The sequence below is a fragment of the Silene latifolia genome, chromosome 10 (assembly GCF_048544455.1).
Source record: "Silene latifolia isolate original U9 population chromosome 10, ASM4854445v1, whole genome shotgun sequence".
In the NCBI taxonomy this organism is placed as follows: domain Eukaryota; kingdom Viridiplantae; phylum Streptophyta; class Magnoliopsida; order Caryophyllales; family Caryophyllaceae; genus Silene; species Silene latifolia.
The window spans coordinates 105391301-105463389 of NC_133535.1; the positions used below are offsets into that span (position 1 = coordinate 105391301).

At 38.5% G+C, this 72089-nt stretch overlaps 1 protein-coding gene and 1 non-coding gene across 2 annotated transcripts; one reads left to right on the plus strand and one right to left on the minus strand.

Moving 5' to 3' along the window:
- Window positions 1-15661: 15661 nt before the first annotated feature.
- On the plus strand, window positions 15662-19566 carry LOC141605789 (subtilisin-like protease SBT1.8). Its single transcript, XM_074424685.1, has 2 exons — window positions 15662-17383; window positions 18549-19566. Exons 1-2 carry the CDS (start codon window positions 15766-15768, stop codon window positions 19217-19219), a joined length of 2289 nt encoding a protein of 762 aa, XP_074280786.1. The 5' UTR covers window positions 15662-15765; the 3' UTR covers window positions 19220-19566.
- Window positions 19567-24150: 4584 nt separating this feature from the next.
- On the minus strand, window positions 24151-24224 carry TRNAI-AAU (transfer RNA isoleucine (anticodon AAU)). Its single transcript has one exon. It is a non-coding gene; the product is annotated as a tRNA-Ile (tRNA).
- Between the last annotated feature and the right edge of the window lie 47865 nt (window positions 24225-72089).

Here is a 72089-nt window from a genome sequence, read left to right on the forward strand (position 1 = left end):
GATCGTCGTTGACTTGATTTGACCTCTGTTGACCGACGGGAAAGGGGTGTTTGAAGGGTGTTTTCGAGGGTGGTTTAAAGGGGGTTGTAGTATGGGTTTACTCGGGTTTAAACCCTTGTTTGTGACTGGTATTAAGTCAGACCTGGGTTGGTTGGGATCAAGGGTATTACACCGAGAGTCGAATATGTACGGTGTAAGATACAATATTTTTTACTGCTGCAAAAAAAAGATAAATGTAGAGTTCAATATTCATAGAGTTGCAAACATAGTATGAGGATGTTTAGTAAACAACATGTTGGTAGATATTTAGCATAATTTTTAGCATTTTTGACCCATTAATATGTTAATTTTAGTGTTTAGTAAACATCATATTCAGGCTCAATATGATGTCTTACCCATGCTACCTATTTCAATATACTAATTAGAATATTCTTACAAGAAAAAGCAAACTTCACTTCATTTTACAAATAAAAATAACAATCTATTAAATCTTAATCAACTAATTACCAAATACTTTAAATAATTCTGCTAACTAAAATATGTTGGTTAAACACTAATAAAATTAAGTCATTTATAATCTAGTTTTACAATCTGCTTATTTTAAATCTTTTGATTAACATACATGGCCTATGTCTATAAGTTACCTTCCATCAAAATTTTCATTTTTTTCTCTAATCTCTAAACTAGAGTAACTTTTTACTTCTTTGAAGTAGACTATAATACATACTCAAATATCTTCTAAAAAATACATACTCTAAATATATATATAGAATCCGTAAAGATGAAGTTCAGTGGTTAAAATATGAGTGAAATTCTTATGAGTCTCAGGTTCATGCTTCATCAAGAACAATCTTTTGGGGTTATTTATGGCTTGATGCTATGTTTTCTAGCTTTCGAGCTTATTGCCTGCTAAAAAAATGATTAACCTGGTATACGTAGTATGTAGGTTATGTTCTTTAGCCATCCTAAAAAGATATTATTTTCTATAAAGTGAACTATACCTATTGGAATTTTGGATCAAACCTAAAAACTGAGACAAATAAACATGGCTAGAATTATTCATTATAAAAACTTCTTCGAAAGGACCTTCACAAAAGTGAGGGTAGTAAACCAAGAAACCGAACCTCTTAATTGTGTACCTAAAAGTAGGGAAATAATATCCATATTCGGTTTTGGTTTTGGTTTCGGTTCGGTTTTTGGGCGAGCCTCTAAATCGGCTAACCGGTCTTTTGAGCCGATTCAGTCCGAATTGGTTTCGAAGACCCCCTTTTCTGGATCTCTTCGTTTCCAATAGTTTTAAGTTAAGTCTTGAATTTTAACTATTTAATTTGAAACATTGTCAAAACTTGGTGATTTATGACGGATATATGACTTGGAAAACGGGAAAATCGTGTCGGATTAGTAATGAGTCAGTTCGGGTCGGTGATTTTCGGGTTTGTAAGGATCAAATCAAAACAAGTCGGGTTGGATCATTTCGGGTTCAAGACATTTTCGGGTCTATTAATCATATTTTGTAAGGATAATGGTAAGTTTCTAATAATAAACATTCAGGCCATGTCATATTGTTTCAGGTTAATTCAAGTTGCGGGCCATGCTATGGTCTAGAGTGCGGGTGTTGGGTCGAGTACGCGTCGGGTTATTGAGATAACGCTCATTCAAGACTATCAATAATGTGACACCCCTCGATAGGGCATCAAAATTAAAGCGGAAAATACGAGATTTTTAAAACCTTTAAAAGCTTAAAGTGTGAAATCCACCATAAGTTATCAAATGAAAATGAAAAGTAAGATAATTAAGTTTTACAATTAAAAACAAAGTTCGTTGGGGAAAAGATATCCCACGAATAAGCACAGGTATAACGATAGGTGAGTCTAAGAAAACGATAGCTAAGGTCCAAGGGTCAACGTTCTCGCTAGCTCACACGTCTTCCCCATAATCTGCATCACAAACCTGTCATTCATGTAAACATGAACGCCACAGTCAGTGGGGAGTAACTCAGGGTTCTCCCAGCCACAATATGTCAAGATACACGTAAGCAAGAACTTAATTAAACATATTGATCATACATCATACTTGAATAATAATGAACAAGGGAATATAACGATAATCATAACGAGATAGGCATATTGCATTCTTAATGAGATAGGCATTGAATCATATGAAGAAGGTAAGTAACGGATCAATTGAATAGAAAATACATGGATAGAAACCATAGCCATTACTTTGAAAACCTCTTAACAACCATAACACGGGACGTGGCTACTAATGTCACATTCATACTTATGGCTTGCATCTCACCATAAGAACGGATGGGAACATCAATCCCGGCGATCATATCGCAACTAGGGGCTTGTATCTCACCACTAGTAACCGATAGGACCAAGACTCTCACGAACAATAGGAGACATGAAATCTCGTATATAAGAACACGCCAATGACCGTAACAAGCAAGACATTTACAAAGCTTTGACTCAAAACAGGACAAACCCCTAGACTCCAACCTCCTGGTAGGACGACGCTCATAATACGGTCCTAGTCTAAATCTGGCCAGACTCTCGGGATGGGCGACACCCGATTCGACATGCGGTGACCTATCCGCATCCAAGACTCGAAACATGGTACACCTAACCGTGACCGAAAAGTCGAGTAACCCCAAATCGGAACTTTGTCACCTAACCGTGACCCACGAACCGAAGAGGCGGAAGGAATAACCCAACTCGGAAACAATGGCACCTAACCGTGACCCAAGGTTCGAGGGCAAAGAAATGAGGAATGTCGAGTAGTCACACAATGTAAAACGTCACACTCGGGTCACAAATACGAGCAACAATGATTGCACAAACATAACGTAAACAATTCATGTGAAGTATGAATAAACATAAGAGTATAATGATTACCAGGTACTCTCTGCCGGCGTGGGCACCGGCTGCCGGCCCACCGGCAGAGGATTTATGCTAAGGTGAACAAGGTCAAAAATAGAGGAAGGTGTATTCTCTGCCGGCCCACCGGCAGGGGATACAAGCCAAGGTAAAACAAAGCCAAAATAGCTGAAAGTGTATTCTCTGCCGGTCCACCAGCTGCCGGTCCACCGGCTGCCGGCCCACCGGCAGGGAATACAGGTCAAGGTAAACAAGGTCAACATATGCTCAATGTGTATTCTCTGCCGGTCGACCGGCTGCCGGCCCACCGGCAGGGAATACACCCTATAGTCAAACAAGCTAAACTTTGTACATTATGTATTCTCTGCCGGTTGACCGGCTGCCGGCCCACCGGCAGGGAGTACACCCTATAATAAAAGACATCAAAAACGCATATACTCGCTGCCGGTTGGGTAGGCCGGCTGCCGGCCCACCGGCAGGGGATCACTGAGCACGCAAATTCCATTAAACAACTATCTAAAGTCTTCCAATTTCAACCATCTTAATTTCAATCATCTTATACTCCTCCAATATGATGAACACATGGAAAATTACTACATTCAAGATGTAATTAACATATGGGGTTGATTATTAATCATTAAAGTGAGGTCTAATCATGCAATTATGAGGGAATTCCTTTAAGACAAATCTCATATTTCACCATCTTATCACAAGGCATGAAAATTACTCATTAACATGTGAAAAACATCATACAAGTATTCTACTCAACACCAAATCACTATAAGTCATGAAAGATGCCAACTTTAACATTCATATGAGTCTATTACTACATAATTCACACAATTTTAACATAAAAGTCGAGTAACCCATCACCGTTACCTTTTTAGCTCTCAAACTCTAATGTAATCATCACACATGCAAGAATCCACTTCCGGGTCAACTAATCTTTCTCCTAAATATAAGAAAACACAAAACAAGACTAAGAATCGAAACTAGAAAAAGGGGTACCGTGGTGATATGGGTCGACAGCCCTAAATAAGAAGGAAAGTCGGATTCTTTCTTACCTAGAAAGATGGAGGGCGATGAGAGGAAGAGATAGACGCGAAAATCACTTGATTCGGACAAGAATTGAGCAAGTTATGGTGTTTTGAAGATTTGTAAGAGGAAAGTGTAAAAATGGTGGAGGTTGTTGAAGGTGAGTGCTGAGAAATTGAGGAGGAAGATGTAGTTAGGGTTTCCCTCATTATTTTTATGAGGAGGAAGGAGTAGTAGGTGAGTCCATTGGCCATACTAAGCCCAACAAGCAAAATTGAGTCGATAAACACTAGAAGTTACGTCTCAAGCCCACTACAACTCAAGACGGGAAATATTATTATTATTACCATCCGACCAAAATATTTATTTTGTATAAGATAGGCTTTAAAAATATAATATTTATAAAAATCATATTTAATAATGAAATTAATTAAATTAAATAATTTAAAATATAAATAAGACAATAGAACGGTTAATTAAATTATAATTGCCAAAAAGGAAAATTCGCGGGTGTTACAAATAATTTTCCCTAATAAAAATGCCTATCACGAGAGTAAGTTTTTATTTGTAGGATTAAGGTTAACCCAACTTAAATCGACTAACCAACCACATTCCAACGGAATCAAATGAGTCATTTAGTCATTTGTTTGCCATGTGTAGGTGTTATCAAATCCCACAATTCTTATACTATACTCCCAGGAGTATAGTGAATCCTACTCCCTATCCAATTTATCTTAAAAAAAAACAAACAAAATCCCATAAAATATGAAGACCACGCCCCCACTCCTCATTTGACTTTTGAGTTTCAACAAAACAGTTACCCAAAGAACAAAAACACTCTTTTCTTCTTCATTTCAAGTCTTTCCTCCTATATTCACAATAACCAAACAATCATCCATTTGTGCTCGTTTTTAATCGGCTAATCAGGTATGTTGTAAAACTCTATTTGGCCCTTAAAAGTTATTTGAATTAAGTTTATGTGACTTTTAATCTGCTATTTGGCTAATTGAATTTGGTGATTTTGGGTTACTGTTCAATGAAAAGTCGGGGAGGAATCAAACGGTTGAGTTTTTCGACAATAATTATCTTATACACTGACAAATTTTGAATATGCATTGGGTATATTGGAAATAAGGTTAAAATCTGAGTCTGATAGCTTTAAATTATGAATATGACGATAAGATGTAGGATAAATGGCTTGAATATGTAATCAATCAGTTGAATGAGTTATTAAAAGTATTGTGAATATTCAACAACAGGCATGTATGACTGAAAAATCTTGTAAATAAGTTGTTGAGTGATAAAGTACTCTTGATTTTTTTTAATATGACGTATATTTGTTGTGAATATCAGATGTGAATATGTCGTCCATATGTTGTGAATATTGAACATCTGTGAATATGAACGACAATAGGTATGAATATGTCAACCTATTGCTAGTTGATCAAGTATTGAGACCAATAGTTCTTTGGCGTGAATATGAGACAAAAATATTTTGAATATCGCACAACTGTAATGAATGATATACGGTGTGAATATGTCATTAATGAATTGTGAATTACATGTTCAAGTTCCGTGATTATGAATGTTCGTTAACGTGGATATGATATGTTGGGATTCATTAATCTCATTTGTTTACATATCCAATATATGATAGTTTAATTTAGTCATAAAATTAAATCGGATCTTATGCATGCAAAACAAATACAAGAGTAAGGAGAAGATCGGTTCCTTACATTTGATATTTCGGATATATGAGCACTAGTAAGGTCGCCTACCTTAGCTAGTTCTTGAGCTTTCCTTATGGATGAACAAGATTCAAGTGTAGAATCTCTCCCCAAGGATTATACCAAGATAATACCCTTAATAGTTTAAATTAATATGAGACTAGTATTAATAAAAACTACTTTAAAATTGACACAAAATAATTGTATTATGCTCTTGAATATTTCGGTCAAGAGAGAGGTTTTTGTGAGATTATTATTTTTGTTCAACAACAAAACTAGAGAGATAAGTTAATCACCAAGTGAATTAACATATAAGAATGAATTATAAAAAGAGAAGAGAAAACTTTCTCTTTTCTTAGGGTGGCCGGTTGGTCTAGGGTAGAATGCCCAATGCTTGCACACATTTGTTCTTCTCAAGACACATAGTGTAAGGCTAGGTTTAGGTCTATAAAGGACATAATCATTATGCCTAATTCTCAATTAGTGCACCAATTAAATCCTAAACTTACCCAACTCCCTCCACTCACACGGCACACCAATACAAAATAGGTCCATTTTAAGTTTTGTCAATTTGTTAATTTGTATTGTGTGACAATTGGACATGTTACTAGACATGTCATTTAAATAATGCATTTTTAACAAATTAAAAATCATTATATAAATGAAATAAATCACATACAAAATTAAATAGTAATTCACAATTACAATTACTTAAAATGGGTCATAAAATTATTAATCACAACTTCTTATATTTATAATAGCCAATTCATTCTATATTTTAATTGTTTCATAAACAATAATTTAATCTAAGCAATAAAACAATTCGATTACTTAGACCGAATCTTATTTAATCAAATTACAATAAGACACGTAATTTTACTCACAAAATCACTCGTCAATTTTAAGGAATTTAATTAACCATTATCGGCATACGATTAATTAAATAATCAATTAAGAGCATTACCCTATAGGTATAACCTTAGGGGATCAATCTGTCACCACCGTCGTAAATTTACGATAATGTCAAACTCTAGTCAGCCAATCATTACCGATGTGTGTGGACCAGTTGACAATAAAATATTACTTTCCCTCATGTATTCTTAATATGAGTTTTAAATATGTCATTGACAATTGTGATCACATTATTGTCGGGGACACTTACTCCAACAATCTCCCACTTGTCCTCGACAAGTGTGCGTCACCAATTCTCTTGTCCTATTACTATCTCCCACTCAATGCAAGGTGTCTTTCAGGTCGTACTTGCAAGTGATCATATCGAGAGTGGTTTCCTCGATCTTGAGAATAACTGATTGACCGGAATTATCTACCATAGATACCTTCCGAGCGTGGCCACGCATTTCCAGTTCATTACTCCTCAAGTGGCCCTGAGATATTGTTTTAACCCTGACAAAGGGGTGGACAATTCCTATCACACTATTCCCTTCGACTAGCTACAACTCATCATAACCCAAAATAAGCTCATTTGACCCCATTTACGAAGGTCGTAGGAACATAAATCAAAGTTGCTCTGAAACTGTGCCACCTTAGGAGAACAGTCTTTAGTCAAAAGAATTGACTCATTAGAATACTATAGTAGCTCTCGCCACGACCAGGCTATATAAATTTGCCAGAACTCTATAAGCGGTCATTAGCCCGACAGAGTGTTCCAAACCATCTGCCTATGTGATCCACTAGTCATCTCTTATGACTCTATGGCACTTGAACTTGCCATCAATCGCATCACACTCTAGTCACTTCGAGACGTCACCTCATACAAGTGACTATGGGCGAATACTATGTTAATCCTTGTTCATATTAATGGGGTTCAATCATTGTCTCTATAACCCATTTGGATGTAACACAGTAATAAAAGAGTTTTTAAAGTAAAAACTCGAACGACAAATGTGATTATCACATATGAATAGTCAATACCTGATTACTACTTCATATTCTATAATCTAATTTGATCTTGTATGTAGTTGTTCATCTCAATCTAATTGAAATGACATGACTTATCATGTTAAGCTTATGACTAGGCCTTGGTTAGTAGGTTTTAGCAACTCCTTGCTCAACCTTGTTACATACTTGTTTTCCTTTCGTAATGCAAACACTTGCATTACAAAACTTTCTGAGTACGTTGTCTAGATTTAATCTAGATATAGGCTCTCTTGCCTTAGAATAGCTCCCACTGTTTTCACAGTGTGCGAGACTCATCCCTTCTTGCACATCTCATGATTGCAAGTGTACTCAATTTCCGTTGTATATATTTCTCATTTGTTCTTTATTGCTTAGAACGATTCTAGCAAATCTATTTCTTAAATAACATAGCCACAATGGTTCCTTAACCATCTTTATGTGTTTGGAATATGGTTTTGATGGAAACCTTGCGCAATCTCAATTGTCATTTGTGTAATGCCCTTACACAAATTTAGTGAATTGCATCAATAACACTTAACTTTACATCCTTACTGCTTCCTCAAGCACTTGAGAGCAACTTATATGGCTACCTGGTAACAATTACTTAAATTCGATTTGAAACAATTCATCATACTCAAAGTATATGAAGTGTCATACATCATTTCCATTTAATTGATTTGGCAACGGAAGCAAATGAAATCAATCAAATATGTTCAACTTGATTGAACTAGTCATGAATCTTATCAACATGAGACTTCTTATTTGACGCTAATATCATGTGGATTTATCTCCATAAATCCAAATATTAAAGATGTATTATATTTCTCCAAAGCTTGAATCATTCACAATGATCAATATGTAATCCACATATGAGACTAATAAAATTTCCGTAACTCCCACTAAACTTCATGTATAAACACAACTTCTCGACCCATCGAGAAAAGTTTTATAACATGATCAAAACATTGACTCCAACTCATTGATGTCCTACTTAAGACTATCTCTTAAGTTGCACATTGTCTTGGGATTGTAAGAATCTACAAAACTCATAACATGTATCGAATACATTCCTTCTTTGAAGAAGTGGGTTTTAGATTCACTTGCTATATATCTCATCATAATGAAACATAATCCCTAAGAAGATCCGAATAGTGCAAAACACTTTGCAACTAATCAAGCTTTGATATCTCTCTTTGATATCCAACAATTCCACTTGGAATTTATTTCGTATTTTCATGGCTCTAAGCCTTGTATTGAGTTGTGACTTAAACACTCTCATGTAAGTCATATGTTCATTACTTTCCAGAAGTAACTTGAATTAAACAATTTCTTTGTAAGTTGCAAGCTCTTTACTTTCTAAAAGTAACACGAATTCATTATCTTCAACAAGTGATGAGTTCAACCTCCTAGGTTTCGAAGAAACAACGTCATGTAGCCAAGAAATACCAGTTTCTTGCGACATACAATTTTTTTTTTTGACACAATTCTTTTGTGGCTCTTGAATATTTTCTCCCACTCTTTCTTCTAGAAATAAACTTGTATTCTTGAAAGACGGCTTCACGAGCCACAAACCCGTTGTACTCGTGATTATAGTAAGGAAAAATGAGCATTTGTTTCTTGTGAAAACTTACAAGCATGGTACCCTACCATTTCATATCTCATATGAATCGTTTAGATTTAGTGGAAAAATAACTGACAAAATGATAAAATCCCCAAAATAAGATCAAGTAACTCAAAGTAACTTGATTAAAGTCCAAACCATATCGAATAAGGTTTGATTTCTTCATTTAACTACACCTTATCACATAATGCGTGTTAAGAGATATTAACTTGTGATACTATATCACTCTTCCTTTGGCTTATATCAAAGTCTTCACTTAGATAATCCCATCCCGACTAAATCGTGATTCTTTGAACTCTTTTGAACTTCTTCAAAGATTTCTCTTAGTACCTCATTAAGTAAACACTAAAGTATAAACTCAATCGTCGGTAAAAAAAAATGATCAATCTTTTCTGGATCAATGATTTGCATCCTCGATCTCCTTTTTAACCAAAAGGTACGAGACATCTTGCTTTGAATACAAGATACGCATATACCATAAGATTAGCAATCTAATGGTTCCAAGGGTACTTGGTAACTCTTTGCGTTTATCATTCCAGAATTTAAGATTTAATTTGGGTTACCAATTTGAGTCTTGCATCATCTACATGATTTATCATTCTAGTTTGGTTTAGAATATAATCACCTAGATTATGGGCTAGCCATACATCAAATCGTGGTGTAATGGGTCACAAAAGTGAAACCTCTTTTGTATCGTAACAAAATTATATTCTTATTTGGAGTTTATGTACTTAATAGTCATAATTAAGGTACAATTTTAAACCCAAAAACTAGATTGAGTATACAATGACTCTATCTCTCGACATTATTTGATGCTAGTCGTCATATTCTAATCATCCTATGTATCGAATACAATGATGAAAACCACCACCGGTTTCTAATATTGACGAAGTAGTACTAGCAAAATTTATGTCAATCAAATAAACATTTAAAGAATAAATTCCCATTAGATGTCCCACAACTAACTTGCTGATTCTTCAATAATTTGGGGTAGTTTCCTTTCAGTGTCCAACACTTCCAAAATGGAAACTATATCGGTTGGGATTGATAGGTTTAGTATCGTTATTCTCAATAACTTTACTTTTATCATTACCTTGTATCAATTCCATTCTAATTTTACTTCTTTGAACCTCGTTCTTTTCTTAACGGTTAAGAGAATGCTCCCACTTATTATAATGAATTTTTGCTTAGAAAAGCAAAGTTGAATCTCAAGAAGACTACCCTTCAATTCAATCGTTTAGTCTTAAAACTTCCATTGAAGTGGTTGCGGTATTTTGATCAATTTCGATTTCTAACAAATCTAGTCACCAAAATGATTTAACGTTTCAAAGTACTTAACTCAATTAAGCACATGAGAAACAATCCATTGTAAGTAGATATGTTAGTCAAGAATCAAAAACCCTTTTGATCACGAATAACTTTTATCTATACTCTTCACAAGAGATCCTTGCAATGGTTAATATGAGGTTTTAGAAGAAAATTCAAATTTTGTCTTTAGTTACTTACGATGTTTTAATGGAGATTTGAACTAAAATCGAAATGATATCGTATATAATTTGAGGTAAAGAATTAGAACAATATGATAACGGAATAATGGAAAAATTAAACATTTATCGTTAAAATAATACTTGTAAATAATTTAAACAAGTTTTAAGCATTTATATAGTGACCTCTACCCAACTATTATAAATGATCCCGAGATCCAAATTCATATCAATTCGGGCACGGTGAGCCGATTCATCCCTTATCAATATAACTCGGTGGATTAACTCTTTAATCGATTCTACTTCTAGAACTCTCGGTCGATAAAATTACTTTAATATTTATCTTTAGCCCGGAACACATGCGACTACGGTCACAAATACTTCCGTTGAGCTCAATCCAAATTTCAATGTAATAACATTTTACTACCCACTTACCCAACGTAACAAGGTTTGTATTACGGTGAAGCTGGATTAACTCCCTTATGAAATTGGGATTCATGGTTTCTACTATTTGGTAAGGCTAAATCTCAATTATTAATTTAGCGAGAGGTCATGTCAATTTATTATCTATCACGTTTTAAGTGAACTAAAGCGGTGAACTACGATAATTATAATTGACACGGTCGATGACTCGATTAAAATAGAATGCATGTTTAGTTATGGCGATTTAGCGATGCATGCAAACATATAAATAAAATGCAAATCATAAATATAAAATCCTAGTATGGCCTTCCTAAAAAGAAAATTTAATTAACTATTACAAATTCGGAAACCAACTCCATTGGTCCCTTGAACTTCGGTCTTGGCACGCATCTCGAGGTAACACCGTCTTCATGTAAACTCCGGGAAATACAAGTAATAATTAAAATTACATAATTTCCTATTATACATTTGTAATAAAAATAAATCTATTAAATTACAAAACGGTGATACGAGATCACAAAAATGACAACCGAATCGATATTCCCATACATTTCGGATAATACCAATTAAAAAACTAAGGCCATAATAAGTAAAATTACATAATTCAAAAATTATATAAATCAAAAATATGACAATCATAAATAAAATGCAGCATTATAATATGTATGAACATGCTAAATTTTATGCTAAATCGCCTTTTAAGAGCCAATATCGTATATTTTATCGGTTTTTATGGATTTGCGTGATTATAACTTGTTAAAATCACAAAATGTTACATAAATTCATATTGATGTTCAAGTTAATTATCCTAACCATCTTAGGACTCAAAACTTAGTCTTCACTAATATTTTGATAATAATTCAACTTGATTTCTTAATATTGTTCATAATGGACCCAAAAATACAATTTTATATTATAAACTCCAAATTAAATTATAATAATTTCAAATAATTTCAAAATTTGAAATTCAAACTCTTGAACATTCTGGAAAAATTCCATGACATTCATAATATTCAAAACTTAGGTTAAAAATTTCGAAATTTTTTGAGAAAAAACATCGTTGCGGTTTATCGGTTTTATCAAATATGTCCATTAAAATATGAGAAAATTAATTTTAATCAACTTTTCACTTTTAGATCTGAAAATGTGGGATAAAATGCAACATTGGATGTTTTTCTTAAGTCATGAAATATGTTTTAGCATTATAGGTTAATTTAAGTCACTATTTATTGAATTTTTACTCAAAAATTCATAAATCATGCATAAGGAGTTCAATCCGTCTAATATTTTTACACACACTGATTAAAAATTCATGTGACAACATATTAAATTTTCATGACCAGATTCGAAATTTAACTCATATTAACCTAATAAACCCTTTAAATTCGATTTTGACTTATAAAATCCATAGTTTATGTAAAATAACTTAGTTTTTCACGAAATTTAACATGCAACCAGTAGATAATATATGTGAAAACATATCCAAAAATCACTGAAAAATTCGAAGTTTAGCTATTTTTCGTCCAAAAATGACATTTTTCTCATAAAAATCACATTTTAATGCCAATAATATATATAATGAACAATAAAATCCATAAATCATCCCATATGACCTAAAATCCATTTAGGACCAGAAACTTTTAACATGCAAAATTATTTCGTGATTTATCTTCATAAATCCTAAATAACAAGTTTTATTTGTTAACTAATTAACTCGGAAAAACAAGCCCGATTTTGCATGCAGCAACCTTGTGCTCTGATACCACTTGTTGGGATTCATTAATCTCATTTGTTTACATATCCAATATATGATAGTTTAATTTAGTCATAAAATTAATCGGATCTTATGCATGCAAAACAAATACAAGAGTAAGGAGAAAATCGGTTCCTTACATTTGATATTTCGGATATATGGGCACTAGTAAGGTCACCTACCTTAGCTAGTTCTTGAGCTTTCCTTATGGATGAACAAGATTCAAGTGTAGAATCTCTCCCCAAGGATTGTACCAAGATAATACCCTTAATAGTTTAAATTAATATGAGACTAGTATTAATAAAAACTACCTTAAAATTGACACAAAATAATTGTATTATGCTCTTGAATATTTCGGTCAAGAGGGAGGATTTTGTGAGATTATTATTTTTGTTCAACAACAAAACTAGAGAGATAAGTTAATCACCAAGTGAATTAACATATAAGAATGAATTATAAAAAGAGAAGAGAAAACTTTCTCTTTTCTTTAGGGTGGCCGGTTGGTCTAGGGTAGAATGCCCAATGCTTGCACACATTTGTTCTTCTCAAGACACATAGTGTAGGGCTAGGTTTAGGTCTATAAAGGACATAATCATTATGCCTAATTCTCAATTAGTGCACCAATTAAATCCTAAACTTACCCAACTCCCTCCACTCACACGGCACACCCATACAAAATGGGTCCATTTTAAGTTTTGTCAATTTGTTAATTTGTATTGTGTGACAATTGGACATGTTACTAGACATGTCATTTAAATAATGCATTTTTAACAAATTAAAAATCATTATATAAATGAAATAAATCACATACAAAATTAAATAGTAATTCACAATTACAATTACTTAAAATGGGTCATAGAATTATAAATCACAACTTCTTATATTTATAATAGGCAATTCATTCTATATTTTAATTGTTTCATAAACAATAATTTAATCTAAGCAATAAAACAATTCAATTACTTAGACCGAATCTTATTTAATCAAATTACAATAAGACACGTAATTTTACTCACAAAATCACTCGTCAATTTTAAGGAATTTAATTAACCATTATCGACATACGATTAATTAAATAATCAATTAAGAGCATTACCCTATAGATATGACCTTAGGGGATCAACTGGTCACCGCCGTCGTACGACAGTAATGTCAAACTCTAGTCAGCCAATCATTACCGATATGTGTGGACCAGTTGACAATAAAATATTACTTTCCCTCATGTATTCTTAATATAAGTTTTAAATATGTCATTGACAATTGTGATCGCATTATTGTCGGGGACACTTACTCCAACATGATATACATATGTTGGGAATATTAAACATCTATGAATATGCATAATACAAGGTATGAATATATGATAAGCCTTATGTGTGCGAGGTACTCAAGTTCTTTGACTATGATAATTATTTATGAATATGGCATCCATATTCCATATTGTGTGAATATCTGATATTTGAGAATATGAATGATACAAGGTGTATGGTTTGAAATGCATAAGTTGAAGATTTTTAATATGACAGTTCTGCGTTGTGAATATAAAATCAATTTCCATGTGAATACAACAGTTGTACAGTGTGAATATGTGATTTTGTTTTATGATTTATGATGCAGTGTTGGTGCTAGAAACGATGGCAATGATGAAGAATGTAGAGCTAAAAATGTCCGACGCAAAACAAGGGAAAATCCGACTCAGAATACGAAATCCAATAGTACTGTTGATGTCGTAGAAGATGAAGAAGTTGCTGGGAACAATACGAAAAAGGATACGATCAAATGATACTATTATATTCACTTTTAATTCAGTGATGATAATGTAATTTGATGAATGTGTACCAAGTAGTGTGATATTCACCTTATGATTCTATTACATTCACTTTGAATTTAGTGAATATGGTAATGTAATTTAATGATTACGAATTACTCCGTATAAATTTGATAAATTGAGTAATTTGGAAAAAAAAGGACAAGAAGAAACATACAGTGATGTAGTGGATAGTTAATTTTGTCTTTTTTTTGTCTTTTTTTTTTATACTCCCTACTCTTGGGTAGACCTGTACTCGGGCCGGGCTCTCCTGGTCAAACCCGGCCTAGGCCAGGGGGAAGGGCCGGGCTTGGCCGGGCCGGGCCGGGATATGCTTGACCCGGGCCAGGACCCGAGGCGGGCTGGGTTGGCGGGCCTTACCATTTTATTTTTTTATTTTTTATTTTTGCTAAATGGCGGGCCAAGGCCGGGCTGGAATTTCAGGACTCGAGCCAGGCCAGGGTTAATGGCGGGCTAAGGCTGGGCCGGACCGGGTCAGGCCAAGTTGCATAAAATAACGGGCCAAGGCGGGCTGGGTTAGTCCGTACTGATGGCTAGCTCTACTCTTGGGACTTGGGAGTAGGATATAATTCGCCCAAATCCCATACTTCAAATTCAAACTCTATAAAGTATAAAATCCCTCCGACAAAATCTGCAACTACTAAGAGCACCCACAATAGAGAGGATTGAACATCTCTTAGTTCTCTCTCTTCTAAAAGGACATCCTCTTTATTGTGAGGCATATGTTATATGTCCTTTTAGCAAGAGGTAGATGGTTGCTTCCTCTACTTTTAGAGGAAAATAAACCATTATTTGCTATGTGTCTAATAATTTAATTATTTAGTAAATATGAGATTATTTAAAGTAAAATTGTTAATTAAAGAGGATCCTCTCTATTGTGGTACAAAAATTAAAAGAGATGGAGGAAGAGGATGATATAATGAAAAATAAGGTAAATGAAAAAGAAATTGAGGTGTCATAAAAATAGAGAGTGAATGAAAAATAAGAAGATGGTAACCTCCTCTCGGTGCTCTCTAATCCTTCTCCTCCTATCTCTCACTCCTCTCTTCACACTTATTTCAGTTTTTTTAAAAAGAAAAAAGAAACTTGAACGCAACAATGGCGACCAAGATCTACTCCTACTTCTCTTTCCTCCTCATCTTCCTTCTCCATATCCACTCATCCATATCCTCACCACTCAAAACCTACATCATTCACATGAACCCTCACTCCAAACCACCTTCATTCTTCACTCACCACGACTACTACTCCTCCACTCTCCTCTCCCTATCCTCCTCCTCCTCCTCCCAAACTCACTCTCCCTCCATCCTCTACACCTACTCCTCCTCCTACCCTGGCTTCGCTGCGTCCCTCACTCCGGAACAAGCGGATGAACTCCGATCCTCTTCAGGAGACGTAGTTGGGGTGTACGATGACATGGTATACCAACTTCACACTACTCGCACCCCCCAATTTCTCGGGTTAGACGTCCCCGGCGAGGGACTCTCTGCCGGCGACCACATTGATGGTTCCGATGTCATCGTGGGTGTCTTCGACACCGGGATATCCCCGGAGTCCGATAGCTTCTCCGACGTCGGCATGCCACCTGTACCCCGCCGTTGGAAGGGTAAATGTGACTCTGGAATTAAATGCAATAAAAAACTCATCGGCGCCGCCACATTCTCCCACGGCTTCACCGCGGCGGAGGGGAACGCCGCCGATGATTTTACCCCGCGTGATGTAGACGGCCACGGGACCCATACCGCCAGTACCGCCGCGGGGGCGCACGTAACAAACGCCAGTTTACTCGGGTACGCGTCCGGTACGGCGCGGGGGATGGCACCGCGCGCTCGTATTGCCGCGTATAAGGTCTGTTTTAAAACGGGTTGTTTCGGGTCGGATATACTGGCGGGTATTGATCAGGCAATCCGAGACGGAGTTGATGTCCTTTCTCTTTCACTCGGTGGTGGTTCCGCTCCCTATTTTACTGACACTATCGCTATTGGCGCGTTTACTGCGGTGGAGAAGGGTATTTTCGTCTCTTGCTCCGCGGGTAACAGCGGGCCCACTAAAGCCTCGCTGGCAAACACTGCCCCCTGGATTATGACCGTTGGGGCAGGTACACTTGACCGAGACTTCCCCGCTTTTGCTGTTACTGGTAACGGTCACAAGTTCACTGGGGTCTCACTCTACAGTGGCCCCGGAATGCGGGGAAAACACGAACCCACGGGGTTAGTTTACGGGACGAAAGGAAACGGGTCGAGTAACTTATGTTTACCCGGGTCGTTGGACCCGGCTAGGGTGAGAGGGAAGGTGGTGGTATGCGATAGAGGGGTGAATGCAAGGGTGGAGAAGGGGGAGGTGGTCAAGGAGGCGGGTGGGGTCGGGATGATACTGGCCAACACAGCGGAGAGTGGGGAGGAGTTGGTTGCGGATGCGCATTTGATTCCTGCAGTGGCGGTTGGGATGAAAGCCGGGAATGTGATAAGGGAGTATGCTAGAAATACTGGGAAGAGGGCTACTGCGGTTTTGAGTTTTGGTGGGACGGTGTTAAATGTCAGACCGTCACCTGTGGTGGCGGCCTTTAGTTCCCGTGGGCCTAATTTATTGACGCCGCAGATAATGAAACCGGATGTGATTGGGCCAGGGGTTAATATATTGGCTGCTTGGTCTCAGGAAGATGGCCCAACTGGGTTGGAGAAGGATACAAGGAAGACTAAGTTCAACATTCTGTCAGGTAATTTCTTTGGATTAGTTTGCTGTTAATTTGGTTTTGTTACGGTTTTAAGATATTTTTCTTGTTTGGGATTGTCTGGTAGTTTAGTTAGCAATGAATTCTTTGTGTTGTTTCTTTGTCAAATTTATTTCTATACTTGTTTGGGGTTGTTTCCGGGGCAAAATCTTTTAGGAGCGCGATGTGGAAATGGTAATGCAAGAACGTAATAAACTAGAAAAAGTAAAGTGTCGAAGTAACATAGTTTTGAGGTCATTTCCATATATTTGTTCAAATTTAGTTTGCCATGTAATACCACCTATGGGAAACTGCCTGACTTGTCCGCAGGGTATGTGTAACACAAAAAGAAACCGAGAAGTTTGCTCGAGCTATGATACCAGATTTTGGCTAGTTGGTAAAGGCATTAAGGATTTTGCTTTGCATTAAAACTGTTCCATATGGGCTCCTTTTACACCAAAAGAACATCATTTGTTATGTACAGTGCACTAAGAAGGAAATAAATCAAACTTTCCATGTCATATCGCGGAGATGTCCTTAATGGTATCCCACAACCCCTAAAAGTGATGCAGAATGACGAGGTTAAGAAGGAGCATAATATTTGGCTTTAGGTGAAAAGGGTTATTCATCCTTCAATGCATAGCTTATCTTATGCTACGATTGCTACCTTTACTTGCTTTTATGGACTTGCTTAGTCGATGGCATTTTCAAGTTTTAATGATGTCAATTATAGATTGCTAACTGTCATCATCCTGAAAATTTTGGCAACTGAAACTGAACTAGATATGGAAGTTGCCGAGAGTGAAGAGTCGGTGATGGAAACTGAAATATACATTTCTGAAAGGGATGTTAGACAGGAACCTAGAAGTTCTTTAGCTTTATACTCATTAACAGCTTGATTAACGGGTAGCTCCAAGTTACACTTTATACTGCTTATGTTAGAAGATGTGCAGAAATGTCGTATTTACATATTATGATTAGTGTATTTGTTTTAAGGATTTGTTCAATTTTTACCAATTTTTGTTCCCTCAAATTCGATACTTTCTGTAAATGTCGTATGGCGCATTATTAAATCTCTCTCTAAAACAAATACATCTGCTCGAATTCGATAGTTAGAGTAGACTGTAAAACGGAGTAATTGATAAGCTTGGTTTTGGGATATTATTTACAGGAACATCTATGTCTTGCCCTCACATTAGTGGATTGGCAGCGTTGCTCAAAGCAGCCCATCCAGAATGGAGCCCAAGTGCAATCAAATCTGCCCTTATGACCACTGCATACAATCACGATAACATGCAGGCCCCACTTCGAGATGCTACAGACGGATCTTTATCCAACCCGTGGGCTCATGGAGCGGGACATGTCAACCCTCACAAGGCCATGTCACCAGGACTAGTGTATGACCTCTCCACCAATGACTACATTGCCTTCCTATGCTCTTTACAGTACAACCCTCTACACCTCCAGACCGTCACTAAAATGCGAAATATCACTTGCAAACATAAACTCTCGGACCCTGGCCAGCTAAACTACCCATCATTCTCAGTTCTGTTTGGTAAGACCCGCGTTGTGAGGTACACCCGGGAACTGACTAATGTTGGATCTCCGAGAACTCTATATCAAGCTCGTGCGAATGCACCCCCTAATGTCGGTGTCAAGGTGAGGCCTAGTAAGCTCTATTTCAGGAATGTGGGCGAGAAAAAGAAATACACTGTCACCTTTGCCGAGAAGAAGGGAACCAATCCTCCTGCGTCTAAAAGTGCTTTTGGGTCTGTTTTGTGGTTTAGTAAGAAGAACCAAGTCAGAAGTCCGGTTTCATTCATGTGGAATGAAATTTTGTGAACTTTTCTTCTTTAAGGCGGGTTTCAACCGTTTTCTTCCATCAGAAGTTCAGAACTGAAGATCTTCGAAGTTGAGCTGTTCAAGCACAGTTAACGTCGTGGTAGTTGTATTTGAGTGAAATTTGTATGTTGTGATGTTAGAATTGTTAGTAGTAGTTTTTTCAAACAAAAGTCGGCCGTTCAATTCATGATGCAGGGCAGATTTCTAGTGTCGGTTTGTGTAGAAGTTTCTCTTGCTGATTCCGTTTGATGGGTAATCTGAGCGGAGGACCTATAATCCCATTTGATAGGTGTACCAAATCACTGAAAATTTCTATAGTTTCTATATTCACTGCTAAGTTTCTGTAATCCTTTAATGCTGGTTTTTCAATTCATCAATTCCCAAAAAAAAAATTTATGAACAATGTTGTTAAAATGTTGGATATGACAAAAGGATGAGTTGGATTCGGATGACTCGCTGTTCTGACAAAAGTACTTGTTTGATCAGATTCTGTAAAACTTGTTATGGGAAAGATTTCTTATTATTCAATGAATCAATATACAACATACGTCCTATATATACATTACATTGGCTTGCTCATCAAGGTAAATCTATCATATTAGGAAAACTAATATTAGGAATATACAAACTAAGGTATTATATTATTTACTAAATATTACCATATCGTCACACTCCCCCTCAAGTTGGAAGTACTCCGTTCCAAACGCCCAACTTGTTAACGATATGATCGAAGTGTTGTTTTCCTAATCCCTTTGTAAAGATATCAGCTAGCTGCTCACCCGTCCGGACCCAACATGCTTGAATCGTCCCATCCATCATTCGTTGCCGGACAAAATGACAGTCCACTTCGATGTGTTTCGTTCTTTCATGAAATACCGAATTTTTCGCTATTTTCATTGCGGCCTCATTATCACAATACACCATCACCGGTTAAGTGTATTCCACACCCAATGAATGAAGAAACGACTTCAGCCATATAATTTCACATGTCAAATTTGTCATTGCTCTATATTCCGCCTCTGCCGTAGATAATGAAACCGTCACTTGCTTTCGCGTCTTCCATGAGATAGGTGATCCACCTAAGCTAACAAAGTACCCTGTTCTCGACCTTCTCGTTAACGCACAACGAGCATAATCCGAGTCTGCATATCCAATCATCTCTAATTTCCGTCCTCTTGCCAATACAATTCCTTGATTCACCGTTCCCTTGACATATCTCACAACCCTCAAAGCCGCTTCCCAATGCTCTTTTCTCGGCTCTTGTAGAAACTGTGACAATACATGGACAGAATACACAAGCTCAGGCCTTGTAATAGTCAAGTATACCAATTTCCCAACAAGTCTCCTATACTTAGTGCAATCTCGCAAAACATATCCTTTGGCCAAGTCAAGACCGTGCTGCTGCTCCATCGGAAATCCTACTGGTTTCGCTCCTTCTAGTCCGGCTTCTTGAATAATTTCCCGAGCATATTTTTGTTGACTCAAGAACAATCCCTTCTTTCCATGAGCAACCTCTATACCAAGAAAATACTTCAGTTTTCCTAGGTCTTTTATCCCAAATTTCTTGTCTAAGAATAATTTGAACTTAGTGCAAGCTTCTTGCGAATCTCCGACTAAAATCATGTCATCCACATACACCAACACAGCTAGATACGCTCCCCCTTTGTTGTATGTGAATAAAGAGTAATCGGCCAATGACTGTTCAAAACCATATTGCTTTAATTCCTCTGCGAGTTTAGTAAACCACATTCTTGATGCTTGTTTGAGACCGTAAATGGATTTCAACAATCGACATACTTTACTGCCACTACTTACCTCAACTCCCGGTGGCAATTTCATGTATACTTCCTCATGTAAATCTCCGTGTAAAAAGGCATTATTTACATCCAATTGCGAAATCAACCAATTTTTATGAAGCGCAACAGTGAGTAAACAACGTACACTTACCATCTTTGCGACCGGGGCAAACGTTTCATGAAAGTCAATCCCCTCAACTTGGGTAAAGCCTTGTGCCACCAAGCGAGCCTTATATCGCTCAATACTCCCATCCGCCTTGTGCTTAATCTTATAGACCCACTTACACACGATGGGTCGTTTTCCAGGTGGTAATGGCACAATATCCCACGTTTTATTCGCTTCCAGTGCACGAATTTCTTGGCGCATTGCTTCCCTCCATTTCGGATCTTTTGACGCTTCTCCATAATGTTGTGGCTCTCGGACTGCTGCAATGTTAGCCAAGAATTGTTTGTGCACAACAGAGTAAGCATTACAAGCAACACTATCTAATAATGGGTAACGCGTACCTTTCTTAGAAGAGTCCGATTGTTGTGGATTGGTGCCGCCAGTGTTTACTATCGCTGAAGTGCAGTGATAATCCTTCTTCCAAACCGGCTCAAACCTTTCTCGGGCTCCCCTTCCCATCTGAACTTCATCCTGTGGTGATTTTGGCCCTGTCTCGGGTGCCTCGTCCTCCCTGTCTCCTCCCTCTCGGCTTCCCGTGTTTAATGGCTGATCAATCACCCTCTCATTTTCTTCCTGCTGATGACTCATTTCAACACTTTCTTCATCGATAAATGATGACTGGTGAGTAGTATTCCAGCCGTCATTTTCACTCAATTGCCTAGAAACTCCCTCTTCCTCTCGAAAAGGATATATATGCTCAATGAATTTAACATCCCTTGATGTGAAACACTCACGCTTCTCTAAGTCGTATACACGCCAACCTTTCTTGCTAGCGGGATATCCAAGAAAAGCACATCGTCTCCCCCATTCTCCAAACTTGTCTTTAGTCCGACCCATATTATATGCATAACACAAGCAACCGAACACTTTCAGGTGTCCCAAACGTGGAGCCTGTTTATGCAAAAATTCATAGGGTGTTTTTCCATTTAAAAGTGGAGTGGGTGTTCTATTGATAAGGTAAACCGCAGCTAACACACAATCGCCCCAAAAATTCAACGGTAATCCCGACTCAAAACGTAGGGCCCGAGCCTTCTCCTCGACCATACCCTCTGCCGCGCATATTTCTTCCTCGTCCTCTTCCTCTCGCAGCAATGTGAGGTGGGAGTCCGTGTTTGCGCCAACAATCGTCCTCCTCGTGTCCCCACTTGCCACAGTAAGTGCATCCATCTTCTTCTTCTTCATCACCTTCGTGTATCTTCTGCTTTCCTTCTCGACGATTGGGTCGTCCTCTCCGGGAAGCATATGCACTGGTTTCTTCCCCTTTTTCTTCCTTTGAGCGCACAACTGCTTAGTGCCTTTCTTCTCTCAACACTATTCCATAAATACGACTCAAGCTTGGCATCGGTTCCTCCATTAGCAAGTTGGTGCGTAGACCATCATACATATTGTCATCTAGACCCATCAGAAATTGATGAATCTTCTCTTCCTCTTTTTCCTTTAGAATTTATTTAATTGCACCACAAGTGCAATGAGGTACACGGCTGTAGCTAGCCAATTCATCCCAAACGGCTTTCAGTTTGGTGTAATATTCAACAACGCTCTTCTTCCCCTGCTTTAATTCATTCAATTCTGATTTTAGTTGATGGACTCTTGGCGCGTTTCCCGCAGCATACCTATCTTTTAACTCGTTCCAAATCTCTGCTACTGTACCCGAGAAGGCGATGCTACTTGTAGCGTTGGGTCAATCACGTTTCTCAACCACATCTTGACTGTGGCCGTGCATTGACCCCAGGCTACATGCTCAAGCGTCTCCTCCGCTCCTTCGGGCACAACTGGTTCTTCTATTTTTCCTTCAAGAAAAGCCAGCTTGTTCTTTGCCTCAAAACCCATTCGAACTGCATCGGCCCAATTGTCGTAATCTTCTCCCTTGAAAACGACCTGCGTGACCATGATGCTAGTCCCATCTGAGGGGTGAGGGAACAATGGTGATGTCTGTGGGATTGCCATCGTTTTCTTCTTGTTATCGTCACCAGTTTTCGTGCCGTCGGTTTTAGTCATTGTCTTTGTTAAAACCTAGGTCTCTGGTACCATGTAAAACTTGTTATGGGAAAGATTTCTTATTATTCAATGAATCAATATACAACATACGTCCTATATATACATTACATTGGCTTGCTCATCAAGGTAAATCTATCATATTAGGAAAACTAATATTAGGAATATACAAACTAAGGTATTATATTATTTACTAAATATTACCATATCGTCACAGATTCGGATGAGTTGCTGTTCTGACAAAATAGCAGTGAGCTTGAACGAATTGGATAAAAGGGTCAGTATCGAACCACTGTAATTTATTGAGAGACAGCACAATCCAATTTCATCAGATAATGTTCAGAAGTTTTTTGTTAGACCACACTACAATAAGCTACGGTTAGATGTTTTAAGTTTCAGGGGTTCAGGGTGCGGCGGTGCCCCATTAATATTATAAGTTCAAAACAAGGTTCAGGTTTCATAGTTGTCAAGTTTACAAATTACAATGATCCACATATCCGGGTTACAACTTCTTACCAAAAGACTGTCCTACTCGGTTTTTTGCTTGTCGAAAGTATAGAGGAACGAATGACTAACCATTTTATTCATGCAGCCTTTGTCTTATTTTCTTTCGGTTTCCTTTTCTCCTATTTGTATGTGTTGATTAATACGGAATACGGAGTACATGTTTATTATTGGTGATAAAGCAAAAGGGCAGGACTGGCAGTGCAGATCTTGACGTTAAAATCGTTCAATAATTTTAATAGAGAAGCATAAAGCACAAGCTGAGAGAGTGGCAGCTAAGGTTCATAACTTGAATTTACCACGACGAAATCCAATCTATATATGTATGTGCAAGGAGTCGACCTCGAAAATGTCGTACGTTGGAATGAATTAGAAGAGGATGATGTGCACTGGCAAGGCCATTGTACAGGAAAGAGGTAATTATGGCATTTTTCTTCTGGAAAAGTTAAAAAATAATAAATAAAAATTCATGGCCTATGCAGGTCTCGAACCTGCGACCTTCGCGTTATTAGCACGACGCTCTAACTAACTGAGCTAATAGGCCGTTGTTGATAGCCTAGAATATATGAACTGACATTCTTGATACTTAATCGAATAGAACGTTTCTTCAACATCTTATATATATATATATATATATATATATATATATATATATATATATATATATATATATATATATATAAAACTGGGTTGAAACGCTGTGGATGCGCCACGTGTCCTATACAGCATTAATGACAAGAATTAATTACAGCTAATCATTTAATATGAGCATAATAAATGCTGTATAAATCTCAGCAAAATAATAATTATAGTTTAATAAATTTATTATAAAATTACATAAAAAAAATTAGAGTAATTTGACTCTAAATTTAGTAAAAAAATTTTTTGATAAAATATCTAAAATGTAAATAATTACGTTCATTGCGAAAAATGCTTTCAATTGAGTATAATTTTGATTATATATATTGAAATATTTTGATATTTTACATTTACGTAAAAAAATATTTTGAGAAAATTATAAAATTTAGACCATTAAATCCGGTAAGAAAAATATATTTGGAAGAGTCATTGTATTTATTAAAAATAGAACTTAAAGAAAACTACTACTAAGAGATAAGTTTTTATAGTGTGAGAATAAAAAAAATTATATTGCGAGAAATTGAATACATGTAAAATTTTGATAGGTTTAAATAGTGTGATAAGGAGTATGTATGTACACAGTAACGCATTGATCGCGAGTACATTTAAATAATCAAAAAAAAAGTAATGATTATTAAGTAATATAGTATTATAAACGCCATGAAAAAGTAGAAAACACGTTACATTTTTCTTTAATATCTTCAATTAAATATGTATGCGTCAAGTATAAAATATTGGTTACGATTAACTAAATATTACTTTTAGTTAAATATTTTATATGCTTTTAAATACTTTGAAGTTAAACCTCAAAAAAAAAATATTTGAGAAAGTTCAACCTATTTTATTTACAGGTAATTTATTAAACATCATTGTATAAAATTAATATAATTGATAGTTGTTTGTAAAGCAAAAGGTGTAAATTTCTTATAGATGTGTTTGACACATAGCACTTGCAGCACACAATCAAAAGAATTGAATAAGTTGAGTTTGGACGCTATATGTTTGATATATAAATATCTCACGTTATACATAAAAAAAAATCACATAAAATTATATTCACATCATTTTGAACAAATATTAACTGGTTCGAGACATAATGTACCGTTAAATAATATAATGTGAGAACTCAATGTTCATCGTTGCGTTATTCAAGTCTAATTAGGTTCACTAATAAATGGCAATTTTTGTAAAATGAAAAAAATAGACAAGGACAATATGGTAATTTCACAACTAAAAAACTTACTAAAAATGGTGTTCCGGGTGTAATTCCGGAGCAGGATTTGTTACCACGTAAGCTTGTAGAATGATGACTCTGCTTGACTCTTCCTTTCGGCCTCTCCTGAAACAATGAACAAACTGAGGGCTCGGCTTGGTACCGAGCGAACTCACTCCGACGCTCAAGTCAGTAAACTTAAAAGGGATTAAGTTGTGTGTTACTTGGCACCAAGTATATTGTAGAGAGATAAGGGAGTTTATACCAGATTAGTGTGTTTAATTGATTATTTTCGGATCCTTTCCTCAATGAGGGTTGAGGAGTATTTATAGACTTTCACCTTTTGTCACGTAGTGGCCAAGTGGCTAGCAGGTGGAAAGACTGTTCTACCCTCGGCCGAGGGACCCCTGGCAGGCCGACGGGCCCTGTTGACTCCATGCCGAGGGGTCTTGGATGTGAGTACGCGGATGTGTCTCCCGGCTGGCTAGTTGCCCAGCCGAGACCCAAGTGACAGGCCGACAGGCTGCGTCGGTTAGGCTGTCTAAGACGTTGACTTGCTGTGGATATCTTTGACCTTGCTCAATATGTTGACTCGGTCGTGGTGCGAGAATATGCCCCATCAATTTGCCCCCAGCGTAGTCTATGCCGTGGTATGGACCTTCGATGAGTGTTGAGCGTATTCTGCGTAAGTAAAAATTTCTTCCCCGGCTTCTTCTTCCTCGGCTTGGTTCTGCTCAGGCCGTACCGTATCCCCCCTCCACATGGATGTGTAAAGGGGCATCAAATGTGGAAAAGAAAATGGCGATGGCCGAGACCGAGGTTGTGAGTGCCGTGTGCTTTTGATTGCCCCACCCGTCTTTGCCAAGCTCGGTTGAACAATGGGGCCGTTTGGCAAGTAGATACCAAGGATCGTGTTGAAGAAGATACGTCGATTGGCATTCTGTCAAGGAGCGTGTTGAAGAAGTTTTGTAACTGTTTGTCGATTGACATTCCATGGCTGCATGCTTGACACGTGGCTCGGCGTTGATTGGTTGACGCTTCATGGGCTTTGCCCTGATTGGTCCATTTTATGGGCTTTGCTCTATAAATAGAGTAGTTAGCCCCTGATTTTGGCCGCCAAAAATTCACTTTCTCGAAAAAATTTCTTCTCTCTAGCCTTCTTTGACGAAACTTCTCTCTAGTCTTCAAAGCGCTACTCGGCGTAACACTTTTCCAAGGTAAACAAACAAATTTTTCAACTTTTATTTGTTAAGTATTTGTTGTCATGTCTTCTGCTGATGCTGGACCTAGTTCTTCTGCGCCGGGGGGCTCCCCGTCGCGTCCTGATGAAGAGGAGGCACTGGTTGTCACCCCGTTAACCGTTGGGGGTCCCAAGCCGCTTTCTCCTGAGATTGATCCAAAATATTTGGAAGATTTCGAGGATGATGGTGATGATGTTGATGATGATGGTGATGATGAGGAAAGGGCTCATTCTGATGAGGAGAGGCCGCATCTCTTGGATCACGGCGACGCCTGTAAGATCGGTTCTGATCGTGCTTGGACAAACAAGTTCGCCAGTTGTTCTGGTTCTGAACTTTTTGAACATCATTTCTCCTTCGGCAGGGAGTATAAGATTGTTATTCCTAAAGAGGGTCAGGCCGTCTGTTGCCCTCCCTCGGGTTGTATCGGCGTATACATCAGACACCTGGAGTATGGGCTCCGGTTTCCTCTGAATGAGTACGTTGTTGCCATTATTAAAGCCATGAACGTCGCCGTGGCCCAACTGCATCCGTTGGCCATCAGGACGATTGTTGGTTTTGTATGGTTGTGTCTTTTCAAAGGGGAGGTCCCAACGGTTAACCTCTTTCGCGGCTTCACCACCTTCGACGAAATGTCGTGGGTGGCACGGGTGGTATAGCATACTGTTCGAGCCGGGTTATATCACCGTCTCTAAGCTTACTTCTTGCAAGGACTGGAAGGGGCGGTGGGTATACGTCGAGGTTCCGAAGGATTATCCATCGCCCGGTCCTTCCAAAGACCGTGTCAATTTGCGGTGTGAGAGTCGAGGGGAGCGTGAGAAATATGTCTCCCGGAATAAGCTTAAGATGGACGCCTTGAAGGTCTATCTCAATGAGGACGAAAGGCGGGCAATGAAGTTGTTTGAGGCCGAGAAGGATGGGACGCCGAAGGGATGGATGCCCCGACGCAGATCATTCTTCGGATGAGCCGCTCGCCACGTCGGCCTCATACCGGCCCTCGAACACGGTGAGTGGGGTCGGTGTGAGGCCCATCTCTCTTTTTTAATGTTTCTTTTTTTGAACTTTGATTTATTTCTTTTACTTAACTCTTGCTCCGTTTCCTTTGCACCGCTTTGGCCCGAAATCGTCGTGACGTCCTCGAGAGGTTGGGACTTGACAAGAACAGGAGAGTTGTTGAGTTGCATCCTAAGGCCGCGACACGTGATCGCAGACCGCCCCAAACGAACTCATGGAGCAGCGAGTTGAAGGTTTTGGATGCGGGGCGGCTCGAGGAAGATTGCCGGTAACGTGCCGCGCCGAAAGCCAAGAGCAACGTCTACGGCGGCGACGGCGTCAACTTCTTCTTCAACCTTTAATCCCTGCGCAGTCAAAAGGAGAAGGTGGTGGTCGTTGTTGATGTCGAACAGGAGGTCACCGTTGCGGAGGAATCTCCTCTTTTACGTAAGAGAAAAGAGACGATGCGTCTGCTTCTGCCGCTACCGAGGAGGCTAGGTAAAGAAATGGGTCCTCCAACCAAGAAGGCCAAGCCTGGTACAGATCTAACCTGTGGCTCAGATTTAGCTGGTTCATTAGGCGTTCTTGATGACAGGCTCTCTGGCATGTCAATGAATGTTGACATGGATGCTTTGTCCGAATTTTTTGTAGATCAACCGCCATCGGCTGCCGGTCCCACTGAACGGCAATTGGGGAAGCGGCCAGTGCAGACGGGCAATCAGAATATCACCGTCGACTCCTCGTCCCTGAAGATTTCCGCCGCTCAGATTGTGACGGAGGGCACAAGATTGTGCAGGAAGCTGGCGAAGTGGAATGAAATAGCCGGTGCTCACATTATGGAGCAAGAGAAGCTCATGGCTGAGGCGGCTCCTGCGCTTGAACGGCTTAGGCTTGAGCTTGATGCTTCTAAGCAAGAGGCCGAGAAGGCGAAGAAGGACTTCCAGGCCGCCGAAAATGATTTCCTCGCTGAGCGAAAGCTCAGGGAGGATGCTGAGAAGGCGGTCCTAGCCGAGAGGGCCAAGGTTGAGGCTGCGGAGGCTGACGCCGCTAAGCTGCGGGAGGAGCGGGACAAGCTTCAGCCTGCTTTCGACTTTGCTGTTAAGAAGAGGGAAGAATGGAAGTCTCTGTATATGGCTCAGTCGAAGGCGCATCGGAACACGAGGGCCATCCTCGACCAGAGGGAGAAGGACATTGAGACGCTCCAAACTGACGTCATCCCTAACATGTGCGCCCAATACGGGACCAGGCCGAAGAAGCTACCAGGGAAGTAATCGAGAGCTCTTTCCCGACGGCTCCTTCCCGTGGCAAAAATTTGACCACCGCTTGATGATAAGGCGGCGCTGAGGCAAAGGTCATGAGGAGGCAGAGGCTAAGAAGGCCGTTGAGGAGGTGCGAGAAGGCGGCCCATGCTTTGAAAAGGTGAAGGCGGCCGGGAGGAAGCCGAGAGGGCAAAGGCACTGAAGCCGCCAAGTCGGCTTCGAGTTGCCCATCGATGGTGATGCCGCATCGCTGCCGATGGCGAGCGTAAACAGCATAGGGAGACGGGCGGTCGTCACCGGATTCACCCGGCCCTTCGACGATTTCACTGTTCGGGGCCAACTATTGAGCCTTTCCTCCCCGCCATCTTTTTGGCGCTTTCAATTCTCATGTCTGTAACCTTTTCTTTGTACCTTTCCTTTTTTTGTTGAACTTTGGTAGGTAGTGTTTAGGCTATCCTTATGGGGACGGCCGTCGACTTCTTTCTTGTATTACCTGTGAACATTTTTAATAAGAGTTTGTTTATTTTGCCTCTGGCTTGGCCGAGGTCTTTATCTCATTTTCGTCTGAGTTGTCTCCTTGCGTTTTTAACATATTGAGTGCTTTTTGTTTTTACCTTCGGCCTGGCCGAGGCGGTTAGGATGCACATCTCAATTGTACTTAAACGTCTTTAAACATGTTGGCGTGTCGGTCGCTTCCTCCTTCACTCTCGGCCCTAGCCGAGGCGTCAGATTTGCGCTTCCCAACCGCCATTGTGAACATGTTAGCGTATCGGTCGTTGTGTCCCCGTTACTCTCGGTCTGGCCGAGGCAATCAGGGTTACGGCGCGACAGCGTTCGTATCTGTAGACGTGTTGATCGCTTCCTCTTTCACTCTCGGCTTTGTGAGGCCGAGCGTCCGATTTGCGTTTCTCAACCGTACTTATACGTTCCTAAGCATGTTGGTCGTTGTGGCGAGTAACAACTGCTGTGGGCAAGTCGCGTTTCCCTCGTCACTCCCGGCTTTGGCCGAGGCAACCGAGTTTACCTTTTGACTGCTTTCCGTATCTATAGACATATTGATCGCTTCCTCTGCCACCCCCGGATTGGCCGGGCGATCGATTTGCGTCTCAACAGTGCTTATACGCTTTTGTACTTCGGGAGTGACTGCCTGGCTTTGGCCGCGGCGTCTACTTTGGTAGGATTATGGAGGGGGATTCTTCATTTTGATGGAAAACTTGGAACACTTTTCATTAGATATAATCATGCGTTGGGGTGCCCACAACGGTCTCGGACACCTCCGCCGCTATGCGAAGTATTTTCTAAGGTTGTCGGTGTTCCAGTGGCTCATTAGAGGCACACCCTCCATGTCTGTCAGCCGGTATGTACCCGGCCTCATTTCTTCAACCACTTTGTAGGGTCCTTCCCAGTTGGCCGTCATTTTGCCATGGATGTTTCCTTTATTGGTGGCGGCCGACTTTCTTAGGACTAGATCTCCTACTCTTAAGTCCCTTTTGTGGACCCTTCGGTTGTAGGCTCTTCTCATTCTGTTTTGGTAAACGGCTAAGTTGAGCCGTGCCGTGTCTCGACTTTCTTCGACCAGGTCTAGGGAGGCTTTCAGGCCTTCCTCATTTTTGACTGGGTTAAAGGTTTGCGTTCTGAATGTCGGCATCGATGCTTCAATTGGTAGGACGGCTTCAGACCCATAGACAAGGTGGAATGGACTGTATCCCGTTGCTTCTTTCTCCGTGGTTCTAAGGGACCACAGACGACCGGTAGTTCATCACCCCACCTTCCCTTTAGATCTTCAACCTTCTTTTTCAGCCCGTTTAGGATTGTTTTATTAGCGCCTCCGCCGCCCGTTGCTCGAGGGTGGCGAGACGGAGGAGTATGCAAACTTGATACCGAGTTCTTCTAGCCGCTTCATCACCGTGTCACTCCAAAACTCTCGGCCGTGGTCAAATACCATGACTTGGGGTAACCCAAAACGAGTTATGACGTTCTTCCAAATCACCTTTCTTACGGCCGCCGTGGTTTTGGCAGGTACTGCGACAACTTCGACCCATTTGGTGAAGTAATCAACGGCGACGATCAGGTACTTCCTTCCTCCAGAGGCCGTCGGAAATGGCCCTAATAAATCCATCCCCCACTGTGCAAATGGTAGGGGCTAAGTATCTTGCCGCAAGTCTCGGGAAGGTGCATGTATCACCGGAGCATGCATCTGACAATTCTTGCACTTCTTGGTCTTAGTTCTGGAATCTTCAAGCATGGTAGGCCAGAAGTAGCCGGCTCGGAGAGCTTTGTGGGCTAGCGTTCTTGCCCCCATGTGATGTCCACAGATTCCTTCGTGAATCTCTGTCAGTATGAGTTCCGCGTCGGCTGGGCCGACACATTTCAAAAGTGGTCTTATCACAGACCTTCTGTATAGTTCTCCTTCGAACACCAAGTATCTTGCGGCGATCCTCTTTATCTTCTGAGAGAGACTGCGGTCCTCCGGCAACTCTTTTGTTAGTTTGTATTTCATTATCGGAGTCATCCACGTCGTCTCGGCTTCTATGTCGCCCACCATGCCGACGGTCTCAGTGATGCTTTTAGCATTCCTGATATCCTCCAGCACGGTTCGGTTGACATTCTTGATGGTTGAACTGCGCGGTTTGAGAGAGCGTCGGCTCGGTTGTTCTCGACACTGGGATGCATTGGATTTGGAAAGATTTCAATTTTGCAGTGTCAGCTTTTACTCTTTCCAGGTATCTTACCATCCCATCGTCTCGAGCCTCATACTCTCCTCTGATTTGGTTAGTCACCAATAGTGAGTCTGTCTTCAACACAATGTGTTCCGCCCCGGCAGCTCTAGCTAGCTCGACTCTAGTTATCACCGCCTCGTATTCGGATTCGTTGTTTGAGGCCGAGAAGGTAAACTTCAAGGCATACTCAAACTCGTCCCGTTTGGGCCGATGATAAGGATGCGGCTCTGAGTCGTTTGCCGTAGAGGACCCGTCGGTATATACTTCCCATACGCCGGGCTGCGATTCTTCTTGGTATGTGCACTCGGCCAGGAAGTCTGCAAGTGCCTGCCCCTTTATCGAGGGCCTCGGCCTGTATTGAATGTCGAAGCCGGATAGTTCTACTGCCCATTTGATGAGCCTGCCGGATTGTTCAAATTTTTCCAATGTTTTCTCCAATGGTTGGTCGGTTAAGACCGTCACAGGATGCGCGTCGAAGTAAGGTTTCAGTTTCCTTGCGGCAACGACGACAGCAAAGGCTGTTTTTTCAATCAGTGGGTAATTTCTCTCGGCGAGTAGCAGTGTATGGCTGACAAAGTAGATTGGGTGTTGCTGCTTGTCTTCTTCTCTGACGATTACGGCACTCACCGTGGCCGAGGTAACTGCTATGTATAGATATAGCGTCTCCCCCAGCATCGTGTAGCCTGCCGTTGCGTCAATTAAGCTATCTATTCGAGGCAAGGGATAGCAATCTTTAGGGCATGCTTTATTAAGATTTGTAAAATCAACACACATCCTCCACCCCCCTGATGACTTTTTCACCATTACAACATTTGCTAGCCACTCAGGGTAAGTACAAGGCATGATAAAGCCCGCCTCTAATAGTTTGTCTACCTCGGCCTTGATGGCCTCATCTTTCTCGGCCGAGGAGTTCCTCATCTTCTGCTTGACAGGGCGAGCGTTGGAGAGCACGTTCAGCTTGCGAACGATCACCTCTCGGCTCACGCCTGGCATCTCGGCGGCTGAGTACGCGAAGACGTCTTTGTTCTTCCTTAGCAGGTCTAGGAGATCGGCTCTGAATTTTGACTCCAGGCCGACACCGACAGTTACGGTGCGTCCTGGGTCAATTTCCACTTGCTCGGTCTCGGCTCCCTCGACCATGCCGACGTTGTTGGTGTTCATCGGATCACCCTCCTGTTGTAAGGATGGGCTCTTCCCCTTCTCTGATTTCTTCGCCACTTTGAGGGATTGCATGTTGCACCCTCTGGCAGATATTTGGACATTGACAATTTCGTCCCTCTCGTCTTTTAAGACGAGCTTTTGTGCCTCCCCCCGGTCCGAGACATACATCAATGTCAGGGCCCGGATGGACATTACAGCATCGGCCTCGCTCAGAGTAACCCGGCCTATCAGAACATTGTAGGCGGACGAACCATCAATGACCACGAACTCAGATAAAACGTTCTTGGCCGCATCCGCCTCGCCGAACATCACCGGCAACCTGATTGACCCCAGGGGCACCAGGTCGGCCCCAGAGAAGCTGTATAGTGGGTTGGTGCAGGGGCTCAGGTCCTCAATCTTCAGGCCGAGGTTGAGGAAGCATTCCCTGAACATGATGTTCGTGTAGGCGCCTGTATCAATTAGGCACCTCTTAACCAAGTGGTTGGATATGTCCAGGTGGACCACCAGCGGGTCGCTGTGCGGGGCTACGACTCCTTCGTAGTATTTCTTTCCGATGGTTATATCGGGGACGGTGGAAGCGGGGATCGCTGTGGTGGGCACAAAGTTGATGGCATGGTAAAGCTCATTCAGGTGCCGTTTGTGCCCATTAGCCGACCCTCCGTTCTCGTTTCCTCCGATAACCACCTGGATCACTCCCATCCTCTGGAATACTGATTTCCTGTTCGCCCCGCCGGAGCTCGTTTCGGGGCCCCGCCTACGTACTTGCCGAGGGCCCCCTTTCGGATCAGCTCCTCGATGGCGTTCTTCAGATGCCGACAGTCGTCGGTCTTATGGCCGGGCTGGCCGTGGTAATCGCAAAATTGGCTTGCGTCGCCCTCCGCCCTCGTCTTGGGGGGTCTTGCCCACTTCTGCCCTTCATTCTTGCTCAGGGCAAAGACCTCGGCCGGTGATTTGACCAGGGGGTGAGACCGTGGTACCGCTTCTGGGTGTATGGTCCCGAACTCCCCGCGCCCGCCGAGCTCTGCATTTCTGTTAGATCTTTCGGCCGTGACCTATTCGTGTCACGGCGACCTTCATCGATATTCTCCCGGCGGCTCCTCCTTTCTTGGTGCCCACTTCACCGTGGCCTACCCGAGTCTTGTGGTAATCCTCCACCTTTACGGCTTGGTCCGCCATCTTTCTCGGAGTCCGGGTTGAGGGCCTCGCACTTGATCGGCTCATTTTTGAGCTCGCCTTTCGGAGGCCTTTCATCGGTCGAAGGCCGCCGGTTCGGTGTTCGGCTCACGGATCTGCTGAGCTTTTGCGTCGAACCTCTTCACATAGCTTCGTAGAGACTCGTCCTCCCCCTGTCGGATAGTGAGGAGATCCGATGTCTCCACGGCCCTTCTCCTGTTGCAGGCGTACTGGGCTATGAAGTTATCCCTTAGGTCGGCGTAGCAGTATACCGAACCATTAGGCAGCCCCTTGTACCAACTCTGGGCCATCCCATGCAGGGTTGTTGGGACGACTCGGCACCATACCTCATCAGGCTGCTCCCATACCGACATGTAAGACTCGAAAGCCTCGGCGTGGTCGGTTGGGTCACTTTCCCCTTTGTATGATAGGGACGGCAGCTTCAGTTTGGTCGGCACGGAGACTTCGAGGACATAGGCACTGAGGGGCTGTCTGACCATGTGTCGAATGACACGCGGCGATCGGCTCCTCGCAATCCTTGTCCGGCTTCTCTCCTCGTGGCGGGAAGGGCTTCTCGTTGTCTGACTTTGGGTAGTCGGACTTCTTTCTTCATTTCTTCGGGGCGGGCCTCGTTGTTGCCGCGGCGACGCTGTCCTCCCGCGAGTGGGGGAAGGACTTTGGTCTGCCACTGGCAGCACGGGCCCCGCCGGCGTCCTAGTATGCATGGCTCCTTGTATTGCCCCGGACAAGTTGTTCGGGGTCACTTTATGGGCCCTGGTCACCTACGGGTGTGCTGCCGTCACCGTCGTTGCGGCGGGGGTGATCGGCGTATTACCCATCAGGTCCAGGAATAGCTTCAATTTGGCTGCATCGACCACATGTCCCATGACGGTGACTTGGCGGCGAGGCGCGGTGTTCCGGTAGTATTGGCATCCCGTACGCCGGTTGAATTACTCGGCGGTGGGGGACTCGCCAATCTCGAAATATGGACTGTGTCATCCTGATAGAATGCAGTTTCGTCGCTCACAATTACTTCTTGTTGCTTTGACATCTTCTTAGCTTGCTGGGTGGGTTTTGTGTTGTTTTTTTTTGTAAGGGATTTGACTAGCTTCTAGTATCCTTCCCCACAGACGGCGCCAATTGTTCCGGGTGTAATTCCGGAGCAGGATTTGTTACCACGTAAGCTTGTAGAATGATGACTCTGCTTGACTCTTCCTTTCGGCCTCTCCTGAAACAATGAACAAACTGAGGGCTCGGCTTGGTACCGAGCGAACTCACTCCGACGCTCAAGTCAGTAAACTTAAAAGGGATTAAGTTGTGTGTTACTTGGCACCAAGTATATTGTAGAGAGATAAGGGAGTTTATACCAGATTAGTGTGTTTAATTGATTATTTTCGGATCCTTTCCTCAATGAGGGTTGAGGAGTATTTATAAACTTTCACCTTTTGTCACGTAGTGGCCAAGTGGCCAAGTGGCTAGCAGGTGGAAAGACTGTTCTACCCTCGGCCGAGGGACCCCTGGCAGGCCGGCGGGCCCTGTGACTCCATGCCGAGGGGTCTTGGATGTGAGTACGCGGATGTGTCTCCCGGCTGGCTAGTTGCCCAGCCGAGACCCAAGTGACAGGCCGACAGGTTGCGTCGGTTAGGCTGTCTAAGACGTTGACTTGCTGTGGATATCTTTGACCTTGCTCAATATGTTGACTCGGTCAGCGGGTGCAGAATATGCCCCATCAAATGGAAAGGGGCAAGAAAATCCGACTAGCTTCGAAAATGAAAGAGGGAAGAAATAAGCGACTAGGAGGGAGTATTTTTATTTATAAAACGTTTATCATTCATAATTAATTATCACTTATTAGTTTTAATAATTAAAATTATATGTATTTTATTTTAAAACATTGAAGTTAAACCTAAAAAATTAAATTTGAGAAAAATTAATTTATTTTTATTTCTAAATAAAAATATTAAAGTTCGTATATGAAATATATTATTTTTCTTCAATTAAAAGAATAAAATTTTAAAACAGGCCGCGCGAAGCGCGGGATACTACCTAGTATTTCGTAATTTTGGCCAAAGTTGTATGATCTTTATTGTAGACGCACTTCAATCAACATGTTTTAGTCCCGCGTAATAATGCGCGGTATTTATAGAGTTTTTACTTTTTAGTTTATTACTTATTCATTCAAAATGTATACCGTTATATTTACGTATTTCACTTCATTGTATATTTATATGAGAAAAAAATTAAACAGCAAAACTAATAAAAAAATTGAGTATGTCATGAAATCTTTTTTTTTTTTATCACAAAGTTAATAATCTCATTTTATAACTTTTCTTAAATTTTCTTAATGAATTTTTTTCACGAAACTAATAATATTAGTTTAATTTATTGTTTTATACAGTACGTATAACTGTATAAGTATCAAGTCATTTTTTAAGAAAAATTAGTAATTTTGAATTTTATAATTTTATACCCCTTTATTAAAACATTATAATTATAATTTAGAATTTAATGAAAAAGTCAAGCTTAAAGATAATAACTTAATGGGAAAATCTTATTTCTTTTCTTATATAAGTTGATGGAGTTTGGAGGAATTTTTTTTTAAGAATTTTTATTCTCTTAGTAGTAAGGGGGATTTTGTCTAGAAATATTTTTGATAATTTTGGCCAAAGTTGTACGATCTTCAACATAAAAAATAATTTTGACGAAAAATATTTGAAGAAAATATAATAAAATAATTTTGATATACTCTCTCCATTTTTATGAATTAATCCCACAGCCTCATTTTTATGAAGGAAAAAGTAGATCCATAGAAGAAAGTAAAGGAAAAAGTAGATCCATAGAAAAAGTAGATCCCTAATAAAGTATATTAATCTTCAAAAGATAGATTTACTAGATTTTGGGTGTAAACATCAAATTTCATTTTTGCCTTTTCGTGGTCTTTGTGCGGCATTGATGGCGGTTATATATACTTTTTTGTAAATACTTGAAATATACTATCTTTTATACGACAATCCCGTTAGCATGTCCATTCTCGGCGAATCTTTATACGACAAGTGTAAATCCGACAATCTCCCAGTTATACGTAAGACATAATATTCATTTGCGCTACCTAATTAGTTTAGAGTGTACAAATTATAAATAAAATGAGCAGAGAATGGCGGAGGATTGAGGGTATGAGGACTTTTATGGGGTTACTTTTAATAGCGGGCCTAGCGGGCCATCCATGGACAATTTTGTTTAGTCCAAGCCATTCCATTTATTCTAGCGGGCCTAGTTTTCTTGTCCGTTACCCGTTTAATTTTTTTTCTAGTCCAAGCCCGCTATATTAGCGGGCTGAACGGGTTGGGCCAAACGGGCCGCCCCGCACTTGATCAGCTCTAATTTCAGGTACCTGATTTGGTCCAAGTACAAAAAGGCTACACATACACGAGGTGTATGAAAATCTCATACACGACCAATGAAATTGCGTCATGTGGCAAACTAGAGTTAATCATATGTAGTTAATTAAGGGTTATATTAGTAATTACACATATGTAGTTAACTTGCTAACCACATGTAGTTAACTATATTTGGGGTCATTTTTAATTTCCTTTGTTTTACATATTGTGATTTATTAATATTATTGTTATTAACTTTTTTTGTATTATTATTATTATTATTATTATTATTATTATTATTATTATTATTATTATTATTATTATTATTATTATTATTATTATTATTATTATTATTATTATTATTATTATTATTATTATTATTATTATTATTATTATTATTATTAATGTTAATTATTTTTGACCTCTTCATATTAGATTGCTGAATCATATTCGACCTCTTCATCAGTTCATTGATCATGTTTAATAATTTTTTTAGGATTAACTTATCATATTGATGAATAACAACGTCTTCACTACTTGAGTCATTGTTTTCTTTTTCCCAGGGCGTATTCAAATCAAATACTATTTTATTCTAAGCTTTTTTTGGAGTATCACTGGAATTTGGGGATTTTCAGTAAAAATAGTGTTATTATTTTGTTTTTTCAATGATATTCTTTTCTAAATTCTATAAAATAATTTATTATCTTTTACAGTTATTGTTCCTAAAAAAATAATGGAGATCTTCCCCTAAAAATCTTAACTATAATATATAATTTTCAAAATAATATAACTAAAATCAAAATAAAATCGTTTCACAAAAAGAAATTTTAAAAATTGAATCTAAAATTTTAAAATGGCAGTTTGCAAATGAGGTAGTTTTTAAATAATAAAGTTTTTAAATAATAAAAAATCTTTCCTAAGATAAAAACGGAATTTTAAATAATGACGTAATAGTTTTGTAGCTTGATTTTACAAAATCTTTCCTAAGATAAAATATTCGAAATTTATTCATAATAACAAGATAACAATTAATTTTAAAATCTTTACTAAGATAAAAATAATCATCAGTCGAATTGTAATGGGTAAATATAAGAATTATAATGAATTATAATGAGTAAATATATGTGCTGATACCTTTGCTTACTTGGTTACTAGTCGCTTTGCAAATATTAACTCGCTTGTAACGTTAAGTCGTTAACCCATGATCAAACCTCAACAGCAAGAATTTTTTTTTTGCTCACATTTTCAATTCGAGTTACGTAATTACAAATTAAGGGTTTCATTTATTAAATTATGTAAGACCCTAATCGATTGATTGATCAATTTTTACTTTGATTAAGTTTGATAAATTTTGTTTAAAGTCTATTAAGTAAACCCTAAAATTTCTGATAGAAATGAAAAATGGAATTAGGGTTAAGTTTGATTAATTTTTACTTTGATTGATTGAAACGAAAAGTGTAATTACGGTTAAGTTTGATTAATTCCAACTTTGATCGATTGATTGATCAATTTTAACTTTGATTAAGTTTTAAAGTCGAATTAGCGTCGAATTTTAAAGTCGAACTATTAATAATTATTAATAATAATTATAAAATAAAAATAATAATAAATATGTAAAACAAAAGAATAAAAAAATTACCATAAATATAGTTAACTACATGTGGTTAGCAACGTAACTACATATGTATAATTACTAATCTAACCTTTAATTAATTACATATGATTAACTCTAGTTTGCCACGTGGCGCAATGTCATTGGTCGTGTATGAAAAATCTCATACACCTCGTGTATGTGTAGCACCTTCCGTCAAATTAGCTTATTTGACCAAAATTTCAGATACCTTATTTTTTTGTAAGCGTTTGGCAAGTAGTTTATTTATTTAACCAAATAAGCTACCTGAAATGAAATGCTACCTAGAGTAGCTTTTGAGATTTCAGGTATCTGATTTGATTTGATTTTTCGTTTTTACCCCTTAAATTTATACTATTAAATAATTATTATATCGTTTTACGTCATTTCATCAAAATCAGTTACCTTTTCAGTTAGTTTGCCAAATACCTTTTTATATAATCAGCTACCTTATCAGTTCCTAATTTTCAGCTACCTTATTAGTTACCTTTTCAGGTTTCAGTTAACTTTTCAGTTTTCAGCTACTTTTTCAGGTTTCAGCTACCTTTTCAGTTAGTTTTACCAAACAGAGCCTAAGATTCATAAGTAAAAATAACACAAATTCTTATTTGTGACGTGTTTTAAACTTGTGATGGAGAAAATGTGTCAACTTTATGACAAAAAGTAAAAATTATCTAATAAACAAGAACTTGTAGATGATTACTCCCTTCATCCCATTTTTATCGCCCCCTTTCTATATTAAGAAGATTTAAGAAAAAGTGGTGAATTACCAACTTTACCCTTTAAATTAAAGAAGAGTTAATATATTAATTTCGGAAAATTCCCATGGTATCCATATGGTTTGACCTTTTTCACGTGGTACCCATAAATTTAAGAATGTGCACATCGTACCCCTCAAGTTTAATTTTTGTGCACAATCTACCTTTACTACTTGACTCCGTCAAATATTGTTGAAAGTAAACTATTGAATGAAGTACTCCCTCCTATTCAGGGTTTTTTCTTCCCTATTTCCTTATTCGGTTATTCAAGTTTTCTTCTCTATTTCCTTTTTTGGGTTGATTTGTGTGGTCCAAATTCAGTGGCATGTGGGGTAGTGTGTTTTGTGTGGTCCAAATTCACTTTCTTATTTATTGTGCAAAAATGAAAAGGGAAGAATATAGTGAATAGGAGGGAGTATCATTTTATGGGGGGAAAGTTAATTAGTTAGACTAAGTGTAACACCCCCTTCTTACCCGGCCAAGGTAATTGGGGGATGTTACCTTCTCGGTTTCCCGAGGCGGTGAATCGGAGATACAATAAATGAACATGTATTATAAATAACAAGTTTAGTGATTACAAATCATAACTAATGAATAAAATACAACTCATGGCTACTATACTCCTCTAACTAGCGATACTCATCACATAACTCATCAAGCTCGTCCCGTCTCCCGCGTACTATCCAACAATCTGTACCTAACCTGCTCCCCATATGACCAAAGGACATCATATGTGTAGGAAATCATATTTTACATATCACATATTTTAGTTTAAAGTTTTAGTCATAAAAACTTAAGGATCTTATGCATGCAAAACAAAATACAAGAGTGAAGAAAATCGGTCCTTTACAAATGTATTTTCGGCTATTAGGGCACTAGTAAGGTCTCCTACCTTACATAGTTCTTGAGCTTTCCAAATGGATGAACAAGATTCAATTTAGAATCTCTCCTCAAGGATTGTACCAAGATGAAAATCACTCTTAATACAAATATTAATTTGATTACTAGAATTAATATTTGTTCCCTTAAAATTACAAATATTATGTATATACTACTTCTAGTATTGTTGAATAATATTAGATATTTTATGTGAGTTTTTATGATTTTTGTTCAACAACAAAAACTTAGAGAGATAAGCAAATATTCAAAGTGAATGAATAATATGAGAATAAATTAGTGTAAGATCAAAACACACTACTTGTGTGTGTATAGAGGAGGCCACCGGTTTTTTAGGCCATGGGTAGAGTGCCCAATGCATTAGCATTTTTCTCTTCTCAAGAGTGTAGATAGGGAAGCCTAAGATTAGTAGGTAATCATGATGTCTTCCACTAAACAAAAGAATTAAGCACAACCAGCCTCCTCTCCTTCATTTACACGGCACCCTTAACATTATAAGAGTCCATTTTAAGTTTGTCAATTTGCTAATATGTATTGTGTGACATATTGGACATGTTACTAGACATGTTGTTTAAATAATGCATTTTTAACAAATTAAAAATCATTACATAAACAAAATAAATCACATATAAAAATTAACTAGTAATTCACAATTACTATTACTTAAAATGGGTCATATAATTATAAATCACAACTACTTGTATTTATAATAAATAATTCATTCTTATTTCAATTATTTCATAAACAATAAATAAACTTTAAGTAATAAAACAATTTAATTACTTATCACGAATCTTATTTAGTCAAATTACAATAAGATTCATATTATAACTCACAAAAACATTTGTTCAATTTTAAGGAATTAATTTACTTGTATCGTCATACAATTAATTAATTAGTCAATTAAGAATGTTTCCTTAGAGGTATGACCTTAAGGGATCAACTGATCACCACCGTCACACGACAGTAATGTCAAACTCTAGTCAGCCAATCATTACCGATTAATGTGGATCAGTTGACAATAAAATGTTACATTCCCTTATGTATTCTTAATATGAGATTTAAACATGTGATCGCATTATTGTCGAGGACACATACTCCAACAATCTCCCACTTGTCCGCGACAAGTGTGCGTCACCAATTCTCTTGTCCTATTACTATCTCCCACTCAATGCAAGGCGTCTTGTAGGTCGTACTTGCATTTGATCATATCTTGAGTGGTTTCCTCGATCTGGAGAACAACTGTCTGACCGGAGTTATCTACCATAGATACCTTCCGAGCGTGGCCACGCATTTCCAGTTCATTACTCCCCGAGTGGCCTTGAGATATAAGATAACCCTGGCGGGGATGGACAATTCCTATTGCACTCTTCCCTTTGATTAGCCACAGCTCATCATGACCCAAAACATGCCCATTAGACCCCAATTACGAAGGTCGACGAACATAAATCAAAGTCACTCTGAAACTGTGCCATCTTAGGCGAACAGTCATTAGTCAAAGAATTGACTCATAAGAATACCATAGTAGCTCTCGCCACGACCAGGCTATAAAAATTGCCAGAACTCTATAAGCGGTCATAAGCCCGACAGAGTGTCCCATACAGTCTGCCTATGTGATCGACTAGTCATCTCTTATGACTCTATGGCACTTGAACTTGCCATCAATCGCATCACACTCTAGTCACTTTGAGACGTCACCTCATACAAGTGACTATGGGTGAATACTATGTTAATCCTCGTTCACTTTAATGGGGTTCAATCATTGTCTCTACAACCCATTTGGATGTAACAAAGTAATAAAAGAGTTTTTAAAGCAAAAACTCGAACGACAAATGTGATTATCACATATGAATAGTTAATACCCGATTACTACCTCATATTCTTATAATCCAATTTGATCATGTATGTAGTTGTTCATCTCAATCCAATTGAAATGACATGACTCATCATTATAAGCCTATTAAAAGGCTTTGGTTAGTAGGTTTTATCAACTTCTTGTACCTTACTTAACCTAACTACATATTCGTTTTCCTTTGTAATGTATACATTTGCATTACAAAACTTTCTGAGTACGTGTCTAGATCCATTCTAGACATAAGCTCTCTAGTCATAGAATAGCTCCCACTGTTTTCACAGTGTGCGGGACCCATCCCTCTTGCACATCTCATGATTGCAAGTGTACTCAATTTCCGTTGTAAGCATCTCTCATTATTTTTTATTGCCTAGAACGATTCTAACAAATCCATTTCTTAAATAACATAGCCACAATGGTTCCTTAACCATCTTTATGTGTTTTGAATACGGTTTTGTCGGAAACCTTGCGCAATCTCAACAGTCATTAGTGTAAGCCCTTACACAAATTAGTGAATTGTATCAAAAACACTTAACTTTACATCCTTAATGCTTCCTCAAGCACTTAAGGATAATCTATATGGCTACTAGGTAACTATTACTTTCGATTTAAAACAATTCATCATACTCAAAGTATATGAAGTGTTATACATCATTACTCATTTAATTGATCCGGCAGCGGAAGCAAATGGAATCAATCAAATATGTTCAACTCGATTGAACTAATCATGAATCTTATCAACATAAGACTTCTTATTTGGCGCTAATATCATGTGGATTTATCTCCATAAATCCGGATATTAAAGATGTATTATATTACTCCATAAATCTTAAATCATTCCCAATGATCAATATGTCATCCACATATAAGATTAATCATAATTTTTGTAACTCCCACTAAACTTCATGTATAAACACAACTTCTCGACTTATCGAAAAAAAAAAGCTTTATAACATGATCAAAACATTGATTCCAACTCATTGATGTCCTACTTAAGACCATCTCTTAAGTTGCACATTATCTTAGGGTTGTAAGAATCTAAAAAACTCATAACATGTATTGAATACATTCCTTCTAATTGAAGAAGTGGGTTTTAGATTTACTCGCTATATATATATCATCATAATGAAACACAATCCCTAAGAAGATCCGAATAGTGCAAAACACTTTGTAACTAATCAAGCTTTGATATCTGAACACTTTGATATCCAACAATTGCACTTGGAATTTATTTCGGATTTTCATGGCTCTAAGCCTTGTATTGAGTTGTGACTTAAACACTCTCATGTAAGTCATATGTTCATTACTTTCCAGAAGTAATTTGAATCAAACAATTTCTTTGTAAGTTGCAAGCTCTTTACTTTCTAAAAGTAACACGAATTCATCATCTTCAACAAGTGATGAGTTCAACCTCCTAGGTTTCGAAGAAACAACGTCACGTAGCCAAGAAAGACTAGTTTCTTGCGACATGCAATTTTTGACAAAGGAAGAAACAACGTCACGTAGCCAAGAAAGATCAGTTTCTTGCGACATACAATTTTTGACAAAATTCTTTTGTGGCTCTTGAATATTTTCTCCCACTCTGTCTTCTAGGAATAAACTTGTATTCTAGAAAGACAGCATCACGAGCCACAAACCCTTGCACTCGTGATCACTACAAAGAAAAATGAGCACTTGTTCCTTGTGAAAACTTACAAGTATGGTACTCTACCATTTCATATCTCATATGAATCATTTTAGATTTAGTGGAAAAATAATTTAGACAAAATGATAAAATCCCCAAAAGGATCAAGTAACTCAAAGTAACTTGATTAAAGTTCAAACCATATCGAATAGGGTTTGATTTCTTTATCCAATCACACATTATCCCATAATGCGTGCTAAGAGAGATTAACTTGTGATACTATATCACATTTTCTTTGGCTTATATCAAAGTCTTCACTTTGATAATCTCATCACGATTAAATCGTGATTCCTGGAACTCTTTGAACTTCTTCAAAGATTTCTCCTTTTTACCTTATTAAGTGAACACATTAGTGTCAACTTAAATCGTTGGTAAAAGAAAATGATCAACCTATTCTGGATCAATGATTTACATCCCCGATCTCCTTTTCAACCAAAAGGTACGAGACATCTTGCTTTGAATACAAGATACGCATATACCATAAGATTAACAATCTAATGGTTTCAAGAGTACTCGCTAACTCTTTGCGTTCATCATTCCAGAATTTAAAGTTTAATCTTGGGTTACCAATTTGAGTCTTGCATCATCTACATGATATATCATTCTAGTTTGGTTTAGAATATAATCACCTTGATAATGGGCTAGCCATACATCAAATCGTGGTGTATAGGGTCACAAAAGTGAAACCTCTTTTGTATCTTAACAAGTTTATATTCTTATTTAGAGTTTATGCACTTAACAGTCATAATTAAGGTACAACGATAAACTCAAAACTAGATTGAGTACACAATGACTCTATCTCTCGACATCATTTGATGCTAGTCGTCATATTCTAATCATCTTATGTATCGAATACAATGATGAAAACCACCACCGGTTTCTAATATTGACGAAGTAGTACTAGCAAAATTTATGTCAATCAAATAAACATTTATAGAAGAAAGTCTCATTAGATGTCCCACAACTAACTTGCTGATTCTTCAAAAATTTGGGGTAGTTTCCTTTCTAGCGTCCAACAATTAAGACAATGGAAACTTTATCGGTCGGGATTGATAGGTTTAGTATTGTTTCTTAACGGTTAAGAGAATGCTCCCACTCAATTCAATGAATCTTTGCTAAGAGAAGCAAAATTGAAATTCATGAAGACTACTCTTCAATTTATTCGTTTAGTCTTAAAACTTTTATTGAAGTGGTTGTGGTATTTTGGTCAATTATGATTTCTAACAAATCTAGTCACCAAAACAATTTAACGTTTCAAAGTATTTAACTCAATTAAGCACATGAGAAACAATCCATTGTAAGTAGATATGTTAGTCAAGAATCAAAAACCCTTTTGATCATGAATAACTTATATATATACTCTTCACAAGAGATCCTTACAATGGTTAATACGAGGATTTTTAGAAGAAAATTCAAATTTTGTCTTTAGTTACGATGTTTTAATGGAGATTTGAACTAAAATCGAAATGATATCGTATAAATTGAGGTAAAGAAAATTGAACAATATGATTACGGAATAATGGAAAAATAAACATTCATCGTTAAAATAATACTTGTAAATATTTTAACAAGTAAAGCATTTACATAGTGACCTCTACCCAACTATGATAAATGATTCCGAGATCCAAATTCATATTAACTCGGGCACGGTGAGCCGATTCATCCCTTATCAATATAACTCGGTGGATTAACTCTTTAATCGATTCTACTTCTAGAACTTCGGTCGATAAAATTACTCTAATGTTTATCTTTAGCCCGGAACACATGCGACTACGGTCACGAATACTTCCGTTGAGCTCAATCCAAATTTCGATGTAATAACATTTTACTACCCCACTTCGCCAACGTAACAAGGTTTGTATTACGGCGAAGTCGGCTTAACTCCCTTATGAAATTGGTACTTCATGGGTTCTACTATTTGGTAAGGCTATATCTCAATTATTAATTTAGCGAGAGGTCATGTCAATTTATTATCTATCACGTTTTAAGTGAACTAAAGCGGTGAACTACGATAATTATAATTGACACGGTCGATGATACGATAAAATAAAATGCATGTTTAGTTATGGCGATTTAGCGATGCATGCAAACATATAAATAAAATGCAAAGCATAAATATAAAGTCCTAGTATGGCCTTCCTAAAATAGAAAATCTAATTAACTATTATAAATTCGGAAACCAACTCCATTGGTCCCTTGAACTTCACTTGGCACACATTCCAAGGCAACACCGTCTTGTCTGAACGCCTTTCCTAATGGCACCGTCTTCAAGGATCTCCGGAATTACATGTAATAATTTAAAATTACATAATTTCCTATTACACATTTGTAATAAAAATTAAATCTATTAAATTACAAAACGGTGATACGAGATCACAATAATTACAACCGAATCGGTATTCCCATACATTCCGGGTAATACCAATTAAAAACTAAGGCCATACTAAGTAAAATTACACAATTCAAAAAATTATATAAATCAAAAATAAGACAATCATAAATAAAATGCAGCATTATAATATGTATGAACATGCTTAATTTTATGCTAAATCGCCCTTAAAGAGCCAATATCGTATATTTTATCGGTTTTTATGGATTTACGTGATTATAAGCTTGTTAAAATCACAAAATGTCTCATAAATCCATATTTATGTTCAAGTTAATTACCCTAACCATCTTAGGACTCAAAACTTAGTCTTCACTAACACTTTGACAATAATTCAACTTGATTCCTTAATATTGTTCATTATGGACCCAAAAATACAATATTATATTATAAACTCCGAATTAAATTATAAAAATTCCAAATAATTTCAAAATTTGAAATTCAAACTCATGAACATTCTAGAAAAATACCATGACACTCATAATATTCAAAACTTAGGTTAAAAATTTCAAAAATATTTCAAGAAAAACATCGTTGCGGTTTATCGGTTTTATCAAATATGACCATTAAAATATGAGAAAATCAATTTTAATAAACTTTTCATTTTTAGATCTGAAAATGTGGGATAAAATGCAACATTGGACGTTTTTATTAAGTCATGAAATATGTTTTAGCATTATAGGCTAATTTAAGTCACTATTTATTGAATGTTTACTCAAAAATTCATAAATCATGCATAAGGAGTTCAATCCGTCTAAGATTTTTACACACACTGAGTAAAAATACATGTGACAACATATAAAATTTTTATGACCATATTCGAAATTTAACTCATATTAACATAATAAACCCTTTAAATTCGATTTAAACTTATAAAATCCATATTTTATGCAAAATAACTTATTATTTCACGAAACTTAACATACAACCAGTAGATTATATATGTGAAAACACATCCAAAACTCACTGAAAAATTCGAAGTTTAGCTATTTTTCGTCCAAAAATGACATTTTATCTCATAAAAATCACATTTTAATGCCAATAATATATAAAATGAACAATAAAAATCCATAAATCGTCCCATATGACCTAAAATCCATTTAGGACCAGAAACTTTTAACATGCAAAATTATTTCATGATTTATCTTCATAAATCCTAAATAACAAGTTTTATTTGTTAACAAATTAACTCGGAAAAACTAACTCGATTTTGCATGCAACAACTGTGTTGCTCTGATACCACTTGTAGGAAATCATATTTTACATATCACATATTTTAGTTTAAAGTTTTAGTCATAAAAACTTAAGGATCTTATGCATGCAAAACAAAATACAAGAGTGAAGAAAATCGGTCCCTTACAAATGTATTTTCGGCTATTAGGGCACTAGTAAGGTCTCCTACCTTACATAGTTCTTGAGCTTTCCAAATGGATGAACAAGATTCAATTTAGAATCTCTCCTCAAGGATTGTACCAAGATGAAAATCACTCTTAATACAAATATTAATTTGATTACTAGAATTAATATTTGTTCCCTTAAAATTACAAATATTATGTATATACTACTTCTAGTATTGTTGAATAATATTAGAGATTTTATGTGAGTTTTTATTATTTTTGTTCAACAACAAAAACTTAGAGAGATAAGCAAATATTCAAAGTGAATGAATAATATGAGAATAAATTAGTGTAAGATCAAAACCCACTACTTGTGTGTGTATAGAGGAGGCCAGCGGTTTTTTAGGCCATGGGTAGAGTGCCCAATGCATTAGCATTTTTCTCTTCTCAAGAGTGTAGATAGGGAAGCCTAAGATTAGTAGGTAATCATGATGTCTTCCACTAAACAAAAGAATTAAGCACAACCAACCTCCTCTCCTTCATTTACACGACACCCTTAACATTATAAGGGTCCATTTTAAGTTTGTTAATTTGCTAATATGTGTTGTGTGACATATTGGACATGTTACTAGACATGTTGTTTAAATGATGCATTTTTAACAAATTAAAAATCATTACATAAACAAAATAAATCACATATAAAAATTAACTAGTAATTCATAATTACTATTACTTAAAATGGGTCATATAATTATAAATCACAACTACATGTATTTATAATAAATAATTCATTCTTATTTCAATTATTTCATAAACAATAAATAAACCTTAAGTAATAAAACAATTTAATTAGTTATCACGAATCTTATTTAGTCAAATTACAATAAGATACGTATTATAACTCACAAAATCATTTGTTCAATTTTAAGGAATTAATTTACTTGTATCGTCATACAATTAATTAATTAGTCAATTAAGAATGTTTCCTTAGAGGTATGACCTTAAGGGATCAACTGATCACCACCGTCACACGACAGTAATGTCAAACTCTAGTCAGCCAATCATTACCGATTAATCTGGATCAGTTGACAATAAAATGTTACATTCCCTTATGTATTCTTAATATGAGATTTAAACATGTGATCGCATTATTGTCGAGAACACATACTCCAACAATATGGATCAACACAGGCCACTCCAAAAGAGACAGTTGGCAAATACACACACACAACAAACGCCAGTTTCAATAAACAATTAAAAGATGACACGACTCAAGTGTGAACATGCAATATAACTACTAATGTGAATGAGACGCCAACAAACCACCGCCACCACCACGGTACCAGGACACGCCCAGACATACCGACAACCACACTGGTACCGGGACACGCCCAGACATACCAACAACCACAAACAGGTACCGGGACACGCCCAGACTTACCGGGTCCGGAAGCCAACCGGATCCCCTAGCAGACGTCGTGTCTAAACCACACGCGTCCCTCCAAACTCAAGCCATTAATGTGCACATCCCTCTTGGAGTGGGAAGCTCCAAGAGGCGACTCAAGCGTAAGATGGTCTCTCAACCATCTTACGTCTCCAAAACAACAACAACAACAACAACAACAACAACAAATCCTCCAACATGTATGATAATGACTAATGCATGAACCACAACCAACATATTGTAATCATTCTCTTAATGATGTGATTACCACTAAACATGTTATAATGCAAATACCTTAATTATGCAAAACTAACTACAACATCAACATAAACAACATCACATTATTGAAACCGAGTAGGATTAACCTACTTTTTAGCATTCTCCATAAGCAAATCCAAGACAACAAGAATCCATCTCATAAAACCGTCTCATCCTACAATAATCACATAATAACTATCATAATACATCCTAATCTATTATACAATACAAAACCCCTTATTATTACCCATTAATTACCCATTTAATATATGCTAATTACTAATTAACTACCCATAACAAAACCCCCAATTTCTAGGGTTCATACTAAATAAAAGGGTAGATCTATACTTACAAATTAAGAGGAAGGAAGGAGGAAGGTGAGCAATCCATTAAACCAAGATTGAATCCCCTAATATGGTGTTTGTGAGGGTTTTAGAGAGAAGGGGGAGAGTTTAGAGTGATAACGAAGAAGATAGAAATGAAATAGAAGAAAGAGGGTTTGCGGGTTTAAAACCCGTCTGACCAGAGTGCACTCGACCGAGTACCGAGTCCACCCGGTTGAGTGCCAAACACTCGGTCGAGTGACACTCCACTCGGTCGAGTGAAACTCACTCGGTCGAGTGACACTCCACTCGGTCGAGTACAACGCAGTTCTCAACAATGACCAGTTTTCGTAAAACAGTCATATCTCACTCGTTTCTTGGTCATTTTGGGCGTGTCACCTACCTTGGAATCGTAAGAGAACAAACTATCACCTCCAATTGGAATCACATCAATACCATGTCCAGATCTCAAGTTATGACAGTTTTAAGACGACCCTTCTATAGGCGGACATTATAACAACTCTACTAAGTCTTGTATTGGTTATACTCGGTCCACTCAGTCTACTCGGTCGAGTGAACGCCTTAGAAATCATGAGGTATTACAATCTTCCCTCCTTAAAAAAAACTTCATCCCCGAAGTTCACCTCACTCTCTCCTTTCCTCAAGTCTCTTCAAGTCTCATCACCGATTCTCATGCACTCTCTCGCACCTCACATGTCTATCAACCGTATACGCTCTTTCATAACATACACTCATCCCAAAGTTCTTGTTCAAACCTCATTACTTTCTCACATTCCGTACTTTCGCTTTCCTAAATTTCCGAATTATTACTTCCACTCCCCATAAAAGAGAACTTCAACCCGAATTTCGACTATCCAACCTCAAAATGTGGTCTCTTATACTCGTTATTAAATTCCACAAATGGCTATGTTCCAGGTTCCATGCTCTAGTCCCACTCTAGAAGCCTCTTTAAGGGCCCCACACCTACTAGCCTCCCAAAGGTTAAGCGCAAGGTCAAACCCACGATTCCAATCTATAATCCCATAACTAGCTCCCAATTCATGTTGGTCATATGTATACGTATATATCACGGGGTATAACTCGATTATTATTACTGTGGACATGGCCCACCTGCTGATGACCGGTTTTTGCCGTCACTTCCGGTACCAAAAACAATTTATAAAACCCAATTAAAAAGTAGTATTTAATCGGGGACGAACAAAAGATGGCGGGGGTTAGATACTTGGTTTGTTTAAGTCTTTAGTTTAGTCAAACAAATGTAAGAGGTTGATTAATTGTAAACTAAGATGCAAATAAGATATAAAATTAAGCTAAATGAAAATTGCTTCTAATCAAATGAATGAAAGCTAAGGTCCTTGGGTTCACTTGGGTAAGTCGGGGAAGAAAAGATTGTTAACAAGAAATGGGTAATGATAAGGGCCTATGATTGATCCTAATTTCTTAGTCAATTAGAGCTAACCAACAAGCATTTACTTAGTATGAAAAACTCATCTCGACCATGCCATATAGGCCTTCCATTGTCTTTCGACCTAGGATAGACTAAACATGATAACGAAAGACTCAAACTTTCATTTAAGCAATCCATCAAACATTTCATAGGCATGGGAGTAAGGGTTTACAAACAAGCTTTCACTTAGTTGAGACAAACTCATCACAAACATGCATAAAGACTATCTAATAGCATAGGCACCAAGATGGATCAAATATGTCTAAGAAAGGCTCCAACTTTCATTTTAAGCACCTCATTAAACACTTCTAAAACCATCCAATAGCATAATGCACCAAGATAAGTTAAACATGCTAATAAAAGACTCAAACTTTCGTTCAAACATTTCATCGAGCACTTCATATGCACAAGAGTAAGACCCATTAATTACCCAATTCAAAAGGTTAACAACCCAAATTCACCCTCTTTAATCACCCAAGATCCCCCATGACCTTAGATAAGACTACTCACTCATGTTCATGGGTGAGAAATTAACAACAAATTGCAACAAAACACAAACAAGCATGATAAATATGATAAAGATTGTAACTTTGAGTGAATAACAATTAACCAACATAAAAGATATAAACTAATGAAGTAAATGTAAACAAAAGATGAGAAATATACCAACTAAGAGGAAATGAACAAGCTTGGATAATAATGGAAGATGAATTTCTTCTTTCTTCAAATTACAACCCAAATATTAAAATGTATAATATTGAGAAAATGAAGAACTTGGATAAATTAAAGAGCAATTGTAATAATTTTAAGTAAAGATTACAACTTTGATAAGAGGAAAATTAATGAGAGGAAATTAAATCTAGGGTTCTAAGATATTGGGAGAGGAAAATAAAACTAGTCTAATTTTCTATTCTAAATTCTAAGGTAGTGTGTAATTTCTAAGGTGTGTTAATAATGTATTTATACTCTACTTTTATAATAATAATAGTAGTAATCTAATACTAATAATAATAATAATAATAATAATAATAATAATAATAATAATAATAATAATAATAATAATAATAATAATAATTATAATAACAATAATCTCAATCTCCCTCACCAAACTAAAGACACGTACAAAAACCAACAAAATGGGGATTTGTTTTTACTGAGGGAACAAAAACGACAAAACCAGCAAAAACAAATGAAAAACGCAACACGAGATGTCCCAGCCGGCCCACCGGCGGCCGGTGATGGCACCGACTGGGAACTCCCTGAAAACTTGAGGAAATTTGATGGTATTCCCAGCCGGGATGAGGGGGCGGCAGACGGGTAGCCGTCTGGAAAAACAAAAGTGATGAGTGGATGAATTGATGCGTTGCACGAGCCGGTTGGCCGGCCACCGGTGCTAAGGCCGGCTGGGAGTCTCCTGGAAAATGGAGGGTAATTGGTGTGTATTCCCAGCCGGTGGGGTAGGCGGCAGACGGGTACCCGGCTGGGGATGCGTTTTGTCACTAATTAACTCGGTTTCGATTCCGAGTTCGTTCTTGATGATGGTGACTGATTGTTGTGGACGCCGTGGCTGTCGAAGGTGAGCAGATAGTTGCTGGACTGTTGATGCAGGTGGGTTGTTGTCGCTGCTGTTGTGATTGTTGGTGGCAGTGGATGCCGGTGAACTGGAGGTGTGAATGAATAATGGTGAATTGGGTGATGCAGAGATGACGGAGATGCATGGAGTTGATGGTGAAATGAAGACGGCAGGGGAGGATGATGCGAGAGTGATGGTTGTGATGAAGTGTGCAACTTGTTTCGAATGTAGGGTGTTGCTGCTGCTGCTGCTGTTATTGAATTCCGGTGTCGGCTGTTGGAATGATGATGAATGCAGGTTGGTAATGGTGAATGATGGTTAAAAATGGTGAAGGTGTTTGCTGTGAATGAGGAAGGTGATGAAGGACGAGTTTGACTTGGGGATTTGGTTGACTTTTGATTTGTAATTGGCAATTGAGCTATTTGGTTACGTTTTCAACTCCGACTTATTTCACCTTGCTTGACTCGCCTTTGACCCGTCTCACTTTTATTCTCGTCTTGCTTTCCGCCTCACCTATATATCAAATTAATATAATAATAATAAATTAATATAATAATAAAGTAATAGTAATGATACTAATATTAAATATAAAACTCGATTAAATATTAAATATAACTACGGTGACTAATTATTATAAATTAGTAAATAATGAGCTATTTAACGATTAAGGCACACAAAATCGAGTCGGAATAAGCTATAAATGAGGGTTAAAATATGATTAAAATGCTACTTATCACCTGCGTATGCCCAGCCGATCTGTGGACAACGACAACAGTCTTTTTTTGAAAGCCACGCTCGGCGGCGTAAAAATGCTTTCGACCGGATCGTTTTAGATCGGTCGATTTCGTCTCGGCAAGGGTCTCGAAACAATGCAAGTGATGTTCGGAGTCGCCACCAAGCATTTGTGGGATGCTTGGAACCCGTTCGAATCCACTTTATACCTAGGTCAATCAAGGCAAAAAGAGGTGTTTGACATAGGTACTAAAGATAAGGAATCGTCCCTCTTTAGCATCCTATATCTAGAATGACTCTTGTACGCCCTGGATAAGGTCGTCCACTATCCAAAGTTTCTGAGTAAGAGGTGAAGGTACGTATTGGGAAGCCCTTTAATAGGACACTCAATCCCGCCCGCGGTAGCGGCCTCTACTGATCGATCTTGGTTGGTTAAATGCAAAAGTTGATAAAACGGATAAATGCATGAATGCGCATCCACTAGTTTGAACCTAACATGTGAGCTTTCAATGTCGGTTGGTTTAATCCAAGTATCAAATATTTGATGTCGAGTTGGATTTAATATTGATTTGCATGCAAGACGGAAATTAAACATCCATTTACCAAATTAGGTTTACGGTGCGTAACGTGATCCATTTGACTTAGTAAGGCGTTTTGCAAATGTGATGTAAAATGAGCAGATTTGTCATCTGATCCGTCCTGTATTCGGGTTAACCGAAGTCGGGATCGTCCTGGACAAGTGCTGGTGTGAAACCCTCATTCATTGCGGAAAAGTAAACACGTAATTCTAGAATAAAACTGCATGGATATGTTTGTAATAGGTTCATTTGGGTAAAAATCTATAGTTTTTAAAACCTGAACCTATTATAAAGATATCCAAATTGAAAGGTGTCAAAACATACAAGGTCTAAATAGAAGTTTCATAACATAACCATCGCTAAAGTCGCGAATAGCAAAGTTATACAACCAAATGTAAAGAGGGAGACATATGTCCCTAAAATGTATGTGACATAAAAACTCGTATAAGAGTCTCTACAAATAAAACCAAATCTAAGTAAGTCCCAAGGTTACTTTGCTCGCTAGCTCGTCCATGAACCCCTTATAAGCATCACCACACCTGTCGATCGCATTTTATACAAATACGAAAGCCACAGTCAGTGGGGAGTAATTCCGAGTTCTCCCAGCCACGAAATGTCATAATTAATATAACATGTAAACATAAGAATATGAATATGAATAACACATAGCCTTAGCATATAGATGCTAGACAATCGTGTTTATCATGTGAACAACAATATAACAACACATAGTCCTAGCATGTGAATACTAGACCGACTCATACTACACTATCATGTGAATCACATAACATCCAGGAAACCAAACTCTATCAACCATAGCCGGCTTGCATCTCACCTTCTATGATTCATAGAATCATCAGACAAGAAAGGACAATATATCTAGAGACAGGCATAAGTTCCTAGTACAAATAGTCACTCAGAATCTCGAGTCTATACCACGAGGTAAGGTAAACACCCTAGTCCTAAACCTGCGCAGACCTAGCGACATGCGGAAAACTACCGCATCCAAGACCCATGATAACAACACATGAGTACCCCTAAGGAGTCCACCAAAGGGTTGGCTAGTACTTAAGCTGACTACATACTTCTAAGAGTACGTCAGGAAGTCATACCCTAACTTGGATATAAACCCACCAAGCTAAGACACAAAGGCTATTAAGCGGTGAACATACACTGGTCAAAGACTATAAGGGCCTATCTATGACGATGGTCTAAAATACCAACACCACACAAGACAAGTAAGACACCCACTTAACCATAAGAGGGGCAAAGAGTCCAAACTGGCAACATAAATACTTATACTCAAATCAAGGACTCTAGGATAACATCCTTCCTTGTGAAAGACTACAAAAATGTAAATTCAAATTGACAATCCAACAATATCCACAATCTCATTAGTAATCCAAAACTCAGCGAACCGTTAATCTCATAATTCATGAGAACAAGCTAAAATGGCAACAAGGCAAGAAGACTCAAGTATAAGGCAACCAATTCATCCAACAACCAACATATGAAAAGACAATCATACTCAAAGACAAATCCTCGACCCTAGTCCCGCGACGGGTCATCGGTCAAATCGAGGCTGACCGGTTTAAACCTAGCTTGACCAAACTCATTTGGTCAAATTGGCCCAGCTCAAAGTCTTGGCCCATTTTGGCCCACATCACGAAATTTACCACAATGTCATACTCTTGCCATTTTTAATTTCTATCATGTGAAAACTATTGACATAGAGAAAATATGCCAACTTATAAAATAATCAATTCAACGGAAATATTAGCTTAAACAATTTCCTACATGCCAAAATACCAACATACTTCAAAACATGAACCATAGGCCCAAAACATCAAACAATAGACCCAAGACCCGACCCAAAGTGATGGGTCAAAATCCGGGCCGGGCCCACCGGGCCTGCCGGGTCTGCCGCGCCCCTTTACGGGCTGTTTTGGGCGGTTTTTCCGCCCCTTTTCCCTTTTTCCTACCAAAATCCGTTTCAAGCTCAATTTAATACCGTTTCAAGCAACAATCAACAATGCCCATTTCGTTTCAATACTCAAGTATATGAAATAACCACAAATTAGTAAACTTTTACAACACAAGTCATATGAAAAACGAAACTAACACATTATCAATCACCTACACACTTAACAAACAACAAACACAACATCTATGTGACATTAAATCGTCGAGTAACTCGGAATAGTTACCTTAAGCTAGCAAAGAGACAAGTAATAACTTGAGAAAGCTTCTAAAACCCAAAATTACCCTTCATCTTCAACCACATATGAGTCACCTAACTCATCTTCAAATTCTTCACCTATAAGAACAACAAAAACACATAAATTAGTCCTAAATTCGAAACCCTAAAAAGATAAGACCCGAAACGAAATTGGGGGAAAAGAAAATAAAGCTTACTAGTAGATGAAGATTGAAGAGAGGATTCCAAATATATAAGTTTTATGCAAATTGGTGGAGAAATGAAGGATTTATGGTGGTTTTAGGGATTGTAAGGAGGATTTTTGTTAGGTTTTTGGTGTTTGAGAGAAAGAGGAGATAGATTGAGAAAGGAGGAAATGAAAATTGAAAGAGGAGACAAATGGAGGGAGGGGGGCCGGTCCAAATGGCATGGGGAGGTTGGTCAATTGTTTACGTTTTGGGTTTGCTTCGACGGTAATTAGAAATATTCGTCGAACGCGATTTCCGAGAATATTAAAGTTCTTAAACACGATTTTACTAAAAGATTAAGTACTCATATGCCCAATATCCAAACTCGTTTACCCAACGACCGTAAGAAATGGGAAAATCCCAATATTACGACTTTTATCAGAAATCTATTTTATCAAAGTAAAAGGTTTAAATATAGTTTAAATTACTTTTAAACATTTCTAAACTATCAAAAGTGATTACATTACTTCAAACTAAAATAAAATTATATTTTATCAAATTATTATTATTTCAAATAAATTAATATTAAATTAAAATGGATTAAAATATTACTTTTAAAATATAATAAAGGTCTTCAAATTTACGGGGTGTTACAATCATCCCTCCTTTTAAGAAGTTTCGTCCCCGAAACGTAGAAGAAGGAACATTGTATATATGTAGGTCTTTCTCTTTAAATCAATTAATCAACATCTTCAAAACATGAACTTATGAAAATATACGTGTCCTTTCAATGGAACGGAAATATCCTCGTCGGTCGCCCGAGAACACCAACATTCCAAATCGGGACAAAAATACATTTTTACGCCAACAACTGAGAAAACTAATTATCGGACGTCTCCAATAACGAGCCTTAACACTCATTGACGTTAAAACCAGTGGGAAAACATTAAAACATTTTAAAAAACCTTTAGTTCGAAACTCTTCAATAAGGATAATGACTCCACTAATCATGACTAAACTCTAACTACGGCTCTTATACAACTAAGCAATGACTACTAACGCGGAGAATATTCCAGGGAAGGAGAGGAACACTCGAAAGGATAGCTAAAACTCACAAGGATTAGATAAAGGAACGTAAAGTACCTCACGAGAAGAGTTCGGGATATTTAGCTAACATAGAAGATTCAGGCTCCCAAGTCTCTTCTTCGACATTTCCACAACGCCAAAGGATACGAACTAGGGGCACCACTTTGTTTCTAAGTTGCTTGTTTGCCCTTTTGAGGATTCGGATCGGCCTTTCTTCCAAAGCCAAGTTAGGTTCCAAATCTGGGATTTCTTCTTGAATAACATGGCTCGGATCACGAATGTACCTCCTCAACTGAGATACATGGAAGACATTATGAACCTTGCTCAAATTCGGGGGCAACTCTAAACGGTAAGCAACGGGACCAATCTTCTCAAGCACACGGAAAGGTCCAATGTATTTGGGACTCAGCTTTCCTTTCACACCAAAACGTTTCACCCCTTTCATAGGTGACACCTTAAGGAATACTCGATCATCAACCTCAAAGGCAAGTGGTCGACGACGGGCATCAAAGATACGATTTACTTCGGTCTTGAGCGGCTTTCATACGCTCTCGAATGATCTCGCACCGATTGATGGTCTCGATCCCAAATCGGGTCCCAACACATGAGCATCTTGGACTTGATCCCAACAGACCAGACTACGGCACTTCCTACCATACAAAGCTTCATAAGGTGACATCTTGATAGAAGTATGATAGCTATTGTTGTAGGAGAACTCAACAAGAGGTAAGCACTTCTCCCAAGAAGTGTGGAAGTCTAAAGCACAAGCACGGAGGAGGTCCTCTAAAGTCCGGATAGTCCTCTCGATCCGTCCATCTCGTAGCGGCATGAAAAGCGGTACTCATCGCAGCTTATTACCCATGGCTTCTTGCAAAGCGTCCCGAAAACGGGAACAGAATCTCGGGTCACGATCTGAAACTATATCCTTAGGCACTCCATGGTAGCGTACTATCTCCTTCACGTAGGCACCAGCTAGGACATCTAATCTCCATGTCTCCTTGATAGGTATAAACCTAGCACATTTGGTCAATCGATCTACAACCACCCAAACCGCATCTTTTCCGCTAGCAGTCTTAGGTAAAGCCATCACAAAGTCCATGGAGATGGACTCCCATTTCCAAAGGGGAACGTCCAAAGGTTGTAGCAAACCCCTGTTTCGATGCTCAATCTTCACTTTCCGACAGGTAAGACACTTGCTAACATACTCTAGGACATCAATCTTCATCCTAGGCCACCAAAACTGTAATCTCAAGTCTTTATACATCTTGTCACCACCAGGATGAATAGAGTAAGGAGAAAGGTGAGCTTCATCAAGGATCTTCTTCCTCAACTCGGCTACTTTTAGAACATACATCCTACCTTGGTAACGAAGGTATCCATCACTATCCACCACACAATCCTTAGCTTGCCCAAGTTGGATTTTTGCTTGAATGGACTTGAAAGTAGCATCCTCGGTAGGCACGGATCTCATCTCACGGTAAAAGTCGGGTTCTTCACTCAAGGCACTAAGATAGTCAAAGCCCTTCCCAACAAGGCTTATCCCTAACTTTTGAAATTCCGTGGTAAGTTCATCAGGTAACACACGGATAGTGCTCAAAGAGTGACTAGTCTTCCTACTCAAAGCATCGGCCACCACATTTGCTTTCCCTTCATGATAAATCTACTCGGCATCATAATCATTCACCAACTCTAGCCATCTTCTTTGCCTCATATTCAATTCTTTCTGGGTAAAGATACACCTCAAACTCTTATGATCGGTATAAATGCGGCAATGAACTCCAATAAGGTAATGCCTCCATGTCTTCAAGGCATGTACCACGGCGGCTAATTCAAGATCATGAGTCGGATAGTTCACCTCGTGAACCCTCAGTTGTCGAGAAGCATAAGCAATAACCCTTCGGTTTTGCATCAAGACACAACCTAGGCCATGCTTTGAAGCATCATAATAAACATTGTAGTCCACACCATCCTCAGGTAAGGTCAACACCGGAGCGGTAGTCAACCTAGTCTTCAACTCTAAGAAGGCATTCTCACACTCATCGGTCCACACATACTTAGACTCCTTCTTCAACAATTGAGTCATCGGTCTAGCTAACTTAGATAAATCTTTCACGAATCGACGGTAATAACCCGCCAAACCGAGAAAGCTTCGAATCTCAGTCACATTTTTCGGACTCTTCCAATCAACAACGGCCTCAATCTTAGAAGGATCTACCATAACACCATCTTTGGATATGACATGTCCAAGAAAAGTGACTTGATGCAACCAAAATTCACATTTCGAGAACTTAGCATATCACTTTTGACGATGTAGAATGTCTAAGATGATACGGAGGTGTAGGGCATGTTCTTCATCATTCTTTGAGAAAATCAAGATATCATCAATGAACACCACCACACACTTATCAAGGTACAAACTAAAGGTACGATTCATTTGATCCATGAAGATAGCCGGAGCATTAGTCAATCCGAAAGGCATCACTTTAAATTCGAAATGACCATATCTCGTGCTGAAAGCAGTCTTAGGAATATCGGACTCACGCACCGGAATTTGATGATAACCCGATCGGAGGTCAATCTTGGAAAAAGTAGAAGCACCACGTAATTGGTCAAAGAGATCATCAATTCGTGGAAGAGGATACTTATTCTTGATTGTCACACGATTGAGTCAACGATAATCAATGCAAAGTCGCATAGATCCATCCTTTTTCTTCACAAAGAGGACGGGGGAACCCCAAGGAGAAGCACTAGGCCTAATAAAGCCTTTCTCAATCAAGTCATCAAGTTGAACTCTCAACTCCTTCAATTCGGAAGGTGCCATACGATAAGGAGCTTTAGCAATAGGACCGGTTCCGGGAACTAGGTCAATAGAAAATTCAACATCCCTTTCAGGAGGAATCCCAGGTAATTCTTCGGGAAATACATCCGGAAATTCACAAACAATGGGAACATCCTTCAAGGGAGGAAAAGAAGGAGAATTAGAAGTAGTCACTACACATAGGACTGCTTGATGACCCTTCTTCAAAGCATTCACCATCTTCATAGCTGAGATCAACTTCACACCTGTTTGCTTTCTAACCCCTTGATAAGATACGCGAGTACCCAAAGGGCTTTTAAGAACAATCTTTTGATCTCGACATTCAAATCGAGCATGGTAAATAGATAACCAATCCATGCACAAAATAACATCAAACTCCTCAAGTGGAAATCGGAGGAGGTTAGCCGGGAAAATAGATTCCGCTATCGATATAGGGACATCCGAATAAAAATAAGAACAAGAGAAGATGTCGCCGGAGGGTAAAGATATGGATGTACTATCTCCAAGTGAAGGTTCAAGAGGTAAATTGTCGGAGAATTTCATCGATATAAATGACAAAGAAGAACCGGTATCAAATAAAACCAAACAAGGGACATCAAATATTAAGAACGTACCAGTGACTATGTCTGGGTGTGCCTCAGCCTTAGCACGGCTCATCACAAAGATGCGACCTCTCGGCCTCTCAGGAACAGCACGAGTAGTAGTAGTCTTCCTCTCAGGACACTCATTAGCCTTGTGTCCAGGCTTGTTGCAGGAGAAACACACAAATTGCTTATCAAAGCAACCAATTCCGGGATGCAAAGGCTTCTTACAATGATAGCACATACGACCCTTAGGATTTTTGTCGTTGCTAGGAGATAGAACACGAGCACCTTGATTTGCTTGTCCACTCGGAACAAACCTCTTCTTGTTAGTATAAGAGGGGGAAGAAGTAGGCACAAAGGGTCTAGAAGGAGCAACATAAGGCCTAGAAGTGGAGTAGAGTGGCCTCTTGCCAAGGGAAGTACGAGAAGCACGAGCCTCTTCATCAATAGCCCGAATAGAGCTCTCGGCCCATAATGCATCATCATAGATTGAGACAAAGGAAGTAGAATCCCTACGAATCAAGCTCTTAAGTTTTGGAGTAAGCTTGTCAAGGTAAAAGAAAGCCTTTTCTTCTTCATTTTTGAAAAGTCTAGAAGCATAGTGAGCATGTTCATTGAACTTGTCGGTAAAGGCTTGGACAGAAAGACTTCCTTGCTTCAAATTCATAAACTCTTTAAGCCTTTGTTGTTTCAGCTCTTTTGGATAGAACCTAGTCTCAACTAGATCCTTAAAGCGATCCCAACCAAAACCAGGCTCAAGAGTGGAAGTAGGACTAGTCATGGTCCACCATCTATCAGCTTCTTTCACAAGGAAGTGAGAAGCCAGTTTCACCTTGTCCTCTTCACGAACATCATACAAGACAAAGCTCTTCTCCAATTCCCGAAACCATTCGGTGAGTGCCACCGGGTCTAGTTCACCACCATAAGTTTGAGTCTTGTTTCGAGTCAATTGACTTGCCACCCAAGTGTAAGAACCGGGTCTATCACCTTCTGGAAACTGAGGAGGGGGACGAGGAGCTGGTTGGTTTTGCTGATTCTGAAGAATCTGAGTAAGAGCTTGCAAGATTGCATTATCTACGGATCTTGGAGGAGCCATCTTGCAAAAGAGAACATTGGTTAGCACCTAACAAATAGCAATCACAAAGAGACTACAACATAAGGTCCTAAGTCTACCCATCCTACCCATCTCTCAAGTTTATTATTTTAAGGTCAAGTTATTTATATCGGGGGTGCACAAACGTGCGTCGGGAGCAAATATGCTCTGATACCAACTGTGACACCCTCATTCATTGCGGAAAAGTAAACACCTAATTCTAGAATAAAACTGCATGGATATGTTTGTAATAGGTTCATTTGGGTAAAAACCTGTAATTTTTAAAACCTGAACCTGTTATAAAGATATCCAAATTGAAAGGTGTCAAAACATACAAGGTCTAAATAGAAGTTTCATAACATAACCATCGCTAAAGTCGCGAATAGCAAAGTTATACAACCAAATGTAAAGAGGGAGACATATGTCCCTAAAATGTATGTGACATAAAAACTCGTATAAGAGTCTCTACAAATAAAACCAAATCTAAGTAAGTCCCAAGGTTACTTTGCTCGCTAGTTCGTCCATGAACCCCATATAAGCATCACCACACCTGTCGATCGCATTTTATACAAATACGAAAGCCCCAGTCAGTGGGGAGTAACTCCGAGTTCTCCCAGCCACGAAATGTCATAATTAATATAACATGTAAATATAAGAATATGAATATGAATAACACATAGCCTTAGCATATAGATGCTAGACAATCGTGCTTATCATGTGAACAACAATATAACAACACATAGTCCTAGCATGTGAATACTAGACCGACTCATACTACACTATCATGTGAATCACATAACATCCAGGAAACCAAACTCTATCAACCATAGCCGGCTTGCATCTCACCTTCTATGATTCATAGAATCATCAGACAAGAAAGGACAATATATCTAGAGACAGGCATAAGTTCCTAGTACAGTCAATAGTCACTCTGTAACTCGAGTCTATACCACGAGGTAAGGTAAACACCCTAGTCCTAAACCTGCGCAGACCTAGCGACATGCGAAAAACTACCGCATCCAAGACCCATGATAACAACACATGAGTACCCCTAAGGAGTCCACCAAAGGGTTGGCTAGTACTTAAGCTGACTACATACTTCTAAGAGTACGTCAGGAAGTCATACCCTAACTTGGATATAAACCCACCAAGCTAAGACACAAAGGCTATTAAGCGGTGAACATACACTCGTCAAAGACTATAAGGGCCTATCTATGACGATGGTCTAAAATACCAACACCACACAAGACAAGTAGGACACCCACTTAACCATAAGAGGGGCAAAGAGTCCAAACTGGCAACATAAATACTTATACTCAAATCAAGGACTCTAGGATAACATCCTTCCTTGTGAAAGACTACAAAAATGTAAATTCAGCTGACAATCCAACAATATCCACAATCTCATTAGTAATCCAAAACTCAGCGAACCGTTAATCTCATAATTCATGAGAACAAGCTAAAATGGCAACAAGGCAAGAAGAATCAAGTATAAGGCAACCAATTCATCCAACAACCAACATATGAAAAGACAATCATACTCAAAGACAAATCCTCGGCCCTAGTCCCGCGACGGGTCATCGGTCAAATCGAGGCTGACCGGTTTAAACCTAGCATGACCAAACTCATTTGGTCAAATTGGCCCAGCTCAGAGTCTTGGCCCATTTTGGCCCACATCACGGAATTTACCACAATGTCATACTCTTGCCATTTTTAATTTCTATCATGTGAAAACTATTGACATAGAGAAAATATGCCAACTTATAAAATAATCAATTCAACGGAAATATTAGCTTAAACAATTTCCTACATGCCAAAATACCAACATACTTCAAAACATGAACCATAGGCCCAAAACATCAATCAATAGACCCAAGACCCGACCCAAAGTGACGGGTCAAAATCCGGGCCGGACCCACCGGGCCTGCCGGGTCTGCCGCGCCCCGTTACGGGCTGTTTTGGGCGGTTTTTCCGCCCCTTTTCCCTTTTTCCTACCAAAATCCGTTTCAAGCTCAATTTAATATCGTTTCAAGCAACAATCAACAATGCCCATTTCGTTTCAATACTCAAGTATATGAAATAACCACAAATTAGTAAACATTAACAACACAAGTCATATGAAAAACGAAACTAACACATTATCAATCACCTACACACTTAACAAACAACAAACACAACATCTATGTGACAAATCGTCGAGTAACTCGGAATAGTTACCTTAAGCTAGCAAAGAGACAAGTAATAACTTGAGAAAGCTTCTAAAACCCAAAATTACCCTTCATCTTCAACCACATATGAGTCACCTAACTCATCTTCAAATTCTTCACCTATAAGAACAACAAAAACACATAAATTAGTCCTAAATTCGAAACCCTAAAAAGATAAGACCCGAAACGAAATTGGGGGAAAAGAAAATAAAGCTTACTAGTAGATGAAGATTGAAGAGAGGATTCCAAATATATAAGTTTTATGCAAATTGGTGGAGAAATGAAGGATTTATGGTGGTTTTAGGGATTGTAAGGAGGATTTTTGTTAGGTTTTTGGTGTTTGAGAGAAGGAGGAGATAGATTGAGAATGGAGGAAATGAAAATTGAAAGAGGAGACAAATGGAGGGAGGGGGCCGGTCCAAATGGCATGGGGAGGTTGGTCAATTGTTTACGTTTTGGGTTTGCTTCGACGGTAATTAGAAATATTCGTCGAACGCGATTTCCGAGAATATTAAAGTTCTTAAACACGATTTTACTAAAAGATTAAGTACTCATATGCCCAATATCCAAACTCGTTTACCCAACGACCGTAAGAAATGGGAAAATCCCAATATTACGACTTTTATCAGAAATCTATTTTATCAAAGTAAAAGGTTTAAATATAGTTTAAATTACTTTTAAACATTTCTAAACTATCAAAAGTGATTACATTACTTCAAACTAAAATAAAATTATATTTTATCAAATTATTATTATTTCAAATAAATTAATATTAAATTAAAATGGATTAAAATATTACTTTTAAAATATAATAAAGGTCTTCAAATTTACGGGGTGTTACAGCTGGAATAGGAACAGATCCTGCATCAGGCAGCCATAAGAGGCGCGAGCCTGTTGGCGATGCAAATGGGTCTGCCGTGGTTTGAAAATGGAAAAATAAGTGGCCTATTTAGGCGCGGGTCAACAGACGATGGAAAACGTCTTCTGACCATTGAAAAAGTTTGTAAAATGTATTGAAAAATGGGTGTTTAAACCCGTCTTGGTTTGAAAAGACCGTTTAGGCCGCTTTTGTGTTGATTTGAAGAACGAGACTTGAATAATCGTCATTGTTTTGACAATATTCGATGTCGGGTTCGATTTTGCAAGCTTGACATGAATAGTTTTGAAAATGATTATGAACTAATTGTTTTAAGTTCATTTGTTTATAATTAGTCAACATTCATCATCGTACTCGGGTTAAAATCCGACATGGTATGTAGAACCAAGGATGACTTTGTGTTGGTGACTAATACATTTGTTTTTAAAATGTAAAGAAATGAGAAAGGCTTTAAAATACCTTTCAAAATGTAAAGAAATGAAATAAAAGATTTTAAATACCTTTTATAATGTAATTAACCAAATATTATCACCGAAACACGGATTAAACCGTCATGGTATTAGGAACCAAGGGTGAAAAATGTTTCATGGTTAAAAACTTGTCATAAAAAAAGGGTTTGAAAATATTTGAAATGGTAAAAACCGATTACAAATACGAAATAAAAATGAAGGAGATGAAGAGACCAAACACGGTTTGGATTTAAGGTGAGGGGTGTAGATACCTCGTTTCTGCACCCCCCGCCAAACACCCAGTGATGATTGGGCCGCATGTTTAGCATATGTCGCGATTTTATGACGTTTCGTAAATCGGTTAATAAAAGGTAACTCATACACTTGTGTCTACCCCTTGGTTGTCGTCTAGTTGTCATTACGGTCGTTTTGGCAGTAATTATAGTACATTTGGAGTCCGGGTCAAAAACCGTATTCATTTCTTAAAACCGTCAAATCCCGAGTCAAAGCAATGTGCTTGTCTACCTAAGGTTAGGATGTCATAAAATGTTATGGGTATTTCTCATTTTGAGTCTCATATCACTTCTTTGGGCTAAACTTTTAGTTTACATTACAAAATGTGCATTTCATTTATCTAAAATGACAACCCGACCTTTAGGCCCATTTTACGAGGTGATAACGACTTTTTTGGGTCAGGCCTATTTCACATAAAGTTCTATATCTTTCTCTTAGCTTTCCAACGCCATAGAAATCAACTTATTCCGAGTCTTGTAGAAAAAGTTATGCCTAAAATACGACAGGCTGTCAAACGCGTTTTCTCGCGCAGAAGGATCCTAGCCGAGAAAGGACGCAGTAAGTACTGCGCCTCTTCTAAGGGACGCAGCACCCGCTGCGCCTTTTCTCCAGGCTTTCTTTTTGTCCAAGTTTCCGTGTTTCAACTAAGTCGGTTGTTTCCGGATCTTTCCTTCCGTATCCTATTCTTACCATAATTCCTCCGTGTGATTAGTATAAATAGGGAGCTTCGTTCCTCATATTTTTCACGCGAGTGTCCGCCCTTCTCTTCTCCCTTTGCATTCTAAGACCGCGCTCTAAGCTTTTGACGTCTACGTGCTTGATCAATCGACCACGTAAGCTCAGATCATTCTGAGTACCAGTCACGTTGCATGACCGACCAATTTGACCACTACACCATAATCAATAATTCAATTTATTTTAAATCCTTTTTTAAGAGCACTTTCATATTTGCATTAAAGTTCGAGTCGAGTTACCACTAAAAAACCGATTTAGTTAAATCTCACGACGCTAACATGTAAGTCTGAGGGTGTAAAATCCCATCTTAATTCTGTTTTTATTTTCTGTATTATAATTAATATAAGAATTTATATCATAAGCATGCTCAAAACCGCCTTTTAAAATCACCTTTTAAAACTTTTTAACGGAAATAACACAGATCTGACGTGCAGAAGAATCGCATCAACTGATGCGCCTTCTGGAAAGGGCGCAGCATCTGCCGCGCCTCTTCCAGGGGCTGCTCTCAGTTGCTGCACTTCTTCTTCTTCCTCGGGTTTTTGTTCCTTTCGTCTTTTATTTTTCTTTCTTCGTTCTTTCCCTTATTTCACCTAATAATTTTCAAATTAGTTTTTTATGAATTCTTTTCAATAATTTTTGACTTAAATACCTTATAATTAATATTTGCGGGTTTTCGTCACAAATTCAAACCCGGATTTTAGAGACTCGATTTATCCGTATCAAGTCCCTTGAATTCGTCTTTGTACATATTTCTCTTTATTTTTCATATTTTCTTTTCTTTTATTTTCAACCGTCTTTAATTCAAGTTTTGTATATAAATCAATTCCGGCATCGTATCAATACTAACCATATTAAACCATTGTATTCTCACTTTTAATTCGATTTATAACAATATTAGCATGTATGTAATCTGTTAATCACTTCAACTCGAGTTCCAATATTAATAATCGGCCTTAAATTACTAACGAACATTAACAACCCACGAGTATGACTTTCACAGTCAGAATCCAACTGGAGAACAGACGCAGGAAGTGCTGCGCCTCTTCCAGAGGACGCAGCAGATGTTGCGCCTGTTCGGAGTTGGCTTCTGCCTCTGAACTCTTCTCGTTTTGATGTAGGGTTTCTAATTAGGATTTTAATTAACTATTATTCTTATTATCATCATAATTCGACATATTTTCCATATAATTCATATAATTCATATTTTCCATATTTTTTATTTTTTATTTTATTTCTTTATTTTAATTTTCCAATTTTCCTTGTTTTCCAAATTTCCTTGTTTTCCAAATTTCCTTATTTTCCAAATTTCCTTATTTCCTTATTTTCTAATTTTCCTTATTTTCTAATTTCCTTATTTTTCCAATTTTCTAATTTTCTTTATTTCATTTATTCTTTTCTTTTATTTCTAAAACTCTTTTGAGCATGTTTATGACGTAAATCAGTTAAATCATCGTAATTTATTTATTTATTGTATTTTATCATGGATGATTTATTTACTTGCTCTTCACATGTAATTAATTCTAAACTCTAATTTGACATTAATAAATACTAATTATTTGTTCACCGACATAGTATAATCTCACATGCTAGGATTAATCTGTGGATGTTGCATTGCATGCATATAATCGACGACATATCAACTATAAATAATTTCCCTAATCATTAGTAGAGTCCGCTATCGAGGCGGGCGGGATTAGGTGTTCAATAAAAGGACTTCCTAATACGTACCCTCACCCCATACCCCAGATCTCTGTGAACATCCGTGTTCATTGGCATCCACGAGAGTCATTCTAGACATAGAATGCTAAGGGTAACGAGTTCTTAGTGTTCATGTCTTTACTTTGTGTCTTGACATGACACGAGGTATTCAAACGGTTCCAATTTCCCATAAAAATTGGTGGCGACTCCACAAATGCAAACGCTTGTTTCCCAAGCGCCCCCGTGGGCCCCCCCGTGTCCACAGTTTGGCGACTCCCTGGGGATGATACACTTACGTGTTACCCAGGGTGAAACTTGAACAAGGTTAGGGAATAGTTTATATGAGACAGTTGTCGGTTTTCATTACTCGATCTTCTTAGACCGTTTTATTCGGCCTTCCTAGGCCTAACCCAACCCATTCGACCAATCGTCCCGTCTGGACGGTCCAAATTCTTATCTGGGCCTAAAGATAGATAGCGATTGACGTCAACCATACCGTGGTACATATTCCTGTTTGTACCAAGGGCTTTCACTACTCAAGGAAATGGACTAGGAACCGACCTTACTCTTGTTTGGCACAGACCTCTCCACAGACCAGGGTTTGATTGCTTGGTATGGCAACCCACCTTTTAAGCCAAAACCCTTTAAATGCACTCAGCATACCGTTATAATGCCCATATGTATGTTTGTATCGTATGCGTGATCACCGTTTTGTAAACAAAACCATGGCGAAATTTTGTAAAATAAAATCCTTTCCAAAATGTAAACATTTTCAAAATAGCGCAAAATAAGCCGAAACTATGTCCAAATGTCGAGTCAAACTTCGGGCCTAATACCCATTTCAAAACCAGTACAAAAAATAACAAAAACAAAAGCCAAAATAAAAAAAACGTAAAAAAAAAGAAAAAAAAAGTTTTAATCAAAATATTTTCAAACCATGTAAATGTAAATATGTAAATTCAATTGGGTTAAGTTAGAGTCAAAATTCAAACCGACTATGTCCTAGTCGGAACTTTATCGAGTCATAAACCCGTCTTCCTTTACACTTTGGGTCTTTTCAAATTCAAAGTCAAATCCTAAGGCGTCACGCCGTCATTTTGGACCCCCCTACCCCAATTCAGTTAGGATCTAAACATTTTTGACACCTCGAGTCACACGTTCCGAGGCTCAACATACGAGTCTCAATGGGCCTCATATTTGAGTCTAAACTACAACAGGTTTCTTAACACCTATAAGCAAACCTCGAGTCTAGAATCAACATGTGTCATCAATCCCGTCAATAAGGTCAATCATATGAGGGTCACTCCGTCAAAGTTAACACTCGAGTCTAAAATTACAGTCAAGCACCGTGAATTCAAACACGAGAAGTCGCTCACGACATTTCACGAATTCATAAGTCAAGTCTAGATTTGTCATCTTGTCCCTTCCTTTGTTTGTTGCCTTAGTATGCGTGATCCCATGTCGAATCGAGTTGTAATGCGCGTCATTTCTGTCGAGTAGGAATCCAGCAAGTTCTGTCAGTCAGCAAAGTCACGAAGCAGTTCAAGCCACAATCACCGTGTCTCTCCAAGACGTTTATGCCATGGTCCTATGATTTCAAGCTACAGTGGAAAATTTGAGCATTCGCGTCCTCACCCTCGAGAATGGAATGGTGGAAAAGAACACGCCACCTAGAGAAACCTCTAGTCTAGGTTGTCCAAAGCTTACCTCTTACAATAACCATCGTCCTAGAAAGTCGAAAACAGCTGAAAGGAAACCTGGGAGGCATCAAAGGGTGTTTACCGATTTAGGCATGTCTTATGCCGATGCTTTGAAGAGACTCTCTGCCCAAGGCAAGCTACATCCAATAGGTCCGACTCCGGATCCACCTTTAGAGAAACAGGTGAACCTCTGGAAGGGCAACAAATACTGCTTATATCACCAAGGTAGAGGCCATGATATTGAAGAGTGTTTTCTCTTGAAACACACCATCGAAGATATGATTGAAGAGGGCAAGCTTCCTAAGCCACCTTCTGTCGCGCAATCCAAGAAAATCGACCCTCTTGGGTCTAATATCATTGAACATGACGAAGAATCATCTCTAGACTGTTCTCATCTCCTCGATCCTTATAACGGCGGAGATATCAATGTCTTCGAAGACGACGATATCCAAAGTGGAATGCTCATGCTTTCCATTGCCTTCAATAATAAATTTTCCAAAATAGAGGGAGCTATTGATAGCCTAAACTCTCGACTTTCCAACATGGAGAACCAGTTTGCTGAAATGGGTAAGAAGCTTGATGCCCAACCTCTCAAGATGAAAAGTTTCCAGATGAAACCTCAACCTGACAGTCCTAAAACAACAAATGAGCAACGTATCTCTAGTTCTTCTCATCCAAGAATCAAAATCAACAAAGGCAACCTCATGAAGCCTTCGTCAAGGAAACCTAACAACCCTCGCAGGTCATTCACAAATCAAGGCATACCTTATGCCTTAGCCTTGAACAAATTATCCTCTTTAGGTCTTCTTCAACCTATAGGACCTACACCAGATCCAGAAAAGAAGTCTAGGTTCTGGGATGAGAATGCCTATTGCCAATATAACAGGGGCAGGGGACATGATACTGAGGTGTGCCATAAGTTCAAGCACGTGATCCAAGATATGATCGAAAGCGGGAAATTGTCCCTCTCAACCTTTAACTCACACGGCAAGTTAGGCAATCCTCATGGATATGCCACTTATCAGGAAACTTTTCTTGACTATTATCCTTCCAGTGTTCCCAATGATGAGGACGAGGTGCTCAAATGGGTGAATGCTCAAAGCCAGATGCCGAAGCCAGTTGCTGGAAAAGTAGATGTTCAAGCGTGGACCGATGATTACGAGTCTAGATCTAAGATCGAGTCAAAGTCCGGGTCCGAGTCTGAGTCTTTGGCTTTCTTTCCCCAATTGTTCTAGTATCTTTCTTCGTGTCCATTTCTAGTGACAATCTGGGGGCTGTCCCACGAGTCACGTATCTTCTCGAGTCTATGTTAAATACATTCATTATTCATTTCAATAAAATTACAATTTTCAATCCACATATTCTATCATATCTCTTCCTTTACCCTTTTCTTGTGACAACAAGAATTGATTTGAGACATTTTAAAACGAATAACGAGCAATGCATGACAGTCGATGTGAGTGCACTTAAATGATGTTCCATTCCAAGTTGTAGAGGATCCGAAACTCCGTGTTCTTTTCTTACCTATTCCATGTCTGGCAATAGAAACCTCACTATACCCCAGTTTAAGACGAGTATATCTCAAGAGATTCTACGACGAATCCAGACCATCTCCCTTGTTAACGATCCATGACGGAAAGCAAGCCCATTCCCCACAATAAACAACCCGTGTTACTAAAGAACAACCCGTTTCCCACCAAAGGTGCTAGTATGACCCAAATCCATGGTAGCAAGCAAATCCAAGACGATACGAGTCATGATCAAAGACAAAAGGCTCAATAAAGAGAAAC

Bases quoted from the DNA above. Each gene is read 5' to 3' on its own strand.
- LOC141605789 (XM_074424685.1), top strand. From the start codon at position 15,766: ATGGCGACCAAGATCTACTCCTACTTCTCTTTCCTCCTCATCTTCCTT. The intron at 17,384-18,548 runs GTAATTTCTTTG...TATTATTTACAG, and splicing joins TAAGTTCAACATTCTGTCAG to GAACATCTATGTCTTGCCCT.